General features: G+C 43.9%; 2 protein-coding genes across 3 annotated transcripts; one reads left to right on the forward strand and one right to left on the reverse strand.

Annotated features, from left to right (window-relative positions):
* Positions 1 to 23898: 23898 nt before the first annotated feature.
* LOC130356946 (uncharacterized) lies at positions 23899 to 50305 on the reverse strand. Of its 2 annotated transcripts, none has more exons than XM_056559131.1 (4): positions 49821 to 50305; positions 32776 to 32874; positions 31242 to 31311; positions 23899 to 24397 (listed from the first exon to the last, which is right to left on the reverse strand). In XM_056559131.1, the coding sequence occupies exons 1-4, from the start codon at positions 50127 to 50129 to the stop codon at positions 24111 to 24113; spliced, it is 765 nt and encodes a 254-aa protein (XP_056415106.1). In that variant the 5' UTR covers positions 50130 to 50305; the 3' UTR covers positions 23899 to 24110. The 2 variants fall into 2 exon arrangements, with proteins under 2 accessions (XP_056415106.1, XP_056415105.1); XM_056559130.1 differs by having other exon boundaries at positions 32770 to 32874; positions 49821 to 50304.
* A 3561-nt stretch (positions 50306 to 53866) lies between these two features.
* LOC130358034 (uncharacterized) lies at positions 53867 to 60254 on the forward strand. The gene is made up of 2 exons (XM_056560837.1): positions 53867 to 54077; positions 54261 to 60254. Exon 2 carries the CDS (start codon positions 54592 to 54594, stop codon positions 59470 to 59472), a length of 4881 nt encoding a protein of 1626 aa, XP_056416812.1. The 5' UTR covers positions 53867 to 54077; positions 54261 to 54591; the 3' UTR covers positions 59473 to 60254.
* Positions 60255 to 72089: the final 11835 nt, after the last annotated feature.

Here is a 72089-nt window from a genome sequence, read left to right on the forward strand (position 1 = left end):
TACCAGTTTTTGGGAAATTCAAAGCTTTGAATCATATATAAAAAATAAAATTGTCCCTCGTGGATTGCGGATATCCATCTTACACCAGCCAGATTACGTACATCAGACGTACTTAAAAGGTGGGAGGAGGAGGCTACTACCTGCTCAGTTAGGTTCCTTCAAATTTTATTGGAGGAGGAAAAACGAAACTTGGAGGTCTCAGGAAGGAAATTAAAAGAACAACAAGAGGTAACAGCAAAGTTTAAAGGGGACCCGGAATTTGGGACTAAAGAAACCCAACTGCAGAGTACTATAGAAAGATTTTGCTATCACCTCAAAGAACGGAAACACACACAGTTCGTAAGAGACCTCCAAGAATTTCGTGATAATAAGGCGTATTCCCTCTTTGACAAAGGATATCCTCCTAAGGATACCGAAACTGAGCCCTCCTCCTCGGAGACTGATTACTCAGATCGTGAGAGAGGTAGAGGAGAAAGGGGCAGAGGAAGAGGCAGAGGTAGGGGACAAAAATATAGGGGAAGGGGTCGATCTAGAGCAACCACCCGGAACCCACCACAGACATGCGGAAATACCTCCATGACATCAGGCCCGGCATACTCGGCCTCAGCCTCCTCATCTACTACTTTTTTAGATGGGGAGAATCCGTACCTCCTCCGCCCTACGGTGGGCAAAGGCAAACAGTAGCTCCACCTGACAAAAACACCCCACAGGTTCTAAACCTGTCAAATATCCCGTTAACTGAAATTCAGATTAATGCTCTCAATAGGGGCCTATCATTTGTTCCCACAGTCCAATTTGATCCATTTTTATGGACCAAGGATATACATTTATCTACAAGGAAGCTTAGCTGGCACAAATTTTTTAAAAATATCGAACGAAAGAAGTGCCTGGACCTGGGAATTACACCAAATGATTTGGCCACTTTGGGAGACTTAACTGAATTACTTGATGCTGGCGAAAGAAATAGGGGTGAAGGCCCCTTTACGGATCTGAAACTTAGATCCAAGACCCAACCACCCATGAACGATATCTCATGTATTGAGATCTTCCAAGAATTGGTCACCAGGGATCTCAGTACTCTCTCACTCCAGGACCACTTCCTCCGCAACAACTTGTCCTATGTAGAAAGACAAGCTATAAAAGAGCTGGAAAATGACCATAGGCTCATTATAAAACCTTCGGATAAAGGAGGCAATATAGTGGTCCTGGAGAGGGAGCAATACAAGAAAATGTGCTATAGGATTCTTAATGACAGGGAGTCCTACGAGATACTTACACAGGATCCTACAGCAAGATACAAAGAGATACTGGCTGGCATACTTCTGGAGGCAAGAAATAACAAACTTATCAGTGACAAGGAGTATGAATTTCTATATCCCACTGCTCCCATTACCCCCACGTTTTATGCCCTTCCAAAAATTCACAAGGGCATGTTCCCATTAAAAGGACGCCCAATAGTCTCGGGCATTGGAAGTATATCACAAAACGTGGGGGTATATGTTGATAAGGTTCTGAGACATTTTGTCACCTCCCTCCCCTCCTTTACAAGAGATACGATGGATCTCTTGTCTAAGTTGGATGGAATAGAGGTAGACACCAATACACTCTTAGGAGGGATTGATGTGGAAGCACTCTATTCATCAATCCCGTACCAGAAAGGCCTTATAGCAGTTAACTACTATCTTTCCACACGTCCCACCTATATGTTAAATCACAATAGGTTCATACTTATCCTGATGGAATTCATCCTCAGCCACAATTACTTTCTCTTCGACGGACGCTATTACCACCAACTAAAAGGGACTGCCATGGGCAGTCCCTGTGCGCCTACATACGCAAACTTGTATTTGGGCTGGTGGGAGGCCACAATAGCGTTCGTCGAGGAGAGGGAGTGGCTGAATGATCTGGTACCTCTGTGGGTTAGATATATCGATGACGTCCTTGTCCTATGGACGGGATCGGAGATTCAATTCAAGGAGTTCATGGAATCCATCAACAGGAATGATATGGGGCTGACCTTCACATACACGGTAGACAACCGTACATTAGACTTTCTGGATGTAACTATCACTAAAAATGGAGAAGAAGGCCTCTACACCAATGTGTATAGAAAGGCCACATCCACGAACAGCCTCCTGAGGTGGGAGAGTTGCCACCCGGGCCCCCTGAAAAGGGGGATTCCAAAGGGGCAATATCTCCGCCTCAGGAGGAACTGTTCACAGGAGACGGACTTTGAGGTGCAGGCACGGGACTTGAGGGGGAGATTTCACGATAGGGGATACCCCGACCATGTATTAACCTTGGCATATAAAATGGCAAAGGATACCCCTAGAGAACAGTTACTTATCCCCAAGCAACACACGGAAGAATCCAGGATATGCAGAATTATTGGCACATTCGACAATATGTCAGGCCCAATTAGAGAAATTATTCAGCGCCATTGGAGTGTTCTGCTTATGGATGAAGATCTACGTACCTTAATAGGAGAATATCCACAAATTACATACCGTAAGGGCAAAAGTATAGCCGACATGGTGACTCAAAGCCATCTTTCACCTATTCCACCTACCCCCACATGGCTCAACCGGACCACACTAACTGGCTCACATGCGTGTGGTCACTGTCGAGCCTGTACACACATGAGTAAAACTCTTCAGATATCACTACCAAGGCTCAACAGAATGTATAGAATTAAAACCTTTATCAACTGCAGTACCAAAGCAGTCATCTACATAGCCGAGTGCTCATGTGGTCTGAAATACGTGGGAAAGACTATTCGTGAGCTCCGTAGACGAGTCCTCGAACATGTTGGCGATGTGAGGAACAAGAGAGACACAGCTGTTTCCAGACATATCCATGAAGTCCATGGGGGCGACATCAAACATCTGCGCTTCTATGGCATTGAGAATATGCGTCCATCTATACGCGGTGGAGATTTAGACCAACTATTATTACAACGCGAAACGCGTTGGATTTATACGCTTGACACCGTTACACCACACGGCATGAATGAAATGCTGTGTTTCACTAGTTTCATTGAGACACAGTGACGGGGAATAGGCAGGGGGATATTTTGGAGAGGTAGCTAGTGGGGGTTGTAGTCAACCCATGATGCAGTATATCCCCCCATTTTTATTTCAGGGACTACTAGGGTCTGATAGACTAGGTTCCTGTGCGGGACCGCCCTTTTTAGGGCGGCCACCCCGCCTAGGTTTAGAGAATAGTATAGACTGCATCTAGGCTTCTAACTAGGTCCCCTAGGCCCCTGCCAAAAAAAAAACCCTCCTTCCTCTATATCTTTTAGGAGGTGACCCTTCTCTTTTCCCATTTGTCACTGTGTCTTGATGACTCCTCTCGCCTGATCTCCCCATGCGTGTCTCTATGCCTGTGCCCGTCCGTCATAAAATAAATAGTCCCTATATCATATGGATAATTATATAAGCCCCTCCAATTTTCTCCACACATGTCCCAAACAGTTTCTGATGTATTCTTCACTTTTACCTACAGTAACACGTTGACAAGTAAGGCTACATTGTTGCAGTATTAGCTAGTCTAAAAACCTTTGGTTCTACTCATTTCTGTAAACCTTGTCCTTTTGTCCGGGCACAGTGGAGTTAATCGGGTTGCCTAGTCACCGCTCTCTAACACAGAGCGGCTACGCATTTCCGGATCGGCGGCGTAAACCGGAAGCTGCGTCATTCGGGCCCCGCCTCCCTTCCGCCCGGCGATCGGATATTACACAGAACGCCGCGGCGTCTCTCCATGTGCACTGTAGAAGCCGACAGGACTGTACGGCTCCCCGCAACCAAGCGGGTATGCACATGGAGACTATCGTTAGACACCTAATTGTAAGTAACACGGCGCTCCAGGGTCTGTTATTTATCTATTTATGACTCTGGATTTTTAGTAATATCAAGAGGCGGTACTGTATCACTGCCTGCTTGTGATGAGTGTTTTGTTCCCTGCTATATGTAGACGTGGCTTAGGACTGTACCACTTATAAGCAGGGCTCATCTGGTATATGAAATAACACCCTACCTGTCCCTGAGGAGGTCATGGATGGTGACCGAAACGCGTCGGACATTAAGGGAAATAACTGATGATGCTAAAATTACAATACTAAACACTCGTGGTCATTTAACAGTGTGTAATTATTGCGTCTTTATGGTGGGGAGACATTATCAGATCTACCCCACACTGTACATTCACATATAATTTATATATATATTTTTTAAGATAACTTTTAATCAAGTAAAGTCTTAGACACTCCTCTCCCCCCCCCCCCCCCCTTTTTGATTGCCTAATTGACTGGGAGTATTGTCATTATTCGGTTGGGAGATACCCAAAATTCTCTATACTATTACCCTTTAAAGATTCAAATTTCTCCAAATGGATATCACACGGAATCTGTACTTACGCAGATATTCGGGACTCCTGGGGATTACTTCCTTTTGCGGACATAGTAGGCAAATTTAATTTGCCTAATACTGAGTTCTATAAATATTTGCAGCTTAGACATTTTGTAACTTCTATCCCACGGGGTAATGCCTCAGGGCCATCAGATGTGAGATTAAAGTTTCTATCTACAGTTCCTATGAAGAAGGGAGTTGCCAGAATATATAAAGCAATAACCGCAAAGGCAATTAACCTGACCTCGTGTCAGAAGTGGGAGCAGGAACTGGGGGAAAACTTCACCCGAGAACAATGCGAGGAGGTATATTCATGTGTGCCCAAAGTATCCCCCTGCACATCCCACTTTGAGGTGCACCGGAAGGTGGTTTATCGCTGGTACCTTACTCCATATAGAATGGCGCGATACTTTCCGGGGCAACCCAACCAGTGTTGGCGATGTGGTAAAGAGGTAGGGAGTTTCCTCCATATTTGGTGGAGTTGTGATCAGCTTACCCCACTATGGCTACAGGTTCAAGGATTAATAATGCGAGTACTAGGCTACTCCCCTTATTGGGCCCCAGAGACCGCTATGTTATTTATGGGGCTAGAGGTTTTGCCAATCCAAGATAGAACTGTTGTGATTCACGTATGTACAGTGGTTGAGGCGAGATGGAGATCCCGGAGGTCCTGAGCCTGCCAGAAGTGATAAATTCAGTTCATTTAAATTGTAAACTAGAATATTCAATAGCTGCCACAACCTTCTCACTAACTCTGTTTTGGCTAAATTAGTCTAAATGGCTGAAGTTCAAGCCACTATAATGTTGCTTTATGTTATAGTCATAAGTATGGATTTGGAGTTAGGTAAGTAGTTTTTGGTTTAAGATGAACAGGGAGCTGGAAATTACTCCAACCGGAGACAGACGGGTTCCTTTCTTTTCTATTTATTTATTTATTTTTCTCTTCTCTGCAGTATTGTGCAAGTTAATTTATTGTAACTGTATTAAAAAAAAAAAAAGAGAATATTGTCCTGGCAGACCATGCTTTAGTAAAAATACATATCAATATACCGTAAATTGCCCCTAAACAATGGAATTGGCGCTTTAACCCACTCTTACTACAGGACGAACTAGTTAAAAGAGATTTGATGATTCATTTAAGAGAGTATTTTTGCTACCAATAGCAGTCAGGGTGTTTCCCCTGTGGTAGTGTGGGAAGCGCATAAATGTGTTGCCAGGGGAATACTGGTGAAACATGGGTCCCGGTTAAAGAAGGAGAGGATGCAAAAAATTAACCAACTTGTCGAGGATCTGAGAAATCTAGAATTCCAACATAAGCATCAATCTGATGCTGAAATAAAACAGTTAACGGTTAAGAAGATAGAAAAGCTTAGGCAAATGCTAACAGCTGAGGCTAAAAAGAAACTTTTAAATTGTAAAAGCCGGGCCTATGAATACAGCAATAAGATAGGTAAAGCTTTGGCGGAAGACTAACGCCTACAAAGATCACAGGCATATATTGCTAAAATTTGCCAAAAATCACAGGAAATTACATATAAACCCAAAGAGATAGCCGAGGCTTTTAGAGAATATTATAAGAACCTATACAATATAGATTCAGCAAACCAGGCAACATTATCCAATAAATTTTGTTCAAAAGTTAGAACCTACATCAAAGATTCAGGGCTGCCCCAATTGAAACGTGAGGAGCTAGATAGTTTGGATCAGGACATAACATTGGAGGAACTGGAGCTAGTATTGAGGCAAACACAATGGTCTCTCATTGATCTATTACAAACAATTTAAGGAGATTTTAAACCCTGCTTTTTTGAAAACTTATAATTCTATTCCACAGGGGTCTAACTTGTTGAAAGACTCTACTATAGCAACAGTTATTCAGAAGGAGGGAAATGATCCAACTCAGTGTTCGAGTTTTTGCCCGATCTCTCTTCTGAATACAGATCTGAAATTATTTTCTAAAATTCTAGCAGGTAAGTTGGCGAAAGCCATGTATAGGATCATACACCCAGATCAAGTGGGCTTCATAGCAGGTAAAGAAGCAAGGGACAATACCATTCGTTCCGTGGACCTTATCCAGTTTGCCCGGTCAAGGAAGGTTCCTTTAATTCTATTATCAACAGATGCTGAAAAAACCTTTGACCGGGTAAACTGGATATTCATGGAGGAATCCCTGAGACATCTGGGTATCGAGAACAAATTTTTAAAATGGGTTATGGAGCTGTACAGAGCTCCTATAACAAAAGTTAATGGTATTCTGTCTGAAGAATTTACAGTTGGTAATGGGACGCGACAGGGCCGCCCTCTATCCCCCTTAATTTTTGTTTTGGTACTAGAATCCCTTTTATGTCATTTAAGAGCTAATGTGGATCTGGGGGGGATCGAGATGCAGGGGACAACTCACAAGGTTGCAGCGTTTGCGGATGATCTGATATTTTACATTACTAAACCCTTAATGTCCTTACCGACATTGTTTGAAGAAATGGGGACGTATGCCCGGTTATCAAATTTTAAAATTAATCTGGATAAATCAGAAGCTCTTAATGTTTCGCTCCCTGAGGGAGAGAGAGTTTATCTGCAGACTATTTTTAAAATAAAATGGGCTAACCAGGCTGTAAGACTTTTGGGAGTCTGGATTCCGGCAGATACCAAAGATATCTATAAACTTAACTACCTACCGTTAATTAATGAAGTCAGAACTTTATGCCAGAATTGGCAGACCAACACATTCTCATGGTTCGGTAGATGTGCGTTGTACAAGATGTCCATTCTCCCAAAAGTATTATATCTTTTTCAATGCCTTCCAATTACTATTCCGCAGGCCTTTTTTAAAAAGATGGCGACAATTCAAAAGGAATTCATTTGGGGTAAGAAAAAGCCTTGATTGAGCAGATCAGTTCTGTGTCGCTCAAAGAGAAAGGCGGGGTAGGGCTTCCGGGTTTAAGAGGGTACTACTCCGCTTCCCACCTCTCTAGAGTAGTAGAATGGTGTAGAGATGATGGCCAGAAAATATGGGTGAAAATCGAACAGAATGAAACTCAAGTCCCTCTTAAATGTTTACCGTGGTGCTCAGATTTGATGGATAAGGTATTATGGCAACATGAGCTGATTGGCGCAACCTTGTGAGTCTGTAAAAACAGAATAATTAGGAAACATATGTTACCAACCAATTCATTTTTGTACCCGGTAATAGGGAACCCAGCTTTTTTTCTGGGCTTCACAGATATCAGGTTCCATAGCTGGGGGGAGAATGGGAGGTTTCGAGTGGGTCAGTTAAAGGATCAGAATATACCAGATAATTGGATAGAGCCAGCGGTAGTTAGCGAGTTACCTCCGCTAGGTTTTTGGAGAACACTTCAAATGAAGCATTTTTTGGCAAAATTACCCAGGCCTAGTTTTTTTAGGGACCACCCCACCAATTTTGAGGTGTTGTGTACTTCCAAACAACAAGAGCAACATATAATCTCGCAAATCTATAGACAATGGTTGGGAAATCTTGAAGATAATCCGCCAGCGTACATGGGTAAATGGGAGAGAGATTTGGGTCTGCGTCTTACGCAGGAACAGTGGGGAAAAATTTTCACATTGGCTCATTATTCATCCACATGTGTTAGCCTTCAAGAAGCCAACTGTAAAATAGTGTCAAGGTGGTATCCGGTACCCACTGTACTGTCTAGGATGCGGGCCCGGAACTCTGGGACATGTTGGCGTTGTAAAGGTGGGGAGGGAAACCTACTTCATATTTTTTGGTCTTGCCCGGTACTTACGGACTTTTGGCATAAAGTGCGAGATTATATCTAGAATAACAGATATGGAAATTCCACTACAACCAGGTGTTTTTCTAATACAACATAGCCTTGTGCCAATTACTAAATATAGGAATTCTCTCCTCAGTATACTGATTCAAACAGCCCGAAATTGCATACCGTCCCATTGGCGTCAGGAAAAGGCCCCTTGGGTGTCCTTTTGGCTTAATAAGGTCAAGGAGGTGAGAAGTATGGAAGATTTAAGATCTGCTCGACTAGCGTCAACTTTAGATTTCTTTACTACTTGGACTCCTTGGGATCGATTCATTCCACGGGGCTCTTTTACAGGAGGAGGAATAAGGGGATAGTTTGAATGTGGCGTTGGGGTTGAGGCGTCCTGGATGGAGGGGGGAGGGATAGAGAGAAAGAGAAGGATTTCCCTTTTTTTATTTTTATTCTTTTTGGGGGGGGGGGATGGCGCAGTGGGTGGGAGAGGCTAGGGGGCAATCTTAAACTTGCAGTGGTAAAGGTGTTATATAGGTGGGGGATTTGTTAGTAACAATGGGTATTCTCCCTCAACAGAGGTATATCAATATAACTAATTGTTGACTATTGATCTTGTACTTATTTAATTTTTGATATACCTACTGTTTCTTGTCTTCCACCTTTCTAATTTTTGTTGTTGATGTTTTTTCTTTGTTATGTTATTATTTCTTTTCTTCTTGTATTTGTTGTATAGTCGCTGTTTTAAGTATATACTTTATTATAGAGCTAGGTGGGAAGATTGGAATAGTAAGAGAGGTGTAAGAGTATTGGAATATCTCATTTTACCTTATTATACGATTTGTGTTTTTGCATGTATGTATTAAATATTAAAATAAAGAAAAAAAAAGAAGAACGTGGTGGAACAGCTTCTTGGATTCAACTGTAAGTGTTTATAAATACATTTGCATATTAATACAGAGGAGTCAGGGAGTCAGAAGTATAAAAAACTGCGGAGTCGGAACATTTATTTACCAACTCCACAGCCCTGGTGTGAACCCAGCCTTAGGAGGGAATTTATCAAACTTTGCGTTTGGCGCAGAGCTGCAAAAAAATTGCAATCCTTTGCGCTTCACTATCCAAATGGGTGGGGCTTAATGCAAAGTGTGCAGGGTTTCACACAGGAGCATTACTTGCCCACAAGCCGATTTAACTACAAGCTACATCTGCTAGCAGGTGTATTTTGTAGTCAAAGTGTATGCCAGCTCTGAGTTGGCGTGGGATTCTGAGGCTGTTGAGCAGGCAGCCTTAGTTGCATCTGGATTGAGTTGTGCACCTCTTGATAAATCCTGTGGAATCATACATTGGGGGGTTTTGCTTAACATTGGCATATAAGAAAACATTGGGGGAGATTTTTCAAAACATCTGCAGAGGAAAGCTGACCAGTTGGCCATAGCAACCAATCACATTGCTTCTTTAATTTTTAAAGAAGCCTCTGAAAAATAAAAACAGTGATCTGATTGGTTGGTGTGGGAAAATGGTCAACTTTTCCTCTGCACAGGCTTAGATAAATCTCCACCATTGTTCTTAGTAAATGCTCCCACTAGTGTTAAAAAGAAAATTCTACTTGTATTGATTATTGACAATAAAAGGTTAGTAGTGATGTTGCCGAGTACTTATAGTTTTAGTCACCTTTAAAACTTGTTCTCTATTGGTGCCTGATAGCAGAATGTTTTGGTGCTGTTTTCCTGTGAGGAAATCTGGTAATAAGGGTTTCCTTTCACTGCAGCACCACCACTGGGGAAATCAAGGATTACACAGTACGAATTGAAATGGTTGGGTTGTCTGGGTAGGTCGTTCAAATGAAGACTTGTTGTGGCGTCCCGGTACCGTATTGCATACCATACCTTGTATGGTGGTCCCCAAAGTCAGAGTAACTACGCTCAGGTAGGGTCCCCCAGGTGGTCCGCTACTCTAATTGTGATGTTTATATGTACATATTTCAAAATAAATGTGTATATTTAATATAATGTATAGTATGCTTACCTTGTTAGCATCGCAGGACCTTCGGTCATGTGACTATGTTAATTCCTCTATGGTATGTTAGAGGACCTTTGGAGGTCCTTGGGTCACATGCTACCCATAATTCTATGTGAAGGTGATTGACAGAAGTATTGGACCAATTAGCTCTAGTCCAGCCCCTGCCCATAGATGGGAGCTGTAGCCAATTATTTCTCACTTGGGTTTCTGCTCTCGTGGATGCCGGACTAGCAGGACGGATCTGCGCAACTTTCAAAGACACGCTAGGCCAGAAAATCTATCGGCCTCAGCCTAAACTAAACTATGAGTTCAAAACTAATCCCCGCTAAAGCTAGCGTGACTACTGGACCGCAACTAAATCCCCTAAATCCAGTGGAACAGCGCATATCAATCTACGGACTCTAAAACGCTTAAGGTCCCAACCACTGTCAATCTCTGAGAGACTTTGCATGTATAGAGACTGTTCCTGTTATGAAGCTTGCATAAAATCTTCAGTAAAAGTTCCAACTGTTTTCAGCAAACTCTCCGGTTGTGGACATTCAATTATTCTATGCCTCCCTATCACTCTTGGGAAGGGTGGCGGTAAGACAAGCATTACAGACGAGCCCTCACCCTGGTGTAACAAATAGAAAGGGTTAACCAGACACCCTTTAGTCACCACACAGCTACACCCCATATACCCTACTCCCCCAGGCTATCACATAGCTTTTTGGCGTCCAGCGAACAGGATACGGGTGTGTGCCTACAGCTGTTGCCACCAATCAAAGTGTACTCCCCCTATGTAAAAGACTTTATTAATGTGTTACGAAGCACCATCTAAGTGTACAGAATTGTGTGTATGGTGCCGTGTGCAGAGAGCACACGCGAAAAGTAAGGGGGGAGGCGAAAATGTATTTGCTGCGGAAATGTGTAAAATGAGAAGTGAATGTATGCTACGATCCTCTGGTCCGGTCAGTGATGCAAGAGTTAACCCACTGCCAGAAAAGCGTGCGAAGAAAGCCCGCGCTGCGCCACGACCCGCCCCTGGGTGTGGCTACCAAGTAAATGTGTCACAGCCAGAAGGGTACTTAAATTCACTGCTGTTGTTTCCGGGGGGGACCGGTAGTCGGGGCTGCACCGATGACGTCCTTCCGGCTGGCAGCCATTTTGGAGAAGCCCATTATAAATGGAGCCCTGCACAGCTACCTCTTCAGTCTGCACAAGGAAGAGACGGAGAGTACAGACATGGCGGAGAGCAGTGTTCCACGTGGCGTGAGCACCAAGATTGTGCGGGAGCAGAGGAAAGTTGCGGCAGTCGCAGCCCAACTTTTCCACGAGCTTGCCGACCGTCTGCAGCGGTTATCATTAGATGAAGAGGGGGCCTGCAATCTTCCCCCACTGCCCGATGATGAAGATGACTGGCCGGATTCCCCTCCAGGGGAAATCGCTGGGACACCTGGAACATCTTCACCGGTGAGACTGTCCCCTCACCACCGGACATGGGGTTCGTGGGCTGAGATCCCGACGGAGGAGTCTTCTGTAAGTACACCATCAGAAGCGGCCTTCTCGTCCTCCACCAGCCCTGAGCCAGAAATACCCCTGTCTGCTTTGCCGAGTGCACGACCGCGCTCGCCAAACTTGCCTAAATGGATCTTTGGGGATGAACCGGAATTGATCCAGTACATCCATGATGTTGTCCAACCCCTGCCTGGGAAGTCCCTTCCACTGGTCCCTATGGCACAGAAGGAAAGGGCCCGTCAGGAGGCCGAAATAGCCGACTTGATGGAAAAGCTAAAGGCCCGACACAGAGAACTTTATGCCCCCAAGCATGTTCATCTGCCTCATGAGGAGAGGATCCGCTACCAAGAAAACACCAAAGAAATGGAGGCACTTTTCATCTGCATGTGGCATCATCCCCGAGAAGGGGAGAAGCCCTTGGAACGTTGCAGAGCAACAGTGGCCAAGTTCAACAAGGTCAGAGGTTACCCTCATTGATTGCCACACCGGCTATACCATCCTCGTAAACCGGCGAGCTGTACAGAGGCCATACATTAACAAAAAGTTCCATTCCCTGGAGGTGGGTGAGATCGTGGAATACACACCCGTCCAGGGCCTGCGAGGAGAGTGGACGGCCGCAGTCACCAGCCCAGCAGCTCCAACCCAGCTTCCTTTCAAGTATTTGTCATCCACTGATTGGGAGGCGGACCCCTTCCAGCTGAGGCCGAAATGGCCTGCTCCTGATGCCTCCACCTACACGTCTGAGGAATTTCTACAGCAGCAGCCACTTCCGTCTGATTCCTGCAAAGTGCCCAGGCCTACTCTTACCCAGGAGGTTTGGCCGCAACTGCGGGCACCAACCACTGTACCTAGGCCTACTCCCAGCGCGGAGGTTTGGCCTGCCCACCAGGTACCAACGAAAGTGCTGCGGTCCACTCCCGACGAGAAGGTGGGGCCAAATCAACCAGCACCAACCATTTGTCTTAACCCTACAGTGTCACACTCTACCCTCACTAATGTGGTGTGGGAAAGCCACATCAATTCTTTGCCTGTTGGTGATCTTGAGAGGGGTAGAAGGTCCAAAAGAGGAGCAGGACGTCTTCGCAAGAGTTTCTTCTGAAATGTGACACCTATTTTTTTCTTCGAGTTTTTTTCTTCACAGATTTTGCTGCAACGTTTAAGAAGTGTGCCTAGCAGGACTATGCTAAGACTGTTCCAGTTAAACCGCAACCACTAAGCTTTTATGCCTGGTCCTTAGACCAAGAGACTTCTAGCGGTAAGAGATTCTTAAGTGTGTGCCCAGCTAAACAGCGCTAGCCGTGATCTGTAGACTCGTAGTGCAGGTGGACTGCTGATCCTTGCACGTCTGTTTACGTGTAAAAACCTCAATAGTAAGGTAATATTCTTTTGCTCAAATTGCACTTATCAGGTGAATGCACCTGAACCCTGTTGGAGTGTCTAATAAATGTTTATGCTAAGGTAACTAAAAGTAAATGGTTATTGTACACAAAAAAAATATGTTGCTTTATGCACGTGTACACAAAAAGAAAAAAATTTAAATAATAGGTGTTGTAGTAGTTGCTAGTAGGTGGCTCTCTCAGCTCCTCTGGGAGTAACATTTCTGTCACCCATCACTAACACCATCTCAAAGGTCTACACAAGGGAAACTACCCTTAAGGTACCAAGACTGACCTCTCAAGTAGTACTGTACACATAGTATCTCAAACTAATAACTCAAGTGCACTTATCTCACGTAAACTTAGTACACCAAACAACAAAAATATCTCACACTCAAGTAAACGCTTTAGGAATTGTAGCCTATGTCATTTTCCAATTCTTGCCACTGTTATGTACACTAACTGTTCTCTTACGTGTGCAAGATGCCCTGCCCGGCCAGTAGGTGCTCTTGCGAGCTAAAAATAATACACGTAATCAAAAAGGTAACCTAGGTAAGGTTTATCCGTTGTATTCTAGGGATAAGAGCATGTCGCCAATGGACCCTAGTAGCCAGTTTATTGGTAGAAGTAAAACCCTCAGTGTACTAAACAGGTAACTAATATGGCAAAAATTTCTAGTGAGATTCAAAAATGTTAAGTAGGATGTATCTCATGTATAATAATATCATCCTGTTACTAAATTCATGAACCAAGTAATCCTGTTCATGAGCTTACCCATTCATATGTATGTACCTCAAAAAAAGTTAAATAACCTTATAGTGTTATACAGCCTGACTAATGGACATTTGAAAAGTTATGCCCAAGACTGTTATAAAGCAACCTTTACTTCATCCCTCTGTCTTAAGGGACAGACGTTGAGGCTGACTTATTTTAAGTAAGGGGGTTTGTGGTGTCCCGGTACCGTATTGCATACCGTACCTTGTATGGTGGTCCCCAAAGTCAGTAACTACGCTCAGGTAGGGTCCCCCAGGTTGGACAGCCCCTAGTCGCCTCTCCTCTATTCTAATTCTGTGATGTTTATATGTACATATTTCATAATAATGTGTATATTTAATATAATGTATAGTATGCTTACCTTGTTAGCATCGCAGGACCTTCGGTCATGTGACTATGTTAATTACTCTATGGTATGTTAGAGGACCTTTGGAGGTCCTTGGGTCACATGCTACCCATAATTCTATGTGAAGGTGATTGACAGAAGTATTGGACCAATTAGCTCTAGTCCAGCCCCTGCCCATATAAGTGAGCTGTAGCCAATTATTGCTCTCTTGGGTTGCTGCTCTCGTGGATGCCGGACTAGCAGGATGGATCTGCGCAACTTTCAAAGACACGCTATTGCAGAAAACCTACCGGCCTCAGCTTAAACTAAACCATGAGTTCTAAACGAATCCCCGCTAAAGCTAGCGTGACTACTGGACCGCAACTAAATCCCCTAAATCCAGTGGAACAGCGCATATCAATCTACGGACTCTAAAACGCTTAAGGTCCCAACCACTGTCAATCTCTGAGAGACTTTGCATGTATAGAGACTGTTCCTGTTATGAAGCTTGCATAAAATCTTTAGTAAAAGTTCCAACTGTTTTCAGCAAACTCTCCGGTTGTGGACATTCAATTATTCTATACCTCCCTATCGCTCTTGGGAAGGGTGGTGGTAGGACAAGCATTACAGAGGAGCCCTCACCCTGGCATCACGAATAGAAAGGGTTAACCAGACACCCTTTAGTCACCGCACAGCTACACCTCATATACCCTACTCCCCCAGGCTATCACATTGTCCTCTGTATCTGCTTTCCAAGTGATGAGAATCCAGAACAAAGGACCCCTTTATTAATTCAGAATACCCTTATATGGTACAATCGTGGACAATATTTTTGGCACCAAAACCTACAACGCTCGCTCAAATAATTTGAAACTGGCAAAAAGTAATAATTAATTGATGAAACTGACTTTGAAAAACAAAATAATGAAACTGGCCTGGTATAAAAAGGATATCCTGAACGTAAAACATACCTATCAAATCACAGAAAACAAAAAATGCTTATATATGTTACTCACCAGGTCTTGTAGATTCTTTACATGCTTTTTTATGTGTCTAGTTCTGTATTTGGCTAACAAATACCTCTGATCTGCTACTCACTCTAAGGCTGCTTTCACACTATAAAATTCATCCGTTTTAAAGATCCGTTTGATGTTCCATTATGAAAACCCTAAAAATCGTCCATTAAACGTCAGTTGTAAAAATCCCATAGACTATAATGATATGATATGAAGATAGTAATGGGAGAAATAGTGCATGCACTATTTCTTCCGTTCATTCTCCCGTCACAAAATAACATCCGTTATTAATAACGGATTAAAACGGATAATGTGAAAATCCCATAGACTATAATGGGACTTTCTAACAGACGTTTAATGGCCGATTTTCAGGGTTTTCATAATGGAACATCAAACGGATCTTTAAAACGGATGAATTTTATAGTGTGAAAGCAGCCTAACATTCACTGCTGAGGAAGGGGCGTGTCCAAGGCAAGCACTAAGCCCGCCCTCACTCACCATGCATTAATTTCCTCCCTGAGTCTGTTCACCCAATCACTGCAGGCTGCCCTGTAACCCCTCCTCTCTGTTTTCAGACAGGTGTCTGCCTGTGCTTCAGCTGGGACATAGATAATGCTGCAGTCAGACAGGTTTATGTTCTGGATGGTATGGGGACCCCTAGGAGATAACATTTTTGAAGAATGCTAAAAAGGTTAATGTTTTGCCAAGATGTACAAAGTTTTTGATTCTGATAGTGCCCATTAAATATTATGTTGCACAACCTTTTGAGGCAGTCATTACAATCAAGCGAGTTCTGTAATGCTCAATGATACCTCTGCACTTGTCTCCAGGTATCTTGGCCCACTCCTCATAAGATCCTGCTCCAGCTGTCTCAGGTGTGAAGGGGTCTTCTCCAGACTGCAGGTATCTTGGCCCACTCCTCATAAGATCCTGCTCCAGCTGTCTCAGGTGTGAAGGGGTCTTCTCCAGACTGCAGGTATCTTAGCCCACTCCTCATAAGATCCTGCTCCAGCTGTTTCCGGTGTGAAGGTGTCTTCTCCAGACTGCAGGTATCTTGGCCCACTCCTCATAAGATACTGCTCCAGCTGTCTCAGGTGTCTTCTCCAGACTGCAGGTATCTTGGCTCACTCCTCATAAGATACTGCTCCAGCTGTCTCAGGTGTGAAGGTGTCTTCTCCAGACTGCAGGTATCTTGGCCCACTCCTCATAAGATACTGCTCCAGCTGTCTCAGGTGTGAAGGAGTCTTCTCCAGACTGCAGGTATCTTTGCCCACTCCTTCACACCTGAGACAGCTGGAGCAGTATCTTATGAGGAGTGGGCCAAGATACCTGCAGTCTGGAGAAGACACCTTCACACCTGAGACAGCTGGAGCAGTATCTTATGAGGAGTGGGCCAAGATACCTGCAGTCTTGAGAAGACACCTTCACACCTGAGACAGCTGGAGCAGGATCTTATGAGGAGTGAGCCAAGATACCTGCAGTCTGGAGAAGACACCTGAGACAGCTGGAGCAGTATCTTATGAGGAGTGGGCCAAGATACCTGCAGTCTGGAAAAGACTCCTTCACACCTGAGACAGCTGGAGCAGGATCTTATGAGGTGTCTTCTCCAGACTGCAGGTATCTTGGTCCACTCCTCATAAGATACTGCTCCAGCTGTCTCAGGTGTGAAGGTGTCTTCTCCAGACTGAAGGTATCTTGGCCCACTCATAAGATCCTACTCCAGCTGTCTCAGGTGTCTTCTCCAGACTGCAGGTATCTTGGTCCACTCCTCATTAGATACTGCTCCAGCTGTCTCAGGTGTCTTCTCCAGACTGCAGGTATCTTGGCTCACTCCTCATAAGATACTGCTCCGGATGTCTCAGGTGTGAAGGTGTCTTTTCCAGACTGCAGGTATCTTGGTCCACTCCTCATAAGATACTGCTCCAGCTGTCTCAGGTATCTTCTCCAGACTGCAGGTATCTTGGCCCACTCCTCATAAGATACTGCTCCAGCTGTCTCAGGTGTGAAGGTGTCTTCTCCAGACTGAATGTATCTTGGCCCACTCCTCATAACATACTGCTTCAGGTGTGAAGATGTCTCCTCCAGACTGCAGGTATCTTGGTCCACTCCTCATAAGATACTGCTCCAGCTGTCTTCTCCAGACTGCAGGTATCTTGGCCCACTTCTTATAAGATACTGCTCCAGCTGTCTCAGGTGTGAAGGAGTCTTCTCCAGACTGCAGGTATCTTGGCCCACTCCTCATAAGAAACTGCTCCAGCTGTCTCAGGTGTCTTCTCCAGACTGCAGGTATCTTGGCCCACTCCTCATAAGATCCTGCTCCAGGTGTCTTCTCCTGACTGCAGGTTTCAGCTTTTTTTTCACCTATGTTCTATAGGATTCAGATCAGGACTCGTAGAAGGCCACTTCAGAATAGTCCAATAGCAAAGTTTTCTGTAGTGATCAGGCATGAGACTTCTTTAACACTTAACACGCTTGTCTATAATTTTCTTTCTAATCTCCTGAGACAACTTTCTCCTTGCCTTTCTGTGGTCCATGTTTAATATGGTATACACCATGATACCAAACAGTGCAGAGACTACTTTTTACCATTTAAATAGGCGACTGACTGATTCCAAGTTTGGAGACACGTGATGCTAATTCCTTTTTCCCATATTTTCTAGGATTACCATCATTTTTAGCCAGGACAGTTTCATTGTTTTATTTTATTTTTCAAAATTATTTTTAAACCACAATGCAGAAGAAATGTCTGATTTTATCAGTTTTCAGTAAGTTTTTATTTATAATTTTTATAAATTTCAAGATGTTTTAGGGAGCATTGTGGGTTTTTCTGTCCTTAAAGGGTACTACGTCCCAGGACATCTTATCCCCTATCCAAAAGGATAGGGGAACAAGATGTCAGATCGCGGGGGTCCTGCCCTGGGATCTCGGCTGCAGCACCCGGCTTTCATTACTGCACAGAGCAAACTCGCTCTGTGCGTAATGACGTGAGATACAGGGGCTGGAGCATCGTGACATCACAGCTTCGCCCCCTCATGATGTCACAGCCCGCCCCCTTAATGCAAGTCTCCCATAGACATGTATTGTGGGGGCAGGCTGTGACATCACAAGGGGGCAGAGCCGTGACGTCAAGATGCTCCGGCCCCTGTATTGCCCATCATTACGCACAGAGTGACATATTCTACTTTAGGGTAGTGATTCATTTTCGTCGATCCTTGCATCATTTCTTGGTGAAAAAATCTAAAATTTCTGGAAAAATGTTAAAATTTTGCATTATTCTAACTTTGAAACTCTCTGCTTGTAAGGAAAAGGGCCATTTCAAATAAATTACATTTGATTCACAGATACAATATGTTTACATCAAAAAGTGGACATGTTTTTACTTTGTGAAGACATCAGAGGGCTTCAAGATATAGCAGCAATTTTCCAATTTTTCACGTAAATTTCAAAATCAGAATTTTTCAGGTACCAGTTAAGTTTTGAAGTGAATATGAGGGTCTTTTTGTTGGAAATCCCCTATAATGAAAACTGCACCCCGCAAAGTATTCAAAATGATATTCAAAAAGTTTTTAACCCTTTAGGTGTTTCACAGGAATAGCAGGAAAATCTAAATCTCCATTTTTACACTAACATGTTACTGTAGCTCCATTTTTTTCATTTTTACAAAAGGTAAAATGGCCCCCCAAAACTTGTAATTCATTTTCTCTTGAGTAAGGAAATACCTCATATGGGGATGTAAAGAGCTCTGTGGGTGCACTAGAGGGCTCAGAAGGGAAGGAGCGCCAATGGCATTTTGAAGAGCAAAATTTGCTGAAACGGTTTTTGGGGGGCATGTCACATTTAGGAACCCATCATGATGCCAGAACAGTAACACCCCCTCCCCCCCCCGACACACTATTTTGGAAACTACACCCCTCAAGGAACGTAACAAGGGGAACATTGAGTCTTTATACCCCCTCAGGTGATTGACAAACTTTCGTTAAAATGAGACATGAAAATGAAAATTTTTAACACTAAAATGACGGTGTTACTCCAAACTTTTCATTTTCGAGTAAGGAAATACTTCCTATGTGGATGTAAAGTGCTCTGTGGGTGCACTAGAGGGCTGAGGAGGGAAGGAGCGACATTGGGCTTTTGGAGAGCGAATTTTGCTGAAATGGCTTTTGGGGGACATGTCGCATTTAAGAAACTGCCCCATGATGCCAGAACAGTAAGAAGAAAAAAAAACACCACACTATTTTGGAAACTACACCCCTCAAGGAACGTAACAAGGGGTAAAGTGAGCCTTAACTCCTTAACGACGCAGGACGTATATTTATGTTTGGAGCCGGCACATGCGATATAACGCAGGGTCACGCGGTAACCCCGCGTCATATCGGGTTGGTCCTGGCAGCTATTAGCATCCGGGACCCGCGGCTAATACAGGACATCACCGATCGCGGTGATGCCCTGTATTAACCCTTCAGAAGCGGCGATCAAAGTTGAGCGCCGCATCTGAAGTGAAAGTATTCCGGGCTATTTGGGACTGCCGCTGTCCCGAACAGCTTACATGGCACCGGAAGGATAACTACCTGCCTCCTTGGTGTCCTATCGGCGAATGACTGCTCCATGCCTGAGATCCAGGCAGGAGCAGTCCAGCGCCGATAACACTGATCAATGGCATGTTAATACATGCCAGTGATCAGTGTGTGCAGTGTTATAGCCCCCTATGGGGGCTATAACACTGCAAAAAAAAAAGTGAAAAAAAAGTGTTAATAAATGTGATTTAACCCCTTCCCTAATAAAAGTTTGAATCACCCCCCTTTTCCCATAAAAAAAACTGTGTAAATAAAAATAAACATATGTGGTATTGCACCGTGCGTAAATGTCCGAACTATAAAAAATATATCGTTAAAGGGGTATTCCAGGCAAAACCTTTTTTTTATATATATCAACTGGCTCCGGAAAGTTAAACAGATTTATAAGTTACTTCTATTAAAAAATCTTAATCCTTCCAATAGTTATTAGCTTCTGAAGTTTTCTGTCTAACTGGTCAATGATGATGTCACGTCCCGGGAGCTGTGCATGATGGGAGAATATCCCCATAGGAACTGCACAGAGTCATCAGAGAGCAGTTAGACAGAAAACAACAACTCAACTTCAGAAGCTGATAACTATTGGAAGGATTAAGATTTTTTTAATAGAAGTAATTTACAAATCTGTTTAACTTTCCGGAGCCAGTTGATATATAAAAAAAAAGTTTTGGCCTGGAATATTCCTTTAATTAAACCGCACGGTCAATGGCGTATTTTTGGTCACTTTTTATACCATTAAAAAAATGAATTAAAAGTGATCAAAAAGTATAATGAAAACAAAAATGGGACAGATAAAAACTTCAGATCACGGCGGAAAAAATGAGCCCTCAAACCGCCCCATACGCGGAAAAATAAAGTTATAGGGGTCAGATTTTTAAACGTATACATTTCCCTGCATGTAGTTATGATTTTACGACAAAAGTACGACAAAATCCAACCTATATAAGTAGGGTACCATTTTAACCGTATGGACCTACAGAATAAAGAGGTGTCATTTTTACCAAAAAATGCACTGCGTAGAAACGTAATACCTCAAAAGTTACAAAATGTTCGTTAAAGTGGGATGTAAAAATAAAATATTTTCAATAAAATGCTGGTGTTTCCCCAAGGGGTAATAGAAGAAAAAGCCCCCCAAAAATGTGTACCCCATCTCTTCTGAGTATGGAAATACCTCATATGTGGATATAAAGTGCTCTGCGGGCAAACTACAACGCTCAGAAGAGAAGGAGCAACATTGGGCTTTTGGAGAGAGAATTTGGTTGGAATGGAAGTCGGGGGCCATGTGCGTTTGACCACGTGACCCCATTTTGGAAACTACACCCCTTACAGAATGTAACAAAGGGTGCAGTGAGCATTTACACCCCACAAGTTTGACAGAACTTTGGAACAGAGGAAAAATTTTACGTCCACAAATGGGGTATTTCTGTATTTGGAAGAAATAGCGTTACAAATTTTGGGGGTCTTTTTCTCCTTTTACCTCTTGTGAAAATGAAAAAGTATGGGGCAACAACAGCATATTAGTGTAAAAATTTATATTTTTTTACACTAACAGGCTGGTGTAGCCCCTAACTTTTCCTTTTCATAAGGGGTAAAAGGAGAAAAATCCCCCCAAAATTTGTAACGCTATTTCTTCCAAATACAGAAATACCCCATATGTGGCCCTAAACTGTTTCCTTGAAATTCAGGGCTCTGAAGTGAGAGAGTGCCATGCGCATTTGAGGCCTCAATTAGGAATATGCAATAGGGGCGGACCCGGATACAAGGATGGCGGTTGTCTCCACCAAATCCCTACAGTAGTGTTTCCCAAACAGGGTGCCTCCAGCTGTTGCAAAACTCCCAGCCTGCCAGGACAGTCAATGGCTGTCCGGCAATACTGGGAGCTGTTGTTTTGCAACAGCTGGAGGCTCCGTTTAGGAAGCACTGCCGTATGAAACTTTTTCATTTTTATTGGGGGGGGACAGTGTAAGGGGGGTGTATATGTAGTGTTTTACTTTTTATTTTGTGTAGTGTTTTTAGGGTACATTCACACGGGCAGAGGTTCACAGCGAGTTTTCCACTGAGTTTGAGCTGCGGCGGAAAATTGAGCCGCAGCTCAAACTTGTAGGCGGAAACTCACTGTAAACGCATCCGTGTTGGGGGGGGGGGGGGGGGGCAAACCTTCAGCTGTTGCAAAACTACAACTCCGAGACAGATCGTACATGCTGGGAGTTGTAGTTTTGCAACAGCTGTAGGCACACTCGTGGGGAACCACTGAGTTTGGAAACAGACTCTAGCTCAGGGATTCCAACCCGTGTGCCTCCAGCTGTTGCATAACCAACTCCCAGCATGTACGGTCCTTCAGTGCATTCTGGGAGTTGTAGTTTTGCAACAGCTGGAGGCACACGGGTTGGAATCAGAGTTAGGAAACAGGCTCTAGCTCAGTGTTTCCCAATCAGCGTGCCTACAGCTGTTGCAAAACTACAACTCCCAACATGAACAGTTTGGAGACCGCTAAGTAGTGGTCTTAAACTGTAGCCCTCCAGATGTTGCAAAACTACAACTCCAAGCATGCCCAGACTATCCTGGCATGCAGGGAGTTGTAGTTCTGCAACATCTGAAGGTCCAGATATTACAGAACTACACCGCCCAGCATCCCTGGCTGTCTGGGCATGCTGGGAATTGTAGTTTTGCAACATCTGGAAGGCTACAGTTTGGAGACCACCATATAGTGGTCTCCAAACTGTGCCACTTAAGATGTTGCAAAACTAAAACTTCCAGCATGCCCTGAAAGTCAGTGCATGCTGAAAGTTGTAGTTTTGCAACATCTGGAGGACCACAGCTTGGAGACAACTACACAGTGGTCTCCAAACTGTGGCCCTCCAGATGTTGTAGATTTGCAACTTTTAGAAGGTCACAGTGAAGATCATTTACCAGTGATCTTCACTGCAGCCTCCTCCATCGCCGCACTTTCCGGGCGCACTCCTCCTGCCGCACACGATGTCTCTGCTGCTCCGCTGGTTAGGCAGCAATGCTACCCTCTCGCTGCACTTGTGTCCCCCCCCCCCCGCTCTGCCCGGATTTAAAATCGGTGGGCAGAGCGGGGGAAATGAACTTTAACCCCCCCCCCCCCCCCCCCCCCCGCCAACTGCCATTGGTCGGTTAGTCCTGACCGACCAATGGCAGGGGATAGGAGGAGGTGGCACCACTGCCACCTCGCTCCTATCCTTTATCATGATCGGAGCTGTCTCTGACATGTGAAGTGTCACCAGTGACCCAATTGGCCCGGAATCGCCGCAAATCGCCGGTCTGAATTGACCGACAGGGGGTGGGGGGGTGGGGGTTGTCTCAGGACCCCCCTAGGCATTGCCATGGTATGCCTGTTGATAGATATCAGCAGTCATCCCAGTCCTATAACCACCCGGCAAGCAGTGTTGATCGGAAATACGCCCTCTGTCCCAAACAGGTTAACAGTGTATTTCAGATTATTATTTTTATTTTTTTTTAACTATGCTACAGGGGCTTTAAAGTTAGTGTAGTTCATAATATAGTGTGTGTACCGGTGTTTCATGATGGTCTCACAATTCTTGAACTCTGCAATTCTATGAACTTTGCCCAGATGTTTATTTTTAGCAGCATACAAAATGACTCAACTCAGGTTTTCCCAGGTTGCAGTGCGGCTCAAGACATTACATCACTAGTCAGTTGTTCAAAGGAGCCTGTCAGCTTCAATTGGTGGAGAGACCGCTGAGTGGGAAGGAGATCACTCCGCAGTGAATTGTAGTTTTGAAACAGCTGGAGGCACCTTGGTCTATTGATTACAGCAGAGCATGGAAGTCAGCACACCCGCGGTTCAATGGGTGGGGTGGCTGATGTGTGGAAGGGAGAAAGGTGACCTCACCCTTACAATCAAGAAATTCTGGGACATTTAGTTCAATTGAGGGAACTCCAACAGGAAACAGCCATTTCACAAAAAGAAAATCAGCAGCATTATAGTGGAAGCACAACATAGTTATTTAGCCCCAAGACAAGCACGGATCATTCCTAAGCATGTCCATTACTGTCTGGCACGTAAGTACTAAAATCCCCTAATGGTGGATAACCCTTTTAACGGAAGGGTACCTACAATTTTGGTTAGATTTTCTAAACTAGACCATCCCTTTTAGTACCCAAAAAATTACCAAAATGATTGTACTTATTTAACTTTTCTTCACGGACATCAGTTCCAAGCTAACTTCTAAATACAATTTCATTCAGTTATGGTGGAAGATGTATGGATCCATTAGGACAGTTTGCAAACACCACAACACAAGAGATTGTCAGCTGCACATTCAGCCATTATCATGGAAGCTGTATAGTATATTAGTAGTCTATTTGTAAAAACAAAATACACTGAAGACGTTATACTTCCAGTTTAGTCTCTGCATACTGGAAATGAGCCCCATCACACAGCACAAACTGAGGATTCTTCCGCTTCCATACACTAAAGGAGTCCACTTGACCAGGCCAGCTGGGTAACCGGATCCTCTTCACACAGCAGAAGTCCTCAGCCAGAGAAAGCTGGAAAGCACGTGAGGTGGACTGACCCCATGGGTTGGATGACAAAGTTTCACCAAGGAGTTCCCCAACATGGAAAAGGGTATGACCTCTGAAATTAGCCAGACAATCCAGAGAGAAGTGGGAAGACTCTGAAAGACAGCATAAATATACAGGTTATTATCTATATTTAATATATTTTTTACTTATTTATTCTTTGTGCTCATTGTAAGCTCAAAACATAAAGGGGGTGATCTCATGATGACATGTTCCAGTAGAATAGGTCTGTCCATGTAATGCATGGTTGGGCATGAGTCTTCCAGAGTTTGCCATCCAATGTCACTGCAGGAAAACTTTGACGACTGTGGCAGTGCAAAGAATTAGAGAGATTAAACAGCATCAAAAAGCAGCCCATGCAATGGCTCTGTCTACTTTCTGGATACAGTCAGCAGTATAATGTACTGAAAATCTGAATTTTTCTATTTTAAGCTGCTGCTTTCCTGAAGTAGCAATTTTAGAATAAATTCCCAAAAACGTTTTCTTAGAAGGTGCCAAACTGGATTCTGAGCTATAACTCTTAACAAATACAGACAGATCACCAAGTTCAACCATGATAAAGTCCTGATGGGTCACCAACAAAGAAAAGATACAGACATCCATCATTTCCTGTCCACATTTTTAGTCTCCTAACAATGAAGCGATTCATTATTAAAGGGGTTGTCCAGTGAAAGACAACTTAAAGGAGATATCAAGTGCTGGAAAAATGATCCCCTAGCCCAAGGATAGGGGATAAGTTTCAGATTGCGGGGGCTCCGACCACTTGGGCCCCCCGCGATCTCCTGCACGGGGCCCCGGCACCCCTCGAAAAGGGGGCGTGTTGACCACCGCACGAAGCGCCGACTGACACGCCCCCTCAATACAACTCTATGGCAGAGCCGAAGCGCTGCCTTCAGCAATCTCCGGCTCTGCCATGGCGATGTATTGAGGGGGCGTGTCGGCCGACGCTTAGTGCGGTGGTTGACACCTGCTATTTGGCCAGCGAGCCGGGCCCCAGCGGTCGGACCCCCCGTGATCTGAAACTTATGCCCTATCCTTAGGATAGAGGATACGTTTTTCAGCACTGGACTACCCTTTTAAGAGCCTGATTGCAAGGGGGAGGGGGTTCCAACCGCTGGGACCCCCATCGATCTTCAGATGGCATGCACTCCATTAATTTCTATGGGAGCACCAAAGTGGCAGAGAGCTGTATGGACACTCCATGATCAGACACTTATCCCCAACTCTGTGGATAGGGGATAACTTGTCTTTCACTAGACAACTCCTTTAAAACAATAGAATTTTTTTTTATTTTATTGGGCATTTTGAACACTTGTTAGTGCCTCATATTGCCACCAGACAAAGAAGAAATTAGTACAAGGTCCATAAACAAGTCAGGATTGTATACTGGTAAAATGCTTGACCAAAGTATGTACCTAGATATATTCATCTTTAATTGGAGAATAGTTTGAGCCACTATTACATTTGCAGTTTTCCCTGCTGTTTTCAAAAACTTTAGTTTTTGAAAACAAGTGATCTTTAACAGGATAAATGAGATAGATCGAATAGAATATCGTAGTAAGATATGCCTCTTACATTACTCTACATTAGCACACAGTAATCCATATAAGAAAGCATTTTACCTCCTCCCTATATCTTAAGTTTTACCTACCTAAAAGAGAGGTATGGTTTACTGGAATCTACAAATGCAATGTAGACAACACATGTAAGGGATGGTTCACATGTTTGTGCTGTCTGTGGCATGGATGCATTGGCAAAATGGCATGCCAACATATTTGAGCACAGACTGGCACTGGTCCCAATGAAATTTCAATGGCCCGAACATAATCATAACTAAGTTTTCAGTAATTTTCCAAGTATATACATGTTTTACACTGAATCAAAAGCACACTAAACCATGTTTTTTTTTTGGTCCAAGTCTAAGCACATACATGTTTGGAAAAGGACCCAGACATCACTATTTAACTACATTTGGCCATTAAAATGAATAGGGCTCATGCTGCCAATCCCATTTTGACAATGTATACATGCCACTGAGAACCCAGCCTAGCATGCTTTGAGCAAACACAGCTTTTCTTGAGTCTTGCACTGCTCATGACACTTTCCTTAACCCCTTAAGGACTCAGACCATTTTGGCCTTAAGGACTAATTTAATTTTTACGTTTTCATTTTTTCCTCCTCGCCTTCTAAAAATCATAACTCTTTTATATTTTCATCCACAGACTAGTATGAGGGCTTGTTTTTTGCGCGACCAGTTGTCCTTTGTAATGACATAACTCATATCATAAAATGTATGGCGCAACCAAAAAACACTATTTTTGTGGGGAAATTAAAAAGAAAAACGCAATTTTGCTAATTTTGGAAGGTTTCGTTTTCATGCCGTACAATTTATGGTAAAAATGACGTGTTCTTTATTCTGAGGGTCAATACGATTAAAATGATACCCATTATTACATACTTTTCTATTATTGTTGCGCTTAAAAAAAATCACAAACTTTTTAACCTAATTAGTACGTTTATAATCCCTTTATTTTGATGACCTCTAACTTTTATTTTTCCGTATAAGCGGCGGTATGAGGGCTCATTTTTTGCGCCATGATCTGTACTTTTTTTTGATACCACATTTGCATATAAAAAACTTTTAATACATTTTTTATAATTTTTTTTTTTTTTTATAAAATGTATTAAAAAAGCAGCAATTTTGGACTTTTTTTTTTAACGTTCACGCCGTTCACCGTACGGGATCATTAACATTTTATTTTAATAGTTCGGACATTTACGCACGCGGCGATACCAAATATGTCTATTAAATTTCTTTTTTACGCTTTTTTTGGGTAAAATAGGAAAAAACGGACGTTTTACTTTTTTATTGGGGAGGGGGAGTTTTCACTTTTTATTTTTTATTTTTACTTTTACATTTTTTTTTTACACTTGAATAGTCCCCATAGGTGACTATTCATAGCAATACCATGATTGCTAATACTGATCTGTTCTATGTATAGGACATAGAACAGATCAGTGTTATCGGCGATCTTCTGCTCTGGTCTACTCGATCTCAGACCAGAGCAGAAGACGCCGGGAGCCGGACGGAGGAAGGAGAGGGGACCTCCGTGCGGCGCTCTGAATGATCGGATCCCTGCAGCAGCGCTGCGGGAGATCCGATCATTCACTGAAATCGTGCACTGCCGCAGATGCCGGGATCTGTATTGATCCCGGCACCTGAGGGGTTAATGGCGGACGCCCGCGAGATCGCGGGCGTCGGCCATTGCCGGCGGGTCCCTGGCTGCGATCAGCAGCCTGGATCAGCCGCGCATGACATGGGCATCGCTCCGATGCCAGCGGTTATGCACAGGACGTAAATGTACGTCCTGGTGCGTTAAGTACCACCTCACCAGGACGTACATTTACGTCCTGCGTCCTTAAGGGGTTAAAAGTAGATAGGGCACCTGGCCATCCAAAGCCTGACAGATATCTTATAAAATATGACTGGACTCGCAGAAGGCGTAGATTTCATTTTGTGGCACATGGACAGTCACAGATACAACATATGTATTAAAAGCATGGTGTCTCTTACTACATATGTTGTATCTTATATCAGATGAGTCCTGATTAAAGGAAAAGTCACCAGCTAAGGAGATATAAATGGCACTGGAGAAAACTTGTGTATTGTAGACTTTGTTCAGAGGGCACATAGATCATCGTAGAGGGCAGACTAAACTAAGTCTGGCTGAGGTGCTATGAGATAACAGTAATATACTAAGATTTCGCATCAAGAGACAAATACAAATTCCTCCTGCACTCACCGCAATGAACGTGACTTGTTGCTCCTACATGGATCTCCAGTGGACGAGGAACAACAGCTCCAGCGTGGGGCACTCAGAGGCGACAGACAGCAGTTTTGCGCAGAGATGTGCGCTTCCTCTGGCCTCAAGAAGGCCACCGTAGATCCATGTAGGAAGCAACAAGTCACGTTCATTGCAGGAGAAGTTTGTTTTCGTCTCGATGTGAAATTAAAGGGGAAGTGTCGTGGTAAAAAAAACGTATCCCCTATCCGCAGGAAAAGTTTTAGATTGCGGGGGGACCGACCGCTGAGCCGCAATCTCCTGTATGGAGCCCCGGCTCTCCCCAGAGTAGAGTGTCACAACCCCCCCCCCCCCCCCCCACCCACATGAAGCGGGACTGCCACACCCCCTTCATATAGCTCTATGGGAGAGCTGTTTAGCTATCTTCGGGCTCCCCCAGAGCTATATGGAGGATGCAAGGCAGCCCCCACTTCTTGCGGGGGTCGTGATGCAACGCTCTGGGGGAGAGCCTGGGCTCCCTTCAGGAGATCGCGCGGGGGGGGGCACAGCAGTCGGACCCCAGCGATCTAAAACTTATCTACTATCCTGCAAATCGGGGATACGTTTTTTACGACGAGACTTCTCCTTTAAGGCATGAAATGCAGATCATAATACATTAATTTTAATAGTTAAAATATTTTTAAAAAAAATAAAATTTCAGCGTTCAATATACTAATATTCCCTTACTTTTTAACATTAAGAGACATTACAATTCTTTCCTTATGGTGTCAGTCACAAGAGTAATAATTTACCACAATAGGATTCCCTTTATTATTACATGTTATTAATTGTGGGCCAATAATACAGATAATAAGTATTATTTGAGAGATGAGAATGCCTATTTCAATACAAATTGAATTTTTCACAGGGACCAGTTACATGAAGTTTGTAGTAATGGATTACAAATACATATACTGACCTCTACTGGTTATATCAGAAATGTCTACAAGTGCTCTCAATCTATGGCCCACCATATGTTCCACAACTTCAACTTCCAGCTGGGAGTTAAGTTTTGCAACATCTGGAGGGCCACAGTTTGAGACCACTGTAATAGACTGTTAGAAAGCCTACAAATAACAACATACAGCTTTTAGAATTAGACACTAGAGTTCTTCTAAAAAAGAAAAAAAAAAAGCCAAAAGTCATAGACCTGATGAATAGGGCATCAGGAGTATACTTACACTTTTTTGCCTATTGCTGTACTAGGGACAACATAGTTTTTTTTTTTGTTTGTTTGTTTTATACAAGAGGCAAATATTGTCTTTATTAAAAAAGAAAAGCATAAAACGTTGAACAAAATTAAACAAAAATATCAAAATATAATATAAATAAATATAAATCCCAAAATTATAAACAAAAATATCAAAATAACCCAAAAGGGAACCTGTGCCCATGAAAATGCTTTTTAATTTACTACCCCAAGAAGAGCAGAGAAGAATGTTGTATAGTTTTATAGAAAAAGATTTACACTATAGTGTACACCTATCTGCTCTTTCAATGCTTAAAAGTTCAGTGGGCGGCCCAACCTTCATATATAAGCATCCAAACAGAGAGAGTTGACAATCAATGAGTAGGACTGAGTAGGTAGCTCAGCATGTAAGGTGGGTGACTGGGAAATAAGCAGAAAATTGAATAAACTTCAAGTTATACTTTTTCCTCCTATATATGAATCTGCTCATGACCATCATTTTCTATAACATGTTGCTTGGCAGATCAAATTGCATGTTCAACATGTCAGATTCCCTTTAACCCCTTAAGGACCAGGCCCATTTTGGCCTTAAGGACCAGACCCAATTTTATTTTTGCATTTTCATTTTTTCCTCCTCGCCTTCTAAAAATCCATAACTCTCTTATATTTCCATCCACAGACCCATATGAGGGCTTGTTTTTTTGCGATGAAGAAAGAGGGCAGGGTCCAGCTCCCAGGAAAACGGATAAAATGCAAAATTTTAATTCAAGCCATTAAAATTGAGTGAACAAAAATGGAGGGGGGAGATAAAATCATAGCAGAAACGCCGACGCGTTTCGGACCATATAGTCCTTAATCATGGCTTTTTTTTTGCGTCACCAATTGTACTTTGTAATTACATCACTTATTTTACCATAAAATGTACGGCGCAACCAAACAAATTATTTATGTGGAAAAATTGAAAATCACGCTGTACACTTTCTGGTAAAAACGACTTGTTTTCTTTATTCTGTGGGTCAATACGATTAAAATGATACCCATGTTATATGCTTTTCTATAATTGTACCGCTTAAAAAAAAATCTCAAACCATTTTAACAAAATTAGTATGTTTGAAATTGCCCTATTGTGACCACCTATAACTTTCTAATTTTTCCGTATATGGGGTGATATGAGGGCTCATTTTTTGCGCCATGATCTGTAGTTTTCATCAGTACCACTTTTGCTTAGGTTTTACTTTTTTTTTATAAATTTTGTATACATTTTTTTGGGAATAAAATGTGCTTAAAAAGCAGCAATTTTGGACTTGTTTACACCGTTCACCGTACGGGATTTTTCATATTTTTTTTCCTTTTTTATTTTACATTTTTTTCCTTTACACTTTTTATGTCCCCATAGGGGACTATTCATAGCAATCATTTGATTGCTAATACTGTTCAGTGCTATGTATAGGACCTAGCACTGCTCAGTATTATCGGTGATCTTCTGCTCTGGTCTGCTCGATCTCAGACCAGAGCAGAAGACCCTGGGAGACGGCCGGAGCCAGGTGAGGGGACCTCCGGCTGCCATGCTGGATGATCGGATCGCCGCGGCAGTGCTGCAGGCCATCCGATCATCCATTCAAAGTACCGCACTGCCCCAGATGCCGTGATCTGTATTGATCACGGCATCTGAGGGGTTAATGGTGGACATCCGCGCAATTACGGTTGTCCGCCATTACCGGCGGGTCCCTGGCTGCTGATAGCAGCCGGGACCTGCCGCGCATGACGCAATCACCGCACGTAAATGTACGTCATGGTGCGTTAAGTACCACGTCACCATGACGTACATTTACGTCCATTGTCGTTAAGGGGTTAAATATTAGAGGACGAAGCAAAGAGAATTTAGTACGGTAAAAAAAAATTACTTACCATCAGCATCAGGCCAGGCAAGAAACAAGGCTCTATCCGGGTAGTTCTCCAAAAGTTCAGGGCCCCCTGTCTGGATACAACACATGTTGTATATTCAGATGCTGCACCTGCAACCAGTGTAATAAATAGTGCATATATATTGTGTTCATTCATTCTGTGCTGTATGTTATATGTGTTCTTTTGTAAAAGTTGGCGGTATGGTTTTTGTTACAAAATGTGGCATAAAAATGTTACAGAACTTTTGCATACAGAGCATTTCAAGAATGTTACATCTATTACAAACATAAAAAAGTGTCCACTAGTAAAAATACAAACAATGGACAGGCTCTATTACAGTGGTCTTCAACCAGCGGACCTCCAGATGCTGCAAAACTACAACTCCCAGAATGCCCGGACAGCCATTGGCTGTCCGGGCATTCTGGGAGTTGTGGTTTTTTGCAACATCTGGAGGTCCGCAGGTTGGAGACCACTGCTCTATAGAAAAGACAATTTGTCTTCTAGTTTCTTATCTGATTATCTCCTTAGCAAAACACACCGAACTCTTAGAAATGTATCATGACCAGCATTTCTTATGCCAATCTAATTACACACTGAGGGGGGTGTGATTACAGCCGGAGAAGACGGGACTAGGTGAGTATAACTCCCCGCCCAGGGGACTACTTACAGGGCTGACGGGAGACACTTTCTAATATCAAATCCTCACCATCCCTGCAGGTGGGAATGTCTCCTGGTGATTGAGAGGAAGAAGATTTTACTATATATAAAGCATTGCCACACCTTCTATATGGTAAGATCTCATGACAGGTTCGCTTTAATCCCTTAATGTCTGCCATATAATATTTTTAAAGCAGCCACTAAGCAGACTTCTTTTTACAGATTACTGTGCTATTCACTGTATTGTATAAATTATATGTACTGTAAATTTGTGCCATTGAAATCTAAAAAAACTAAGCCTACAAACAGCTACACTGGCAACAAAATTCAAAGATTGACTCTTGTAAGGCTGCATTCACATCTCGTTTTTTACATACGGGTGCCGGATCCGGCTGGGGGAGGGGAAATCCGGGTGCTCCCGTATCCCAGCCGGATCAGCCCGTAAATCCATTTACTTTAATGAACCGACCGGAGTCAAACGGTGACTCCGGTCGGCTCAGTTTTGACCCGTAGCCAGTTTCCCTTTGGACCTAAAACCGTAGTATACTACTGTTTTAGGTCCAGTCACAAAACTGGCTACGGGTCAAAACTGAGCCGACCGGAGTCACAGTTTGACTCCGGTCGGTTCATTAAAGTAAATGGATTTACGGGCTGATCTGGCTGGGATACGGGAGCACCCGGTTTTCCCCTCCCCCAGCCGGATCCGGCACCCGTATGTAAAAAAACGAGATGTGAATGCAGCCTAACTCAACAATACAAACATTTTTATTTTGAAGTACAATGAACTGAAAGACAAGTGATTTATTGATTTCTTATACAACAGAGAGAGGCATTATACATACATGGTACAATACTTTACTTTCACTACACTTACCATTACCTCAGTATAACGCATCTCTGGAGGAAAAATAGTGTTCTGGTCAAAGGCCACTACATCCAGTCCCAGAGACTGCAGTAAGAACTCCCAGTATCCTGTGCCCTGTACAAACGGCAGACAAGGGAAAAATCAGTGGAGCGCTGTATGAAGCCAAGAGGAAAGGGTACAAACACACAATGCGGTTGTGGTGCTGTTGACAATATGCAGTAAGTACTTCTGAAATGTTGCTGTTAACCTGTGTTTTGATTGTTTTTAAAATTTGCCAATTTTTGCCCTTTAACCCCTTAACGACGAAGGACGTATATTTATGTCCTCCGCCGGCTCCCACGATATGGCATATCGGGTCGGTCCCGGCGGCTATTAACGGCCAGGACCTGCGGCTAATACAGGACATCACCGATCGAACAGCTTACAGGATAGCAGGAGGGTCCCTACCTGCCTCCTCGCTGTCCGATCGCCGAATGACTGGTCAGTGCCTGAGATCCAGGCAGAATCATCGATAAATGGTTTCCTATGAGAAACCAGTGATCAATGTGAAAGATCAGTGTGTGCAGTGTTATAGGTCCCTATGGGAGCTATAACACTGCAAAAAAAAAAAAAAAAAAAAGTGGAAAAAAAAGTGAAAAAAAAGTGAACAAAGATCATTTAACCCCTCCCCTATTAAAAGTTTGAATCACCCCCGTTTTCCCATAAAAAAAAAAGTGTAAATAAAAACATATATGGTATCACCGTGTGCGGAAATGTCCGAATTATAAAAATATATCGTTAATTTAACCGCATGGTCAATGGCGTACCCGCAAAAAAATTCCACAGTCCAAAATAGTGCATTTTTGGTCACTTTTTATATCATGAAAAAATGAATAAAAAGCGATCAATAAGTCCCATCAATGCAAAAATGGTACCGCTAAAAACTTCAGATCACGGCGCAAAAAATGAGCCCTCATACCGTCCCATACACAGAAAAATAAAAAAGTTATAGGAGTCAGAAATGACACTTTTAAACGTATTAATTTTCCTGTATGAAGTTATGATTTTTTCCAGAAGTCCGACAAACTCAAACCTATATAAGTAGGTTATCATTTTAATCGTATGGACCTACAGAATAATAAGGTGTCATTTTTACCGAAAAATGTACTACGTAGAAACAGAAGCCCCCAAAAGTTACAAAACAGCGTTTTTTTTTTTCAATTTTGTCTCACAATGATTTTTTTTCCCGTATCACCGTAGATTTTTGGGCAAAATGACTGACGTCATTACAAAGTAGAATTGGTGGCGCAAAAAATAAGCCCTGATATGGATTTTTATGTGCAAAATTGAAAGAGTTATGATTATTTAAATTCAAGGAGCAAAAAACGAAAATGCAAAAACCCCGGTCCTTAAGGGATTAAACTCCTTCACTGTATTTGTAGCTATCACTTCTGCTGGAAGGCTATTCCATGCATCCACTACTCTCAGTAAAGTAATACTTCCTGATATTGCTTAAACTGAGAGGATTCAGAATGAAGGTTAAAGGGGTATTCCAGGCCAAAACTTTTTTTACATATATCAACTGGCTGCGGAAAGTTCAACAGATTTGTAAATTACTTCGATTAAAAAATCTTAATCCTTCCAATAGTTATTAGCTTCTGAAGTTGAGTTGCTGTTTTCTGTCTAACTGCTTTCTGATGACCCTATGGGGATATTCTCCCATCATGCACAGCTCCCGGGACGTGACATCATCATTGAGCAGTTAGACAAAAAACTTCAGAAGCTAATAACTATTAGCCAGTTGATATATAAAAAAAAGTTTTTGCCTGGAATACCCCTTTAACAGAAGTATTTACTGCATATGGCCAAATGCATTCGCAGTGTTTGTTTTTACCCAAAAGATCCATCACATGTGTATAGATACTTTTCAGATCAGGCCAAAAACAAGGAAATTCAACATACCTGATCCCGTTAAAAAGTTTGTCCAGTCCCTTTAACCCCCTTAAAGGGTAGCTCCCACCATCCATTTTTTTTCTTTCTGTCCCTGCCTATTGCCCATCTATCCCTAACCCCTTCCCTGCCTTAACATTTTTTTTTTTTACTATATTAAAATGCCTTTTTGTCTGCCTGGTAGTGTGCTCACTACCAGGCAGACTTCCCCAGCAGGCACCACGTCACTGATGCCTGCTGGGGTCGGCACTTCCGCCCTTAGCTCACTATACAGGGTGCCTCCAGCTGTTTCACCACTACAACTCCCAGCTTGCCCTGACATCTACTGGCTGTCAGGGCATTCTGGGAGTTGTAGTGGTGAAACAGCTGGAGGCACCCTGTGGTGAAAACAATAACTTTGTTTAACCAGCGGAGCAGTGCTACTTCGGGAGCAGCAGCGGCGGCGCTCTCCCATACCCCGCTCCCCCCCCCCCCCCACATATGCCTCTAGTGCTGAGCGGCGGCGCTCCCCCGAACCCCGCTTCCCCCACCCCATTCCTCTAGTGGTGCAGACTTACCGGAGGATGAATGAGCTGCCTCCGGACAGGGTAACGGGGGCGGGCGTGAGCGCGTGCGAGGCCAGTGGAGCTGGCCAATGCGTGCAGCCCCAGCTATCAGCGTGCTCGCTCTCGCCTGTTTGATTGACAGGCGGGAGCGAGCACCGCAGTGACTAGATTTCGACTCATTGCCAGGCTGAAATGAGTCGAAATCCAGTAGTGATGTCACTGCAAAATGCATTCGGCAACTAGGAAGGCGACCCCTAGTGGCCGAATTTAAAAGTGGTTTTAAACTTTTTTTAATTAAAGTATATTAGAGATATGTTGTAGTACTTAAGTACTACAACATATCAATTTTTTTATTTCATGACAGTGCCCATTTAAGGACTCAGCCTTTTTCTGTTTTTGCACTTTTGCTTTTTCCTCCTTACCTTTTAAAAATCATAACCCTTTCAATTTTGCACCTACAGACCCATATGATGGCTTATTTTTTGCACCACCAATTCTACTTTGTAATGTCATCAGTCATTTTAACCAAAAAAAAACTATGGCGAAACCCAAAAAAAAAATATATGTTTGTGGGACAAAATTGAAAAAAAAGCCATTTTGTAACAATTGGGGGGCTTCCATTTCTACACGGTACATTTATCGGTAAAAATGACACCTTCTCTTTATTCTGTAGGTCCATATGATTAAAATGATACCCTACTAATATAGGTTTGATTTGGTTTTACTTTTGGAAAAAATCATAACTACATGCACGAAAATGTATGTCCTCTTCCGACCCCCTATACATTTTTTGCGCTCTTATCAAATTTTTTATCGGTACCATTTTTGTTTTGATCAGACTTTTTGATCGCTTTTCATTAATTTGTTTATGGTATAAAAAGTGAACAAAAATACACTATTTTGGACTTTGGAGTTTTTTTTACATGTACGCCATTGACTGTGTGGTTTAATTAATGATATATTTTTATAGTTCGGACATTTATGCACGCAGCGATATCACATATGTTTATATTTATTTACATAGTTTATTTTTTATGGGAAAAGTGGGGTGATTCAAACTTTTATTAGGGAAGGGGTTAAATCACATTTAGGGTATGTTCGAAAGTGCCGTAATTTGCTGCGTACTTGCTGCTGCGTATTTTCCTACCCATTAAAGTCAATGGAAAGCAAAATCAGCTGTGTATTTTGCTACCCATTGACTACAACAGGAAAGAAAATACACAGCAGCAAATACGCAGCAAAATATGGCACGTGGGAATGTACTAGAGATTAGCGAATTTACAGTAAATTCGATTCGTCACGAACTTCTCGGCTCGGCAGTTGATGACTTATCCTGCATAAATTAGTTCAGCTTTCAGGTGCTCCCGTGGGCTGGAAAAGGTGGATACAGTCCTAGGAGACTGTTTCCTAGGACTGTATCCACCTATTCCAGCCCATCGGAGCACCTGAAAGCTGAACTAATTTATGCAGGATAAGTCATCAACTGCCGAGCCGAGAAGTTCGTGACGAATCGAATTTACTGTAAATTCGCTCATCTCTAGAATGTACCCTTAACTATTTTTTTTACACTTTTTTTTGCAATGTTATAGCCCCCATAGGGAACTATAACATGCATTACACTGATTGCAGACAATGATGAATGCTATGATCTCAGGCACGGAGCAGTGAATTGACGATCAGAAAATGAGGAGGCAGGTAGGGACCCTCCTCGTATCCTAACAGCTGATCGGTACATCGCAGTTTTACCACGGTGGTCCCGATCAGCCCGACTGAACTGCCGGGAATGCTGTTTTTTTTACTTTAGACGCGGCGATCAACTGTGATCGCCGCGTCTGAAGGGTTAATACCGGGCATGTCCGGTATTAGCCGCGGGACCCGGCTATCGTTAGCAGCCACGACCGACCCGATATGACGCAGGGTCACGTTATATCACGGGAGCCGGTGCAGGACATAAATATATGTCCTGCGATGTTAAGGGGTTAAAAACAGAGGGTTCTGTGTCGACACATGTCTAATGTGGATGGAAGTCTAAAATAATTTTCCCATCCATTGTAGACCACAACCAGACTTATTTCTAAACATCATGTATAGTTACACTGTCAGTTTACATTAATAGCTGTACAACCAACACCTGCTGAGGTCTCAGAAAAAAAACTTCAAAGTAGTTAAATAATTATGTCCCAAAAAGATCTGTTTATGAGGAGATGCTGTTAAAATAGTAAATTGGTCCCTCAACATACAATGGTAATCCGTTCCAAATGAACCATCATTTGTTGAAACCATCGCATGTTGATGGATCCGTGCAATGGAAAGTATAGGCAGTTGTACTCACCTGTCCCCGCCGCTCCGGACCGTCACCGCTGCCCTGGTCCATCGCTGTCGCCGCGTCCCCGTGGTGTCCCCGCCGCTCCGGAACGTCTCTGCTGCCCGGGATCGTCGCTCTCACGTCGCCGTCATCACGTCACTATGCCGCTCCTATTGGATGACGGGGCGGCGTGCGCGACGCCGTGATGACGACGATGGAGAGCACCGGCGATGGAGGGGATCCCGAAGAGGACGCTCCGGAGCCCCAAGGACAGGTAGGAGACCATCACCAGCGCTGCCGGATAGCCGTTTATGCGATGGCCCCGACATACAAAAGCATTGTATGTTGATGCTGCCTTCAACATGCGATGTCCTCTGAGAGGCCATCGCATGTGATAATTATCGTATGTCAGGGCCATCGTAGGTCGGGGGGGGGTCACTGTATAATAAACCAAAATAACAAACAATAATAATGCAACTTTTCCAGTTTCTCATTGTAGAAGACTATAATTAGGCTAGTATAAGATACAGTGTGTATAAAAAGTTTACACACCGATTTTAAAATGCCAGGTGACATTAACCCCTTAAGGACTGGGCGTTTTTTGGTTTTTGCTCTTTCGTTTTTTCCTCCTTACCTTTAAAAAATCATAACTCTTTAAATTTTGCACCTAAAAATCTGTATTATGGCTTATTTTTTGCGCCACCAATTCTACTTTGTAATGATATCAGTCATTTTACCCAAAAATCTACGGCGAAACGGGGAAAAAATCATTGTGCGACAAAATTAAAAAAATACAGCCATTTTGTAACTTTTGGGGGCTTCCATTTCTACGTAGTACATTTTTCGGTAAAAATTACACCTTATCTTTATTCTCTAGGTCCATACGGTTAAATGATACCCTACTTGTATAGGTTTGATTTTGTATTACTTCAGAAAAAAATCATAACTACATGCAGGAAAATTTATACGTTTAAAATTGTCATCTTCTGACCCCTATAACTTTTTTATTTTTCCTCGTATGGGGCGGTATGAGGGTTAATTTTTTGCGCTGTGATCTGAAGTTTTACGAGTTTTTGTCGGTATCATTTTTGCATTGATGTGACATTTTGATCGCTTTTTATTCATCTTTTCATGATATAAAAAGTGACCAAAAATACGCTATTTTGGACTTTGGAATTTTTTTGCGCGTACACCATTGACCCTGCGGTTTACTTAGCGGTATATTTTTTTAATTCGGACATTTCCGCACGCGGCGATACCACATATGTTTATTTTTGTTTTTATTTACACTTTTTTTTTATTATTGGAAATGCCGGGTGATTCAAACTTTTATTAGGGGAAGGGATAATTCAAAGGGTTAATGATTTTTTTACACTTTTCTTTTGCAATATTATAGCCCCCATAGGGGTCTATAACATTGCATTTACTGATCTTTAACAGTGTTCAAAGCATTTCCATAGGGATGCACTGATCAGTGTTTTCGGCGATTGATTGCTCAAGCCTGGATCTCAGGCTTGAAGCATTCAATCGGCGATCGGACTGCAGGAAGGAAGGTAAGAGACCTTCCTCCTGTAGTACAGCTGTTCGGGATGCCGCGATCCCCAACAGCTCCCTGAGCTAACCAGCACTTTTTACTTTCACTTTTAGCGCGCGGCACCGCGATCAGTGCCGCGCACTATTAGCGGCGGGTCCCGGCTTCACTATGACGCCGAGCCCGCCATGATATGATGCGGGGTCACCGTGGGACCCCGCGTTATATCACGGGAGCGGGACCAAGGACGTACTCATACGTCCTTGGTCCTTAAGGAGTTAAAGTGTACCTGTCGTCAACAAAAACTTTTTAGATCATGTAGATAATTCCATTATATGTATATTTATAATATACATTGGTTAAAAATTGTGTATATTTTTGGGTGAAAAAATGCTGTCACTGCAGCTATTGTCTGTGTCCAAAAACAGGACGTGAGGGTAGTACAAGCAGGGCTCTGTGCAGACTCCTGGCTTGTCAATCATCCTGATGTGTGAGGCGGGAGCATGTTATAGAGCCTCAGTGCACACTGTCCTGCTTTTTCTTAGTGTCCTGACCTCACTTCCTGTATTTGGACTCATCATAGAAACACACAGACAATAGCTGCAGGGACAAAAATATACATTGTTTAATTAACCACTGTATATTACAAATATACATATAATGGTATTATCTACATTATATAAAAAGTTTTTGTTGACAACAGGTACACTTTAAAGAATGAGACAAAGATAGTCTGTGTTAAAACTGTTTCCACCTTTATGGTCTATTCACACGTACAGTATTCTGCACAGATTTGATGCGCAGGATTTTCTGCTGCAGATTTCAATATAAACTGAATTAGGGCTGGGCGGTATACCGGTTCATACCGAATAACCAATGGCTGTCCGGGCATGCTGGGAATTGTAGTTTTGCAACAGCTGGAGGTCAGCAGGCTGGAGACCACTGCTGTACGCTGTATCCATATGCCCGGGTCCCGGCCAGTGATAGGCTGAGCCCACTGTCATGTAAGAAGCCGGCCAGAGCTCCTTACATTGACAGTGGGCTCAGCCTATCACTGGCCAGGGCGGGACATGGCCGGTAATAGGCTGATGGCTGTCGGCTGGCCGACGTAGGGGAGTTTAAAGTTATTTTCTGTATCTTTTGCAGCCCGGGTATAGGGATACAGCGTACAGCAGTGGTCTGCAACCTGCGGACCTCCAGCTGTTGCAAAACTACAACTCCCAGCATGCCCGGACAGCCGTTGGCTGTCCAGGCATGCTGGGAGTTGTAGTTTTGCAGCATCTGGAGGTCCGCAGGTTGGAGACCACTGGCGTACAGTATAGAGTTCCAGCAGCCCCCAATGAAGAGGAGGAGGGCAGTGCTTGAAGGTGACATCTGTGAGTAGTACCCCGCTGGGCTGATAATTAATTAGGGGAGGGGGGGGGCAGAACAGCGCTGGCGGGTAACATGATTTGGGGGGGGGGGGGGGTCGCCGAACACCACTCGCCGATCCCATGATTGGGGGGGGTGAAAATACCGTTATATACAGTGAAACCGCCATAAGTTAAAAAAAAATACCATGATACACATATTTGGTCATACCGCCCAGCTCTAAACTGAATGACTGAACGCAGCTTGAAATCCTGCACATTAATTCAGCGCAGAATACTGTACATGTGAATAGACCCTTAATGTGACTTACAACGTGAACAATTCAATTGCTAAAAAACTGAACTCTCTGAGGGGGGAAAGAAAATAAAAAAATAACACTATAACCTGGTTGCAATACCAAACATTTTTATTAAAATAAAAAAAAATTACGCTTTTTGGGGGTAAAATGGGAAAAACTGTCAATTTTTATTTTTATTGGAGATTGGAGGAGGGGATTTTTCACTTTTTTTTACTTTTTATTTTTACATTTTTCTACTTTTTTTTTCTTTCACTTTTTATGTCCCCATAGGGGACTATCTATAGCAATCATTTGATAGCTAATACTGTTCAGTGCTATGCATAGGGCATAGCACTGAGCAGTATTATCGGCTATCTCCTGCTCTGGTCTGCTTGATCTCAGACCAGAGCAGGAGACGCCGGGAGATGGCCGGAGCCAGCTGAGGGGACCTCCGACCGCCATTACAGATGATTGGATCGCCACGGCAGCGCTGCGGGCAATCCGATCATCGATTTTATTATGCGCATTGCCACAGATGCCGTGATCTGTATTGATAAACAACCTTTAAGGGGTGGCCCCCTTGCGGGGACAGCCCTTACTAGAAACCCCCCGTAAAATTGAACTTTATTAACTCAAATATAATGTACCCTAAAGACAGACATTTAAAATTGTCAGTGGTATAATTAGGACAGTGTGGGAGAAGACACCCTATGCTGTGTACTTCTCCAATAACTAAATCTTTTTAGTGTACTATGTGTTGTACACTTAGTATTGACAGTGTAAATAGTGCTTGACTAATGCCTAACCGCTGTCTAAAAGCCAAAAGTTAGCCCGCCCGACGTTTCGCTGAGCAAGTCAGCTTTGTCAAGGGCTAAGGGGTTTAAATGTCTGTCTTTAGGGTACATTATATTTGAGTTAATAAAGTTCAATTTTACGGGGGGGTTTCTAGTAAGGGCTGTCCCTGCAAGGGGGCCACCCCTTAAAGGTTGTTTATGAATTATTCGCCCTGGAACTTCCGGGATCTTGTATTTGAATTCTATTGTGATCTGTATTGATCACCGCATCTGAGGGGTTAATGGCAGACATCCGCCCGATCGCGGATGTCGCCCATTACCAGCGGGTCCCCGGCTGCTGATGGCAGCCGGAACCTGCTGTGTATGACTGCTCGCAGTCATACACAGGAGGTAAATGTACGTCCTGGTGCGGAAAGTACCCCCAAACCAGGACGTACATTTACGTCCCTGGTCGTTAAAGGGTTAACAAAAAGTCATCAAACACCTGTGGGGTGTTAAGGCTCATTTTACCCCTTGTTACATTCCTTGAGGGGTGTAGTTTCCAAAATAATATGCCGTGTTTTTTTTTTTGTTTTTTTTTGCTGTTCTGGCACCATAGCGGCTTCTTAAATGTGACGTGCCCCCCAAAAACCATTTCAGCAAAATTCACTCTGCAATATCCCATTGTTGCTCCTTCCCTTCTGAGTCCTCTACTGTGCCCGCCGAACACTTTACATCCGCATATGAGGTATTTTCTTACTCAAGAGAAATTGGGTTACAAATTTTTTTTTTGGGGGGGGGGTGGATTTCTCTCCTTTTACCCCTAGTAAAAATTCGAAAACTGGGTCTACAAGAACAATGCGAGTGTAAAAATGAACACTTTGCTGCTATTCCTGTGAAACACCTAAAGGGTTAACACACTTTCTGAATGTAATTTTGAATACTTTGGGGGGGGTGCAGTTTTTATAATGGGGTCATTTATAGGGTATTTCTAATATAAAGGCCCTTCAAATCCACTTCAAAACTGAACTGGTCCCTGAAAAATTCAGATTTTGAAGATTTTATGAAAAATTGGAAAATTGCTGCTAAACTTTGAAGCCCTCTGATGTAAAAACATGTAAACTTTACAATTCCAACATAAAGTAGACATATGGTATATGTGAATCAATATATAATTTATTTGGAATGTCCATTTTCCTTATAAGCAGAGAGTTTCAAAGTAAAAAAATGAAAAATAGTTAAATTTTTCATCAAATTTTTCACCAAGAAATGATGCAAGTATCGACAAACATTTACCACTAACATAAAGTAGAATATGTCACGAAAAAACAATCTCTGAATCAAATTCATAAGTACAAGCATCCTAGAGTTATTAATGCTTAAAGTGACAGTGGTCAGATGTGCAAAAAATGCTCCTGTCCTTAACCCCTTAAGGACGCAGGACGTAAATGTACGTCCTGGTGAGGTGGTACTTAACGCACCAGGACGTACATTTACGTCCTGTGCATAACCGCGGGCATCGGAGCGCTGCCCGAGTCATGCGCGGCTGATCCCGGCTGCTGATCGCAGCCAGGGACCCGCCGGCAATGGCCGACGCCCGCGATCTCGCGGGCGTCCGCCATTAACCCCTCAGGTGCCGGGATCAATACAGATCCCAGCATCTGCGGCAGTGCGCGATTTGAATGAATGATCGGATCGCCCGCAGCGCTGCTGCGGGGATCCGATCATTCATAACGCCGCACGGAGGTCCCCTCTCCTACCTCCGTCCGGCTCCCGGCGTCTCCTGCTCTGGTCTGTGATCGAGCAGACCAGAGCAGAAGATGAACGATAATACTGATCTGTTCTTTGTCCTATACATAGAACAGATCAGTATTAGCAATCATGGTATTGCTATGAATAGTCCCCTATGGGGACTATTCAAGTGTAAAAAAAAATGTAAAAGTAAAAAAAAGGTGAAAAATTCCCTCCCCCAATAAAAAAGTAAAACGTCCCTTTTTTCCTATTTTACCCCCAAAAAGCGTTTTTTTTATAGACATATTTGGTATCGCCGCGTGCGTAAATGTCCGAACTATTAAAATAAAATGTTAATGATCCCGTACAGTGGACGGCGTGAACGAAAAAAAAAAAAAAAAGTCCAAAATTCCTACTTTTTTAATACATTTTATTAAAAAAAAAATTCTAAAAAATGTATTCAAAGTTTTTTATATGCAAATGTGGTATCAAAAAAAAAGTACAGATCATGGCGCAAAAAATGAGCCCCCATACCGCCGCTTATACGGAAAAATAAAAAAGTTAGAGGTCATCAAAATAAAGGGATTATAAACGTACTAATTTGGTTAAAAAGTTTGTGATTTTTTTTAAGCGCAACAATAATATAAAAGTATGTAATAATGGGTATCATTTTAATCGTATTGACCCTCAGAATAAAGAACACACATCATTTTTACCATAAATTGTACGGCGTGAAAACAAAACCTTCCAAAATTAGCAAAATTGCGTTTTTCGTTTTAATTTCCCCACAAAAATAGTGTTTTTTGGTTGTGCCATACATTTTATGATATAATGAGTGATGTCATTACAAAGGACAACTGGTCGCGCAAAAAACAAGCCCTCATACTAGTCTGTGGATGAAAATATAAAAGAATTATGATTTTTAGAAGGCGAGGAGGAAAAAATGAAAACGTAAAAATTAAATTGTCTGAGTCCTTAAGGCCAAAATGGGCTGAGTCCTTAAGGGGTTAAGGACACAGGACATAAATGTACATCCTGGTGCAGTGGTACATGACCACGAGCATTAGACCGACGCGCGGGACATGCGCGGCAGTTCCTGGCTGCTGACAGCAGCCCGGAACCAGCCAGTAATGGCCGACATCCGCGATCGTGCGGATGTCTGCCATTAACCCATTGTCTGCCATTAACCCATTCAGATGCCGTGATCAATACAGATCACAGCATCCGCTGGAGTGCGGTCAAAAAAATGCATGTTCGGATCACCCGTAGTGCTGCCACGGTGATCTGATCATTTGTAATGGCGGACGGAGGTCCCCTCACCTGCCTCTGTCCGTCTCCCGGTATCTTCTGCTCTGGTCTGAGATTGAGCAGAAGATCGCCGATAACACTGATCAGTGCTATGATCAGAGGATGGTATTAACAGCTCTGTTTCTATCTTTGCAGATGACACCAAGCTTTGTAGCACGGTACAGTCTATAGAGGATGTGCATAAGTTACAAGATGACTTGGATAGACTAAGTGTCTGGGCATCCACTTGGCAAATGAGGTTCAATGTGGATAAATGTAAAGTTATGCATCTGGGTACTAATAACCTGCATGCATCGTATGTCTTAGGGGGGATTAAACTGTCAGAGTCACTGGTAGAGAAGGATCTGGGTGTACTTGTAGATCACAGACTACAGAATAGCATGCAATGTCAGGCTGCTGCTTCCAAAGCTGGCAGGATATTGTCATGTATCAAAAGAGGCATGGACTCAAGGGACAGGGACATAATACTCCCCCTTTATAAATCATTGGTACGGCCTTACCTGGAATATGCTGTTCAGTTTTGGGCACCTGTCCATAAAAGGGACACTGCGGAGTTGGAAAGGGTGCAGAGACGAGCGACTAAACTAATATGGGGCATGGAACATCTTAGCTATGAGGAGCGATTAAAGGAGTTACAATTGTTTAGTCTTGAGAAGAGACGTTTAAGGGGGGATATGATAAACGTATATAAGTATATTAATGGCCCATACAAAAAATATGGAGAAAAACTGTTCCAGGTTAAACCCCCCCAAAGGACGAGGGGGCACTCCCTCCGTCTGGAGAAGAAAAGGTTTAGTCTAAAGGGGCGACACGCCTTCTTTACCGTGAGGACTGTGAATTTATGGAACGGTCTACCTCAGGAACTGGTCACAGCAGGAACAATTAACAGCTTTAAAACAGGATTAGATACATTCCTGGAACAAAATAAGATTAATGCTTATGAAGAAATATAAAATCTCATCCCTTCCCCAATATCGCGCCACACCCCTACCCCTTAATTCCCTGGTTGAACTTGATGGACATATGTCTTTTTTCGACCATACTAACTATGTAACTATGTAACTATGTCCTATACATAGCACTGAAAAGTATTAGCAATCAAATGATTGCTATAAATAGTCCCCTATGGGGACTATTAAAGTGTAAAAATAAAAGTAACAAAAGTAAAAAATAAAAGTGAAAAATCCCCTCCCCCAATAAAAATGTAAATTGTCTGTTTTCCCCATTTTACCTCCATAAAGTGCAAAACAAAATGTTTATATACTTATTTGGTATCGCCGCGTGCGTAAATATTCGAACTATTAAAATATAATTGCACTAGGAGAGAGGAAAGGTAGTCCGGCACTACAAGATTAAGGCAAATGGAAAAAGTAAACTGTGTGGGTAGCCTGGGAACTCCTGAATCCCGACGTAAGGTGCGGTGGTGCAACAATCCACATATACCGGCTGGAAGAAGCGCCTTAGTAGCGTGAAACAGACTGTCCCGTTTATGTCCCCCGCCTCCACTTTTGTACCAGCTTGTAATGCCTGACACCAGTCAATAAATACCGTTTGGATGGTGAGTGCAATCGCTGTCTCTTTTGTTCACTGCTATTAAAATATAATGTTAACTATCCCATAAGGTGAACATGCTGGAGTCCTAAATCTCAGACTGCAGCCAGGACACAGACAAGCTCAGCAGGCAGCTCTAAATCTTCTCTCTGTTTACAACTGCATGTGCAGAGAGAAGAAAGTAAAATGAATGAGGGCATGCAATAAGGCAGAGTCAAGAGTATGCCCTGCTGTGCTATGAGGACAGTGCTGGCTCCTGTCTGTCTGATTGACAGGCAGGGAGCAGGGCTGAGCTTGTCTGTGTCCAGATAAGCTGCAGAAGCCCCGCCTGGGCCAGTTACAGCAAGATATACACATAGAATAAAACTACAATTGCGGGCGAACGGCCAGGCGGATCCGGGTAAGGTAGGGCTTGTTGGAATCAGAGTCTCCCGCACTATCAACCAGTACTGTGGATAGTGCGGGAGAAAATATCTGAGAGTTTTCCTTTAACTAGAAAGAAGCATATTTTTTAATAACATGCAATTGGAAAGTTATTCTGCATACATTAATCTATAATACATAAAAGCTTTTTTTTTTTGATGAAAGGTACCCTTTAACCCCTTAACGACGCAGGACGTATATTTACGTCCTGCGCCGGCTCCCGCGATATGAAGCGGGATCGCGGCGCGATCCCGCATCATATCGCGTCGGTCCCAGCGCTCATCAACGGCCGGGACCCGTGGCTAATACCACACATCGCCGATCGCAGCGATGTGCGGTATTAACCCTTTAGAAGCGGCGGTCAAAGCTGACCGCCGCTTCTAAAGCGAAAGTGACCCGTTTGCTCATTCGGGCTGTTCAGGACCGCCGCGGTGAAATCGCGGCGTCCCGAACAGCTGACAGGACACCGGGAGGGCCCTTACCTGCCTCCTCGGTGTCCGATCGGCGAATGACTGCTCCGAGCCTGAGATTCAGGCAGGAGCAGTCAAGCGCCGATAACACTGATCACAGGCATGTTAATACACGCCTGTGATCAGGATGAGAGATCAGTGTGTGCAGTGTTATAGGTCCTTATGGGACCTATAACACTGCAAAAAAAAAAAAAAGTGTTAATAAAGGTCATTTAACCCCTTCCCTAATAAAAGTTTGAATCACCCCCCTTTTCCCATAAAAAAAATAAAACAGTGTAAAAAAATAATAATAAACATATGTGGTATCGCCGCGTGCGTAAATGTCCGAACTATAAAAATATATCATTAATTAAACCGCACGGTCAATGGCGTACGTGCAAAAAAATTCCAAAGTCCAAAAAAGCGTATTTTGGTCACTTTTTATACCATTAAAAAATGATTAAAAAGTGATCAAAAAGTCCGATCAAAACAAAAATCATACCGATAAAAACTTCAGATCACGGCGCAAAAAATGAGTCCTCATACCGCCCTGTACGTGGAAAAATAAAAAAGTTATAGGGGTCAGAAGATGACATTTTAAACGTATAAATTTTCCTGCATGTAGTTATGATTTTTTCCAGAAGTGCGACAAAATCAAACCTATATAAGTAGGGTATCATTTTAACCGTATGGACCTACAGAATAATGATAAGGTGTAATTTTTACCGAAATATGCACTGCGTAGAAACGGAAGCCCCCAAAAGTTACAAAATTTAGTTTTTTCTTCAATTTTGTCGCACAATTTTTTTTTCCGTTTCGCCGTGCATTTTTGGGTAAAATGACTAATGTCACTGCAAAGTAGAATTGGCGACTCAAAAAATAAGCCATAATATGGATTTTTAGGTGGAAAATTTAAAGGGTTATGATTTTTAAAAGGTAAGGAGGAAAAAACGAAAGAGCAAAAACGGAAAAACCCTGAGTCCTTAAGGGGTTAAGTGGTTGACAAGGATTAACAGAGGTTAACAAGCTTTTTTGTGTGAAAACCATGCAACCAATAACTGCATAGCAAAATCACTGTTTGCGGTTTCCCTAATGGCACCCTACTGATGCATGTGAACCTAGCCTAATATGCACATTTATGAGGCCACAGTGTTCCTACCGATGCATGTGAACCTAGCCTAATCTGCACGTTTATATCAGGCCGCAGTGTTCCTACCGATGCATGTGAACCTAGCCTAATCTGCACATTTATATCAGGCCGCAGTGTTCCTACCGATGCATGTGAACCTAGCCTAATCTGCACATTTATAGCAGGCCGCAGTGTTCCTACCGATGCATGTGAACCTAGCCTAATCTGCACATTTATAGCAGGCCGCAGTGTTCCTACCGATGCATGTGAACCTAGCCTAATCTGCACATTTATAGCAGGCCGCAGCGTTCCTACCGATGCATGTGAACCTAGCCTAATCTGCACATTTATAGCAGGCCGCAGCGTTCCTACCGATGCATGTGAACCTAGCCTAATCTGCACATTTATAGCAGGCCGCAGTGTTCCTACCGATGCATGTGAACCTAGCCTAATCTGCACATTTATAGCAGGCCGCAGCGTTCCTACCGATGCATGTGAACCTAGCCTAATCTGCACATTTATAGCAGGCCGCAGTGTTCCTACCGATGCATGTGAACCTAGCCTAATCTGCACATTTATATCAGGCCGCAGTGTTCCTACCGATGCATGTGAACCTAGCCTAATCTGCACATTTATAGCAGGCCGCAGTGTTCCTACCGATGCATGTGAACCTAGCCTAATCTGCACATTTATAGCAGCCCGCAGTGTTCCTACCGATGCATGTGAACCTAGCCTAATCTGCACATTTATGAGGCCGCAGCGTTCCTACCGATGCATGTGAACCTAGCCTAATCTGCACATTTATAGCAGGCCGCAGCGTTCCTACCGATGCATGTGAACCTAGCCTAATCTGCACATTTATAGCAGGCCGCAGTGTTCCTACCGATGCATGTGAACCTAGCCTAATCTGCACATTTATAGCAGCCCGTAGTGTTCCTACCGATGCATGTGAACCTAGCCTAATCTGCACATTTATAGCAGGCCGCAGTGTTCCTACCGATGCATGTGAACCTAGCCTAATCTGCACATTTATAGCAGCCCGTAGTGTTCCTACCGATGCATGTGAACCTAGCCTAATCTGCACGTTTATATCAGGCCGCAGTGTTCCTACCGATGCATGTGAACCTAGCCTAATCTGCACATTTACAGCAGGCCGCAGCGTTCCTACCGATGCATGTGAACCTAGCCTAATCTGCACATTTATAGCAGGCCACAGCGTTCCTACCGATGCATGTGAACCTAGCCTAATCTGCACATTTACAGCAGGCCGCAGCGTTCCTACCGATGCATGTGAACCTAGCCTAATCTGCACATTTACAGCAGGCCGCAGCGTTCCTACCGATGCATGTGAACCTAGCCTAATCTGCTCATTTATAGCAGGCCGCAGCGTTCCTACCGATGCATGTGAACCTAGCCTAATCTGCACATTTATAGCAGGCCGCAGTGTTCCTACCGATGCATGTGAACCTAGCCTAATCTGCACATTTATAGCAGGCCGCAGCGTTCCTACAGATGCATGTGAACCTAGCCTAATCTGCACATTTATAGCAGGCCGCAGTGTTGTAGTAAAATATGTGCGAATTCACATGTATTATGTGCGAATTCACATGTAGCAGATTCGCACTGGAGAAATGTGCAGCACATAAAGAATAAACTTTCTTTCCTAACACTCAGGTGCGGCAGCTTCACCCCATAATGCAGTGATCAGACGCCCCCATGAGGCGGGCACAGCACTCACAGCTCCGGCAGACACCAGCGGTAAGCGGAGGGCACACAGCAGCTCCAACACCGGGGGGCTGGGCACGGAGAACGAGAAGAGGATCTGCAGGCGCTGGCAGCTCGAGTCCTCCTCCAGGCTCCGGAGTAGACGCAGCAGATCCTTCCTGTGGGGGGCGGACAACTCCGGGTCACAGAACCTGTGCACGTCTGCAGGAAGCTGCTGCATCTTCCACCCGTACAGCTCATAGTACAGGTTCTCTCCCTTGTGCTTCCGCTGCTCCATCGTGTCCCACCGCAGCTCGGGCGACACTACTGCAGCCGCCGCCATGCCAGAGCCGCGTCCGCCCCTCACAGGTCAACATTCAAAGTGGCGCCTCACACTGACAGCACAGGAAGAGGTCACCGGGAACTGCTGGCAGCCTAGACTTGTGCTCTGCCGCCATCTGCAGGACGGGATTGTAACTGCGCGCTTTAGAGTCTTGTGAGGAAGGAAAAGAGTGGTGAAGACTGTTGGACAGTGGTCTTCAAACTGTGGACCACAGATGTGGCAAAAACACAACTCCAGGTGTTCCAGACATGCTAGGAGTTGTAGTTTTGCAACAGCTGATGGTTCACAATTTAGAGACATAGGGGGAGATTTATTAAAATCTGTCCAGAAGAAAAGTTGCCCATTGCAACCAATCAGATTGCTTCTTTAATTTTTAGAAAGGTCTGTGAAAAATGAAAGAAGCCATCAGATTGGTTGCTATGGGCAACGTTCTCTGGATAGGTTTTGATAAATTTCCCCCATAGGGCAGAGCTTTCCAAACATTGCATGTCTAAAAAGGGTGTCACCAACATGAATAGTTTGGGAAAACACTCCTCACAATACCGCCAATTGTACGTCCTACAACGCACAACGTGATATCAGTATCTGGTATTAGAAACGTGATTGCTACCCCCTTTTCTATTTCATCCCCTCTTCTTGATCCCCCTGTGCAATTTCATCATCCCCCTCCCCACATCATCCCCCTCCCCACATCATCCCCCTCCCTTCAAGTTAATTGCCCCCTTTTCCCCTGTGCTTTTCCAATTTCCCCTTTATCACCCCCTGTGCCACATCATCCCCCCAATCCCTGCCATTTCAACCTCCATTTAATCACCCAACCCCCCCCCCCCCATAGCACATTATTGCCCCTCGTAAGCCATTGGATTCCATCTATACCCCTGTGCCATCTCAATGACTCCTCTTTATTACCTCTTGTGCCGCATCGTTTACAAGGAAAATGATGTGGCCCATCACTAACAATCATTCCACAGTTCTGTATGTCCCTCCAGTGCACCCATAAATCATTCCAAACTCCAGTGCACCCCTATTTCAATAACCCATCCCACAGCTCCATATGTATTTCCAGCAAACCCCCCCCCCATATTAATAACACCTCTCCTACAGCTCAGCATGTACCACCAGTGCACCCCCAACATGACAAAAAGTTTTGATCAGTTGGGGTCTGAGTGTTCATTAGAACAAGTGGGAAGAAGTGCGTGGCTGTGCGCTTCACTCTCCGGCTCGCGTGACCTCTCTATTATGGACCAGCTCAATTATAAGTCTGTGGAACCCATCTAGTGAAGTGCACAGCCACATGTTTCTCCCCACTTGTTCTTACGATCAGCGGGGGTCTGAACACTCAGATCTTGACCAATCAAAACTTTTGACGTCTCAAGTATTTCCAAATCACATAGACACTTTAATAGAATCACCCTAGTTTGAAGCCATGATGGAATAATATTTTTGAAGGTATCACAAGGTGTAATGGTGACGGAGCCCTAACACATGATGTGAATAACATTCTATCTGCCTGCTGCCACCACTAGGGGGCAGTTACCTATGGATTTATACAGCCCTTATCGAGATCAGTGATAAATTAGTATACAGTTAGTTCCCCTTAAAGTGGTACTCCACCCCTAGACATCTTATCCCCTATCCAAAGGATAGGGGAGAAGATGTCTGATCGCGGGGGTCCCGCCGCTGGGGACCCCCGCAATATAGCACGCAGCACCCACCTGTTACTGCTCTGGAAGCGCTGGAGGGTCTGGCTCCTGACCACGGGGACGGAAGATCGTGACGTCACGACTCCGCCCCCGTTTGACGTCACGCACCACCCCCTCAATGCAAGTCTATGGGAGGGGGCGTGACGGATGTCACGCCCCTTCCCATAGACTTGCATTGAGGGGGCGGGGCGTGACGTCACAAGACTTGCATTGAGGGGGCGGGGCGTGACGTCACACAGGGGCAGAGTCGTGACGTCACGATCTTCCGTCCCCGTGGTCAGGAGCCAGACCCTCCAGCGCTTCCGGAGCAGTAACAGGTGGGTGCTGCGTGCTATATTGCGGGGGTCCCCAGCGGCGGGACCCTTTGGATAGGGGATAAGATGTCTAGGGGTGGAGTACCCCTTTAATGGCAACAGATTTATTTCTTTTTTTATTAACATTTTTCTAAACAACTGCTCAGAAGTATCAAGAAGTAGGAAATGTCTCCTAAGGAGGCTCCTTTGCTCATTCTCTCTGCTGTTGGCTGTATGAGAAAAATCCAATAAAACAAAGCAGTAAAACAAATAGCATCAGTGAACGGTTTGTCAAGTAGTTGACATGGTGGGACATAAACCATGATCGGGGGGGTTTTCTCTAGATTTGGGAAATCATAGTTTTTTGGCATTACGCTTCCTCTTTAGATGTAAGGGGATTTATTAGTAACATTATGTTGTGGTTCTGTAATACAACCCCTGCAGTTTGCATTTTACTTGTCATCTCAAAAGTTGTGTCTTAATTCTTTTTTAATGTAGATACATAAGACATGATAATAAATAGACGTGACATTTAGTCTTCTCTACTTTATCTAATATATGCTGTGATCTACAATGCACCAGGTGCTTACTGTGCACGATAGTATGTGGTGCTGTTTATCTGTTTTATATATTTATATAAAAATAATAAAGTCATGGGCTCTAAATTCTACACCTACAGTATTTAAATGCAGGTCATGTGAAGTTCATACATACCATAATATACTTCGCCTTCCTGTTTAATGGAAATAATTTCATTTATGGCTAAGACAGCAAATGGACAAATACATTAGTAATGACAATGTTATGTTAGCAGATCGTTTAGATCATAATGATACTTTCAGGAAATTGCTGTTGGTAACAATCTTCTCTAAAAGGAAAAATAATGACCTTACAAAGATTTCTGATGCTGTAAAGTCTGGTCCCCCTTTCTTGATTAACCCTTTCCCGACCCATGACATACGTGTATGTCATGGATGGGAAGGTTTTCCTGACCTGTGACGTATATGTACGTCATGTACATACATATGACTAGCCGATGACAGGGTACCGTGGGAAAAATCCTGTTTCCCTGCCCGATAACAGTGATCATCGGTGGTGTTTGGCGCTGTTAAACACAGCACCAATCATCACCAATGTTTACATTAGGCGGCTCCTTGTTGCTTTGGCTGCGATTGGATGGTTCAGGGTGACCAAGCCAATGGCAGCCAAAGCAGTAAAATGTAAATAATCAACACCGCTCTGCTCACCTTCATTCCGTTTACATTCAGTGAGCCAAGCGGTGTGTGTCATATTCTCTCCGTAAAAAGTCATCTCTGTGACCCAGTGATCCCCTCCGTGCTGTGATCCACTCTATGCCGCAATCCACTCTGTGCCGTGATCCCTCTGTGCCGGGATCCCCTCTGTGCCATGATCCCCTTTGTGTCGTGATCTCCTCTGTCCCCAGTGATCCCCTGTGTCACCAGTGTCCCTTACCAAAAGTTTGTCCCCCCATCTGTCCAGGTCCAGCTGCTGCGGCTGTCCTGTAGCTCTCTTCACTTCCGAGTGAAGACCTGTGATTTTTTTTTTCCCTGTAGTTACAGCTAGTTAGCTGTACAACAGCTCCCCCTACATAAGCCTGCCACTACAGGGTTTTGTAGAGCAGGATTTTAACTTTTTTTTTTCTGTTATAAAAAAAAGTTTATAAAAAGAAAAAAAAAAAAATAATATATATATATACATACACATATATATATGTGCTGCCTTCGCAATGTATTTTACATGCTTGGCACTCAGCAGGGTCTGTTCCTTTAAGACCCTCCATTTTCTTGAAGCCTAGAGGCGGGCCTTCTCTCTAAAGCATAGGGCTAGCTCCGGCATGTCTCATTCATTCCAGCTCCAGCCACCACAGTGACCAGATCCACAGGACTTCTTAAAGCTAATACAGACTGCAAATCTGATAAATACCAAAGCCTGTGAGTACGGAATTGTTAGTTAGCCTGTGTAGATAGATGCTAGGCATTTGTAGATAGATAATGTGTGTTTTCAGTGTGTAGTAAGTGAGCACATGTTAGACCCTATCTATGTATTAGCTATGCATAATGTAAGGCACTTGAATAGCCATGCTTATATTTGTCTTTCATATGTTTGTTTTACAGTTTTACCACTTTCATTATATCTCAGTAAAGATTACATCAGTTAAGCAAACCAGCGTGTCTTTCCTTGAGATTCGGTATAAACTTGATGTGAAGCTGTGTCCACGAGACAGCGGAGACATTATAGTAAAAAGGCTTTAAAACGTTATCAGAAGCAGTTAATCAGCTTTGAATCGTCCGCAGCAGTAAAAAAGACTCATAAATCCTGTGCCCTGCAGTCTGTGTCGGAGTCAAGGCGCGAAGCACTAGAAAGTGAAACTAATTCTCTCACGTGCTATAACACCGCTGTGCTGTGTCCAGTCATCATCATTATCTAGCTGCCAGCTAAATCAAGATGCAGAACCCAGAGAACAGCACTCTGACAGTTAACCCTCAATGCTCCTATAAAGAGGAAGACACCTTGCCAAGAAGTAGATCTAGGTGCACAACATTGTCTAGAGCGTCCAGTCAAACAAATCTAACTTCGGTTAGCGCCGATGCATCAAGATTTAAACGCCATAGTTCTAGACACTCAAGCACCACCAGCCTGTCATCCGCTAGCGCCATAGCAACTAAGGCAAGAGCGAAAGCAGAGGCAGCTTGTGCAATGGCGTCCTATGCAAAGCAGGAAGCTGAATTGACGAAAGAACAAGCAAAAAGTGAATCTGAAGCACTTAGAAGAAAAGCTGAATTGATGAAAGAACAAGCAAAAAGTGAATCTGAAGCACTTAGAAGAAAAGCTGAATTGATGAAAGAACAAGCTGAAGCACTTAGAAGAAAAGCTGAAGTGCAAGCATCTTTACACTTACTGCAACAGCAGAAAAACGCTGCAGCAGCCTTAGCCGAGGCAGAAGTTCTCACAAGGGCTGCCGAAGCTCAGTTCGCTGACATAGAAACCCAGATGTCACCCCTCAGCGCAAGCCAACGTACCCGTGAGTACATACAGTCACAAGCAACCATGTACACTGACCAGCAGTTCAATTATGCACCAAGGCCATCATTGACTCCACCAGCAATAAGCAACTTTGATACTATGCAACACTGCAAGACTGAATCAGAACCTCAGGGTAGGAAGTCAAGTGGTCGCATGCTCAGAGACCAATCTGCCAACCTGACAAGAGTGCAAACGGATGCTGATGTACTCCCTCCTCAAGCAAATACAAGTCTGGATTATAGCAGTAAGACTTACAACAGAGGAGAACAAAGCAGACTTAGTCAAGTGCCTCATCAGCCTTTCCAGCCGCAGCCATACCCTGAGTTTACACCCAGGAAGTATTCACCAGATGCAGCAAGAGCTACAGAGGTAGCAAGATTCCTGATGCGCCGTGAGATAGTGAGCGCTGGTCTCATGAAATTCGATGACCGTCCAGAAAACTACTGGGCCTGGAAGTCATCTTTCCTAAGCGGTACCCAAGACTTAGATCTGACAGACAGAGAAAAGCTTGATCTGCTCGTCAAATGGCTAGGACCAGAGTCCACTGAGCAAGCCCAAAGAATCAGATCAGTACATGTTCATGACACAACAGCAGGACTTGCAATGGTGTGGAGGAGACTAGAACACTGCTATGGGTCACCTGAAGTGATTGAAGATGCTCTTCTGAAGAGGATAGAAAACTATCCAAGAATGACAAACAAAGACAATCAAAAGCTGAGAGGGTTTGGGGACCTACTCTTAGAAATAGAAGCCGCTAAGTCTAGTGGATATCTGCCAGGTCTCTCATACTTAGATACAGCACGTGGAGTTGATCCCATAATCGAGAAACTTCCTTTCAACTTGCAGGAAAGGTGGGTCACTCAAGCATCAAGATACAAGAAAGAACAACGAGTCGCATTTCCATCATTTACCTTCCTTGCTGAATTCATCGTGGACCAAGCTGAAACACGCAATGATCCAAGCTTTGCTTTCCTGAACAAGAGAACTGCAAGCTCCCCAAAGGTAGAGCAAAAACCTCCAACGCCTTACAAAGAACGCAGAGCAACAGTTTCTGTACGGAAGACAGAAGTCTCGCCTGAGTCTGCAGTCAATCAGGAAGACAACACAAGTAAGAAAGTTGAGGAGCCAGACAAAATATGTCTAATCCACAACAAGCCTCATCCACTAAGAAAATGTTGCAGTTTCAGAAGTAAGACATTAGAAGAGCGCAAAGCTTACCTTAAAGACAATCACATTTGTTTCAGATGTTGCGCTTCAATTCAGCATCTTGCAAAAGACTGTACAAAAACAATAAAATGCACAGAGTGCAACAGTGACAAACACCTGTCAGCACTGCACCCAGGACCACCACCATGGAAACAAGAAGTTCCAGCAACTCAAGAAGATCATGGTGGGGAGCAAGGCGAGAGTACAACGCCAGCAGTAACCTCAAAGTGTACTGAGATCTGTACAGAGCAGGGCCGCCCCAGATCATGTTCCAAAATATGCTTAGTCAAGGTGTATCCTGAAGGCTTCAGAGAAAAAGCAATCAAGATGTACACAGTCTTCGATGAACAGAGTAACAGATCTCTGGCAAAAACAGAGTTCTTTGACCTCTTCGGTGACAAAGGAAGTCCAACTCCATACACCCTGAAGACTTGTTCTGGAGTTGTAGAAACAACAGGGAGAAGAGCAAACAACTACATCATTGAGTCATTAGATGGAAAGACAAAGGTGACTCTTCCTACCCTCATAGAATGTGATGAGATACCAGACGACAGGTCAGAGATCCCCACACCTGAAGTTGCTCGTCATCACCCCCATCTGGTGCGAATAGCAGACCTGATACCAGCACTAGATCCAGATGCTGCAATCATCCTTCTACTTGGGAGAGATATCCTCAAAGTGCACAAAGTCAGAGAACAGTACAATGGGCCACACAATGCACCATTTGCACAACGCCTTGATCTCGGATGGGTCATCGTTGGAGAAGTATGTCTAGACAGACTCCACAAACCAGAAAAGGTAAATGTCTACAGAACACATCTGTTACAGAATGGTCGTACATCTTGTCTTTGCCCATGTACCAACAGTCTACACATTAAAGAGAGACTTGTAAACCCAACACATCATCAGAGTATCCAGAGGTGCATGGAAGACTTAGCCTCAACTGGAGATACAGATGAACTGGGCGGTAAGGTGTTTGAAAGAACACGAGATGACGACAAGCCAGCACCCTCTGTGGAAGATACTCTCTTCCTTGAGATCATGGACAGAGAAGTCTTCAGAGACAAATCAGGCAGCTGGGTAGCCCCTCTACCCTTCCGGTCACCACGCCATCGCCTTCCTGACAACAAAGTACAAGCAGAGAAACGCTTCACATCGTTGCAGCACATGCTACAAAGAAAGCCAAATATGAAAAAACACTTCCAAGCCTTCATGCAGAAGATCTTTGACAACAATCAAGCTGAAAGGGCACCACCACTACAAGAGAACCAAGAACACTGGTACTTACCAATATTTGGGGTGTACCATCCTCAGAAACCAGGCCAGATACGCGTAGTATTTGACTCTAGTGCGAAGCACAAAGGCATCTCACTAAATGATGTCCTTCTCAGTGGACCTGACCTGAACAACACACTCCTTGGAGTACTCATCAGGTTCAGAAAAGAACTCATAGCAGTGACAGCAGACGTACAACAGATGTTCTACTGTTTCCTTGTTCGTGAAGATCACAGAGACTACTTAAGTTTCCTGTGGTATGCAGACAATGACTTTAACAAAGAAATCACAGAGTACAGGATGAAGGTACATGTGTTTGGAAACAGCCCTTCTCCAGCTGTAGCTATCTACAACCTGAGACGAGCAGCACAGCAAGGTGAAAGACATGGTCAAGAAGCCACACAGTTCATCATGAAGAACTTCTACGTAGATGATGGACTTGCTTCTTTCTCCAGCAACGAAGAAGCTATCAACGTCCTGAAAAGTACAAGAGAAATGTTGGCAGAATCCAACATAAGACTGAACAAGGTAGCTTCCAACAGCAACAGAGTCATGGAAGCATTTCCAATGGAAGACCGTGCTAAAGACCTCAAAGACTTGGATCTAGGAACAGAATCACCACCCTTGCAAAGAAGTCTTGGGATTAGTTGGGACCTGAAGACTGACAGTTTCACCTTCAGGGTCTCCAGAGAAGAGAAGCCATTCACAAAAAGAGGTGTCCTATCTACAGTCAACAGTCTTTACGACCCCCTGGGGTTCGTAGCACCCATCATCATGCAAGGCAAAGCTCTTTTGAGACAGATCACTACTGAGCAAGAACAAAGTGACTGGGACATACCTCTACCTGAAGAGAAGGAAATGCAGTGGAAGTTGTGGAAAGACTCATTGTTAGAGCTTGAACAACTCAACATCCCTAGACCATACGTATCTGTTTCCTTGTCTGCTACAAAGAGAAGAGAAATATGCATATTCTCTGACGCCTCCACTATGGCTATCGCATCTGTCGCCTACCTTAGGGTAATAGACACTGAGGGACAAAGCCATGTCGGGTTCCTCATGGGAAAATCTAAGCTGGCTCCCAGACCGGCTCACACTGTCCCACGTCTAGAACTTTGTGCTGCTGTCTTAGCTGTAGAGATGGCAGACATGATTACAACAGAACTGGACATCGAGATCCATGCAATGAACTTTTATACAGACAGCAAGATTGTGTTAGGATATATTCACAATGCTTCAAGAAGATTTTATACATACGTGGCCAACAGAGTGACACGTATCAGAAAGTCTACAAGTCCAGAACAGTGGCATCACATCAGCACAGACAAGAACCCAGCTGATCATGGGACGAGACTAGTGCCAGCCGCTGCGCTCAAGCAAACTAACTGGTTTGTAGGTCCATCTTTTCTTCGTAAACCAGAAACCAAAGAAAATACTCAGGTAGAGACCTTTCAGCTCATAGAACCAGATCAAGACAAAGAGGTAAGACCTCAAGTGACAGTTTGTAGGACTTTAGTTACAAGAGACAGTCTGGGCGCTCATAGATTTGAAAGGTTTTCCAGCTGGAAGTCGCTGACCCGTGCAATCGGAAAACTTATCTGTCTAGCCAGATCCTCCTGCAGAGCTACCAATACTGATCAGCATAGCAATGACCACCTTGAACAAGCCAAGGTCACGATCATCAGATGCGTCCAACAGGAAGTCTTTAAAGAAGAAATCCAAGGCCTTCTGAAAAAGGAAGAGATTTCTTGTACACCAAGCAATGGAAACAAGTTCAAAGTCTTGCGGACATTTTCTGGAAGAGGTGGAGACAGGAATACCTGATAATATTCCAGCCACGCAAGAAATGGCAAGATGACAAGCCCAATTTACAAGTTGGAGACGTTGTTTTACTGAAAGACTCTCAGGCCCACAGGAACGAGTGGCCTATTGGACTCATTGTGGGGACTGATCCTAGTAGTGATGCTAGAGTTAGAAAGGTTGAAGTTAGGATTGTTAGACAGGGCATTCCCAAAGTGTATGCAAGGCCAATTTCTGAAGTAGTTTTACTCCTGTCCAAGGGTTAGTGGCATAACAAAAAGTATGCCAGGTGGGGAGTGTGCTGCCTTCGCAATGTATTTTACATGCTTGGCACTCAGCAGGGTCTGTTCCTTTAAGACCCTCCATTTTCTTGAAGCCTAGAGGCGGGCCTTCTCTCTAAAGCATAGGGCTAGCTCCGGCATGTCTCATTCATTCCAGCTCCAGCCACCACAGTGACCAGATCCACAGGACTTCTTAAAGCTAATACAGACTGCAAATCTGATAAATACCAAAGCCTGTGAGTACGGAATTGTTAGTTAGCCTGTGTAGAGAGATGCTAGGCATTTGTAGATAGATAATGTGTGTTTTCAGTGTGTAGTAAGTGAGCACATGTTAGACCCTATCTATGTATTAGCTATGCATAATGTAAGGCACTTGAATAGCCATGCTTATATTTGTCTTTCATATGTTTGTTTTACAGTTTTACCACTTTCATTATATCTCAGTAAAGATTACATCAGTTAAGCAAACCAGCGTGTCTTTCCTTGAGATTCGGTATAAACTTGATGTGAAGCTGTGTCCACGAGACAGCGGAGACATTATAATATATAAATATATATATATATATATATATATATATATATATACACACACACACACACACACACACTATATATCTAAAAAAAGAGTTAGATTCCTGTTATAGGCAGGGTGTAAGGGTAGCGGGCATCTATTTTAGGCGATAGGAGTTGGTGTCCGTTTTTTTGTTAAAAATAAATATATATGTTCCTAAAATAGGCATGGCTTTAGGGACGTTTAGGTAACGTGAATAAATCTAATATTTCTCAGAACCCTTACATGTGTTAAATTTCAACAAACACCTGTCAGGCCCCGGCCTGAGTATTAAATCATATATGTGTCTTATAATTGTACTGTAGGGGTCATTCAGACGGTGTGTCCCTTTTGTGTATTGCATTTTTATTAGGGGCCTGGCTGGTTGTTTATTTGAAGTCAAGGGCTCCTTTGAGGCAACAGGATGTAAGGAGTCTCTGGCCCCATATGTGAGGTAACAGATGCCCCCTGGGGGGATCAGAGGGGAGGTAGGAGTGGAGCTTCCCTCCAAAAAACAAGCAGATATGATATTTAAACAATGCTAGACTCAAAGTTTTGGTGGTTAAAGATCTGTGCCCCAAGCTGACAAGACCATCCTAAGGACAGCTGGAGACTCACTCTCATGGACTGCTATACTATTACGCTGTAAGAACATTTTTGCTTTTCTGAACTTGTATTGCTAAACTCTTTTATATATTGTTATACCTGTATGTCATTTGTTCCTGTATTTTAATGCATAGCACTGTGATACCTTTTATCAGATTAAATGTTTAATTAATCAGCTCTGGTCTTTGATCTCTAAATATATGAGCTCACCTTTCTGAAGGAGGCTCTGGTAAACACATTTATCTAAGGGTTAATTTGGTGACTTGCTGGGACTAGTAGTGGATACCCAGAGGTTTGGCGGCTTTAACCCTTGCACCATCACACTCTCTCTAGTGTTTCGGCTGGACCGATAGGGTGTGATCGTGACAACACCCTACCCCAATTTTGAAACACAAAAAAGGCCCTTCACAAAGGGTGTTCACGGTTGAAGAGGCTTATGACATTCTTGCCTCTGATACGGAGACGGCCAGTGATGCAGAAGAGGAATACACCCCATTCCTCTTGCCATTCTCATCCTCCTCCAGTAGTGATGAGGAACCGTGACAAAGACGCAGGACACTGCCTGAGCCAGCACCCAAACCAAGTGACCCTGTGTGGACCCCAGTCCCAGCAAATTATGAGGCCCAGATTCCTGAGTTCATGGCCAGCTCAGGAATCAAGTTCAGTACAGATGGCCTTACTGAAATTGATTATTTAAAAAATGTGAATGAATTGGTCAACATAATTGTACAACAATTGTATGCCCAACAATTTTTGGCCCAGAACCCCACTTCATCATGTTCAAACTGGACTCCCGTCACTTCTGATGAAATGATGACGTTTTGGGGCCTTGTTCTCCACATGGGCATAGTGAAAAAGCCAGAAACGAGGCAGTATTGAGTGCGGACATTCTGTACCACACCCCACTGTACAGCAACACTATGCTCCGCAAAAGATTTGAGGCAATCCTCAAATTCCTCCACTACAATGACCCCATGCCAACCCCCAAATGACCCCTCTTTTGATCACCTCTATAAACTTCGGCCAATAATTGACCATTTCATTGCCAAGTTTTCAGAGGCATACATCCTAGAAAAGGATAAATTCATAGTCCACTTCAAAGGCCGGCTTAAATTCTGTCAGTACCTGCATAATAAGAGGGCCAGGTACGGAATTAAATTGTACAAGCTATGTGAAATCATCTTGGGTACACTCATAAATTTAGAGTGTACAAAAGGGAAAGACAGCATTATTGTGCCTCCCGAATGCCCCCCCCCCCCCCCCCCTCTCTTGGAGTAAGTGGAAAAATTGTCTGGGACATGGTGTACCCACTTTTAGACAAAGGATATCACCTTTACAAGCCTGCCTCTCACCTGTGGCACTGTTTGCAAGAACCATTGAGGCCTCCCCAAAACACATATTGCGCAACCACTGCCAAGAGGCGAGAGCAGGGCACTTTGCAACAATAACCTCTTGCTGCTAAAAAGACAAAAGAGATGTCCTTATATTGACATCCATCCATGGCAGCGGCTCCACCACTGTCCCTGTACGAGGCACAACTTCCACCATCTCTAAGCCAGATTGCTTTCTGGATTATAACAAATACATGGGAGGGGTGGACTTATCCGATCAAGTCCTCAAATCGTGCAGGTCTGGTACAAAAACCTTGTGGTGCATGTTGTGCAGATGGCACTGTACAATGCATACATGCTATCACATAATGCAGGTGGGACAGGGACATTTCTTGAGTTTCAAGATATTGTTATTAAAGCCCTCATTTTTGGACACTGAGAGGAGGAGCGCCCCAGTACCTCATCAGCGGGGTACAACCGTATTGTACCTGGCCAACATTTTCACAATGTTATCCCCTCTAGCGGAAAAAAGGGAAGGACCCAGAAGAGATGTAGAGTCTGCTACAAAAAAAAGTAATCAGAAAGGACACCACTTTCCACTGTGAAACTTGCCCCGATAACCCTGGCCTGTGCATACAAGATTGTTTCAAAGAGTTCCACAAATCCCTAAATTACTAAATTTATCTTTTATTAACCTTACTGTGACCTTTTTATCCCCATTCTCTGCAGTTTCTATACGTCCCCACATCTAAAATCCAACCTCAATTTGGCGCGCATAATAACCCATTCCGTAATCATTTAAACTTAACCCCAAAACCATTCCAGCAAAATTTGAGGTGGAGTCGGGAAGAAATTTTAACCTCCAGTATGAGGGTTTTTTGCCTTCCTCTGGATCAACTCAGTAGGGACTCATTAGGGTTATAGGTTGAACTTGATGGACTCTGGTCTTTTCTCAACCTTATGAACTATGTTCCTATGTTACTCTGTAGTATGCCGCAAATTTTCTCATTGTACCCCAAAACCATTCCAGCAAAATCTGTGTAAGCTAAGCACAACGTATTTGGCACTTAAATGGCATATCTGTGACGCAGTCACAATTTTCCTTTTGCACAATCCCTAAGAGCATTAGCTTTTGGAAAACCTCTGTTGGATCAAAATGCTCAATACCCCCTTTTATGAATTCCTTGAAGGGTGTAGATTTTAAAATGGGGTCACTTCTCTGCGTTTCCACAATTTTTACACCTCTAAGTTTCTGCAATTAAAGCACAATGTAATAAGTGTGACCAAAGTAGACCTGAACTTGGGCTTGGTGCTATCTCTCTCCTGAGCCCTGCCGTCTGCCCAGTCAGAAGATAACATGCCGCAAATGGGGTACTGGTGTGTTCAGGAGAAGTTGAGTAACAAAGTTTGGGGTGCTATTATTCCTGCCTTTCTTGTGAAAATGAGCCATCTTATGCTAAATGTGCAATTTGTGCATTAAAATGACAAATATTATTTTATTATTTTAAAAACTATCCTCAATCACCTGTGAGATCAAAATGTTCACTACCCCCCTAAATGAGGGGTGTAGTTGCCAAAATAGGGTCACTTGTGGGGTTTTTCCACTGTAATGGTGCTACGGTGGGCAGGCAGCTGGTGTGAGAAAACACATTCTGCAAAATCTGCATCCAAAAGGCACTGCATTCCTTTTGTGCCCTACTGTGTGCCCAAAAAGCGGTTTATGACCACATATGGGGCACCGCCACGTTCAGGAGAAGCTGGGTAATTAAATTTGGGGTGCTATTATTCCCGTTTTCCTTGTGAAAATGAGCCAGCTTTTGCTAAATGTGCAATTTGTGCATAAAAATTACAAATTTTATTTTCACAGCCTAATGTTAAAAACCCTCAATCACCTGTGGGGTCAAAATTCTCACTACCCCTAAATGAATTTTCTGAGGGGCGTAGTTTCCAAAATGGGGTCATTTGTGGGGGTTTTCCACTGTACTGATACCACGGTGGGCACTGCAAAATATCCTAAAAAAAAGGAGGTGTCAAAATCCACTATGTGCTGCATTATGTTTTAGGCCTGTGTGTGAGTCAGGGAGCACACTAGAACGACATATGAGATATTTCTAAAATCTTTAGAATTGGGGTAATACATATACATTTGATTTTTTATTTTTTTTTGTTAATACCTACCATGTCAGCGGAAAAAAATTGTTGAAACAAGAATAATGCAAAAGAAAATGTGAACCACCTAAAGGGTTAATACACTTTTTCTACCATACAGGCCCCTCAAATCCACTTTACAATTGAAGTGGTCACTAAAAGAATGTTATTTTGAAATTAACATGAAAATGTGAAAAAATTTTCATAATATTATAAGCCTTCTAATGCCCTAAAAAAGTAAAAGAATGTATAACAAATTATGCAAACATAAAGACACATTGTAGATGTGAATTAATAATTAAATTTATTTGGCATAACTATTTATCTTACAAGTAGATAATTTCCAATCTAGAAAAATGCTAAATTTTCACAATATTTTTGAGTTTTTTACAAAAAACACTGCATGTATCAACAAAAATTGACTACTAATATAAAGTACAATAAGTCACAAAAAAAAAAAAAAAAAAAAACAATCTCAAAATTGCATTGCCCAGTAAAAGCATTCCAAAGTTATTACCACATAAAGAGACACATGTTTGAAAAAACGGGCTGGGTCATAAAGGCCAAAACTAGCCGGGTCATGAAGGGGTTAAAAGTTTTAACTTTATATAGGAGATATCAAAAGATAAACATCTATGTGCTTATCTGTAATAAACTTTTTCCCTTAGACTGAGATCACACTTGAGTTGGAAGCTCCATTGATTGCCCTTATGGCAGGTTCTGTCCAAAATACTGGACAAAACAGTGCAACATGCTGCAATAATGTGTCAGTGAAACACTGGACACCATGTCAGAAGCCTTATAAACTCCATTAATGCCCATTCAAAGGATCAGCCTGCACCATTTTCCATTGTCCTTTTCCAACAATAGAAGGAATGGTGCTGATGTGACCCCAGCCTAAAGGTACATCCCAATTTACCATGTTTGTTGCGGCTTTTATGCTGTAGATTTGATGCTTTGTATAACAGTGTAACTAAATGAGTGAACACAGTATAAAATCTGTAGCATCACAATCACCCCAAGTGGTTGTAAAGGGTTGCTTCCGCAAAAAAAAATTCTTTTTTTTTTTTTTTTACAAGTGTGCAAATGCCTGTGTAAATTATAAAACAACTGTACTCACCTCTCGTGCTCCGTTATCACTGCTCCCAGTCACTACCTCAATCCTCTTCCTGGTGCTGGGGTACCTCACATTGCTGCTCAGCCAATCACTGGTCACAGTGGTTTCCCACCTTAGCCAGTGATTGGCTGAGCAGCAATGTGACGTATTGGGCCCAAGCAGGGCCACCATCAGGGGGGTACAACCCATACCCCTGTATGGGGCCCGGAGCTTAAGGTGGGCCCATACCCCTGGACCTTTTTTTTTTTTTAATTGGCCTGTCAGTGAGTGACTGCGACTGTCACTCACTGACCGCTGGGTGCCTGCCTCATAGTCCGGGGGGCCCGCACATTTCTATTAAATGACCTTTTTCTAGGGCGCGGGCCCCTTAAGAATCGTAGCAGGGCCGGACAGGTCAGGGGCTGATGGGAGTAGAGACGTCACGTACCCCGCGCAGGCACGCATGTCTACTCCAATCACATGACCTGTCTCTACGTCCCCACGAGTTCTCCAGCATCCTCCCCGTGCAGGAGCAGCAGCAGCCTCACGCCGTTGCATCGATCCCCGGCAGGGTAAGTAAACTTGTGCGGGGGGGGGGGTTTAATGGGGGTGATGAGAGGTGCAAAGGTGTTATGGGGGTGATAAGAGGTGCAGGGGAGGGGTGTTATGGGGGTGATAAGAGGTGCAGGGGAGGGGTGTTCTGGGGGTGATAAGAGGTGCAGGGGAGGGGTGTTATGGGGGTGATAAGAGGTGCAGGGGAGGGGTGTTATGGGGGTGAGAAGAGGTGCAGGGGAGGGGTGTTATGGGGGTGATAAGAGGTGCAGGAGGTTATGGGGATGATAAGAGGTGCAGGGGGTGTTATGGGGGTGATAAGAGGTGCAGGGGAGGGTGTTAAGGGGGTGATAAGAGGTGCAGGGAGGGCATTATGGGGGTGCTAAAAGGTACAGAGGGGGCATTGAGGGGGTGATAACAGGTGCAGGGGGGTGTTATGGGGGTGATAAGAGGTGTGGGGGCTGTTATGTGGGTGATAAGAGGTGCAGGGGTGTTATGGTGGTGATAAGAGGTGTGGGGGGTTTATGGAAGTGATGAGAGGTGCAGGGGGGGTTATGGGTGGTGATGAGGAGAGGTGCGGGGGTTTTGGGGGTGATAAGAGGTGCAGAGGGTTATGGAGGTGATGAGAGGTGCAGGGAGGGTTATGGGGGGTGATGAGGAGTGATGAGGACAGAGGCTAATGGGGCCCTGGCAGTTTGGGCCCTGGCAGTTTGCTGGAAGCTGACGTCTGTACCCCGCAGGAAGCCACGGCCAGCACACCCCCTCCATGTATCTCTATGGGGTACATGGAGGGGTGTGTCGGCTGGCGCTCCGTGCGGGGTACGGCATGCCTTCCTTCCAGCCGACTGCCGGGACCCTATGCAGGAGATACCGGGGGCCCAATGCTCGGACTCCCCGCAATCTATAACTCATCCCCTATCCTTGGATAGGGGATAAGTTATTTTTTACCAGACAACTCCTTTAATAGCACAATGTTATACAACACCGCACTCTGCTCTAATCTAATTAGAAATATATAATTAGAAAAAACTAGGTGGGGGGGGATTGAGCTGTGTGAGGGGCTCCGAAAATTCTGATGGCAGCCCTGGGCCCAAGCACAACGAAGAGGAGGATGGCTGAGACTGGGGCTATGGTCAAGCGTCATTTTGCTGCTCAGTCAATAACTGGCTGAGGCCGGACAGTGCTGCGGCCAGTCATTGGCTGAGCTGCAATGGGAAGTACTGGGCCCCAGCACCAGGAAGTGGAGCGCGATGGAGACCCTGAACAGCAATACTTGAGACAGCAGATTTTTTTTTGTGGGAAAATCTACACCAGTGATTGGCATAGGAACATGTAATCTTTGCACTGAGCAACATACTGTATAGTGTGCATAAAAGTGAGGGTAAAGCTTCTTCCACTGCATTATGGGAACTCAACAAGATTGTTGACTGTTTCAATAGTGAACAACAGAATAGGATCAGGATCAGGTTCAATCCATTTTCATCCCCTTGTAAAACTTTTCTTACCTAGCGAGAGAAGAAAAATAGGAACTTAATGGGGTACCCCGGTGGAAAACTTTTTTTTTTTTTTAAATCAACTGGTGGCAGAAAGTTAAACAGATTTGTAAATTACTTCTATTAAAAAATCTTCCAGTACTTATTAGCTGCTGAATACTATAGAGGAAATGATTTTCTTTTTGGAACTGTGGTCGTGATGTCAGCAGAGAGCACTGTGTTCCAAAAAGAAAATAATTTCCTCTGTAGTATTCAGTAGCTAATAAGTACTAGAAGGATTAAGATTTTTTAAAAGAAGTAATTTACAAATCTGTTTAACCCCTTCAGGACGGAGCCCATTTTGGCCTTAAGGACCGGAGCGTTTTTTGCACATCTGACCACTGTCACTTTAAACATTAATAACTCTGGAATGCTTTTAGTTATCATTCTGATTCCGAGATTGTTTTTTCGTGACATATTCTACTTTAACATAGTGGTAAATTTTTGTCGATACTTGCATCCTTTCTTGGTGAAAAATCCGTAAATTTGATGAAAAATGTGAAAATTTTGCATTTTTCTAACTTTGAAGCTCTCTGCTTGTAAGGAAAATGGATATTACGAATACATTTTTTTTTGGTTCACATATACAATATGTCTACTTTATGGTTGCATCATAAAATTGACGTGTTTTTACTTTTGGAAGACACCAGAGGGCTTCAACGGTCAGCAGCAATTTTCCGATTTTTCACAAAATTTTCAAACTCAGTATTTTTCAGGGACCAGTTCAGGTTTGAAGTGGATTTGAAGGGTCTTCATATTAGAAATACCCCATAAATTACCCCATTATAAAAACTACACCCCCCAAAGTATTCAAAATGACATTCAGTCAGCGTTTTAACCCTTTAGGTGTTTCACACGAATAGCAGTAAAAGTGAAGGAGAAAATTCACAATCTTCATTTTTTACACTCACATGTTCTTGTAGACCCAATTTTTGAATTTTTACAAGGGGTAAAAGGACAACATTTTTACTTGTATTTGTAGCCCAATTTCTCTCGAGTAAGGACATACCTCATATGTCTATGTAAAGTGTTCGGCGGGCGCAGTAGAGGGCTCAGAAGGGAAGGAGCGACAAGGGGATTTTGGAGAGTACGTTTATCTGAAATGGTTTTTGGGGGGCATGTTACCTTTAGGAAGCCCTTATGGTGCCAGAACAGCAAAAAAAAAAACACATGGCATACCATTTTGGAAACTAGAACCCTCGGGGAATGTAACATGGGATAAAGTGAACCTTAATACCCCACAGGTGTTTCACGACTTTTGCAAATGTAAAAAAAAAAAAAAAAAAATTTTACCTAAAATGCTTGTTTTCCCAAAAATTTTTTATTTTTAAAAAGGGTAATAGCAGAAAATACCCCTAAAAATTTGAATTTTCTCCCGATTCAGAAAACACCCCACATGGGGGTGAAAAGTGCTCTGCTGGCGCACTACAGGTCTCGGAAGAGAAGGAGTCATATTTGGCTTTTTGAACGCAAATTTTTCTCTGGGGGCATGCCGCATTTAGGAAGCCCCTATGGTGCCAGGACAGCAAAAAAAAAACCACATGGCATACCATTTTGGAAACTAGACCCCTCGGGGAACGTAACAAGGGGTTAAGTGAACCTTTATACCACACAGGTGTTTCACGACTTTTGCATATGTAAAAAAAAAATGTTTTTTTTACCTAAAATGCTTGTTTTCCCAAAAATTTTACATTTTTAAAAAGGGTAAAAGCAGAAAATACCCCCCAGAATTTGTAACACAATTTCTCCCGAGTACGGCGATACCCCATATATGACCCTTAACTGTTGCCTTGAAATACGACAGGGCTCCAAAGTGAGAGCGCCATGCGCATTTGAGGCCTAAATTAGGGATTGCATAGGGGTGGACATAGGGGTATTCTACGCCAGTGATTCCCAAACAGGGTGCCTCCAGCTGTTGCAAAACTCCCAGCATGCCTGGACAGTAAACGGCTGTCCGACAATACTGGGAGTTGTTTTGCAACAGCTGGAGGCTCCGTTCTGGAAACAGTGGCGTACCAGACGTTTTTCATTTTTATTGGGGAGGGGGTATGTGTATACGTAGTGTTTTTTACTTTTTGTTTTTTGTGTTAGTGTAGTGTAGTGTTTTTAGGGTACAGTCGCACGGGCGGGGGTTCACAGTAGTTTCTCGCTGGCAATTTGAGCTGCAGCAGAAAGTTTGCGGCAGCTCAAATTTGCAGCCAGATACTTACTGTAATCCTCCGCCCATGTGAGTGTACCCTGTACGTTCACATTGGGGGGACATCCAGCTGTTGCATAACTACAACTCCCAGCATGCCCGTTGGCTGTCGGTGACTGCTGAGAGTTGCAGTTTTGCAACAACTGTAGGCACACTGGTTATGTATCACTGAGTTTATGACCTAACTCAGTGTTTCACAACCAGTGTGCCTCCAGCTGTTGCAAAACTACAACTCCCAGCATGTACGGTGCATGGTGTACGGTGACTGCTGAGAGTTATCGTTTGCAACAGCTGGAGGAACAGCTGGAGGCACACCGGTCGTGAAACACTGAGTTAGGTAAAAAAAAACTCTGAGTTTCATAACCAGTGTGCCTTCAGCTGTTGCAAAACTACAACTCTCAGCAGTCACCGACAGCCAACGGGCATGCTGGGAGTTGTAGTTATGCAACCAGCAGATGCACCACTACAACTCCCAGCATGCACTTTAGCTGTTTGTGCAAGTTGGGAGTTGTAGTTATACAACAGCTGAAGGTACACTTTTCCATAGAAAGAATGTGCCTCCAGCTGTTGCAAAACCATAAGTCCCAGCATGCCCATAAGGGAATGCTGGGAGTTGTGGTGGTCTGCCTCCTGCTGTTGCATAACTACAGCTCCCAGCATGCCCTTTTTGCATGCTGGGAGCTGTTGCTAAGCAACAGCAGGAGGCTGTCACTCACCTCCAACGATCCAGACGCTGCAGGTCAGTCCCGCCGCCGCAGCTGCTCCTGGGGCCCCGATCCCAACAGGGGCGCCGGGGATCAGGGTCCCCAGCACCCGGGGTGCACGTCCCGCACCCGCTCACATCCTCCGGAAGAGGGGCGGAGCGGGTGCGGGAGTGACACCCGCAGCAGGCGCCCTGATTGGTCGGCCGGTAATCCGGCCGACGAATCAGGGCAATCGTGAGGTGGCACCAGTGCCACCTCACCCCTGCAGGCTCTGGCCATCAGAGACGGCCCCGAACAGCCAGTAATTCCGGGTCATCGGGTCACTGGAGACCCGATTGACCCGGAATCGCCGCAGATCGCTGGACTGAATTGTCCAGCGATCTGCGGCGATCGCCGACATGGGGGGGCATAATGACCCCCCTGGGCGATATGCCGGGATGCCTGCTGAACGATTTCAGCAGGCATCCGGCTCCGGTCCCCAACCGGCTAGCGGTGGGGGCCGGAATTCCCACGGGCGTATGGATACGCCCTCGGTCCTTAAGGACTCGGGATGCAGGGCGTATCCATACGCCCTATGTCCTGAAGAGGTTAATTTTCTGCCACCAGTTGATTTAAAAAAAAAAAAGTTTTCCACCGGAGTACCCCTTTAACCCCTTAAGGACCCAGGACATACTAGAATGTCCTGGCACCCTGGGCTTTAAGGACCCAGGACGTACTAGTACGTCCTGGTGTTTCTCCGGTCTCTGCCGCGCCCCATGTCTGCCCCCCATGTCGGCAATCGCCGCAAATCAGGAGGGAAATCGCCCCTGCGATCTGCGGCGATACCGGGCTGATCGGGTCTCTGGGTAATTTTGCATGATCCCGGTTGTCACAGTCAGCCAGGACCATGCTAAAGTATAGGAGCGAGGTGGCAAGCCGGCCACCTCCTCCTATCCCCTGCGATCCGTCGGTTAGCTAACCGACCAATCGCAGGGGGGGGGCAGTTACTTCCTCCCGCCCTGCCCGGCCCCTGGAAGTCTGGAGAGAATGGGAGGAAGACTGGAGGAGGACGCGGTGGGGGACGGGGGAGTGCTGGGGTACGGCCCCGATACTTACCTCGTCCCTGAAGACCCAGATCCCGGCGGCGGTGGCGACAGGTGAGTGGATCTTCGGCGGCGTTGCGGGACCTTTTCAGCAGTCCAGACCGCCCTAAAGCGATCTGGACTGTTCCATCTGGTCCCCTTACACTACAACTCCCAGCATGCCCAGACAGCCCTTGGCGTCTGGGCATGCTGGGAGTTGCAGTTTTGCAACATCTGGAGGTCCACAGTTTGGAGACCACTGTGCCCTTCCAGATGTTGCAAAACTGCACATCCTCAGCATGCCCTTACTGTCCAGGCATGCTGGGAGTTCTGTAACATCTGGCCCTTCAGATGTTGCAGAACTACAACTCCCAGCATGCCTGGACAGTTTTGGCATACTGGGAGTTGTAGTTTTGCAACATCTGGAAGGGCACAGATTGGGAACCACTGTATTAGTGGTCTGCAAACTGTAGTCCTCCAGATGTTGCAAAACTACAACTCCAAGCATGCTGGGAGTTGTAGTTTGGCAACATCTGGCTCTAAAGATGTTGCCGAACTACTACTTCCAGCATGCCTGAGAATG

Source organism: Hyla sarda, chromosome 2 (genome assembly GCF_029499605.1).
Source record: "Hyla sarda isolate aHylSar1 chromosome 2, aHylSar1.hap1, whole genome shotgun sequence".
Lineage (NCBI taxonomy): Eukaryota > Metazoa > Chordata > Amphibia > Anura > Hylidae > Hyla > Hyla sarda.

Coding starts and splice junctions, on each gene's coding strand:
- LOC130356946 (XM_056559130.1), bottom strand. CDS start 50,129: ATGGCGGCGGCTGCAGTAGTGTCGCCCGAGCTGCGGTGGGACACGATG. Junction 32,875..49,820: donor CGCTGGTGTCTGCCGGAGCT/GTGAGTGCTGTG, acceptor CCGTTTGTACAG/GGCACAGGATACTGGGAGTT. Junction 24,398..31,241: donor TGCCTGGCCTGATGCTGATG/GTAAGTAATTTT, acceptor GCTGTCTTTCAG/AGTCTTCCCACTTCTCTCTG.
- LOC130358034 (XM_056560837.1), top strand. CDS start 54,592: ATGCAGAACCCAGAGAACAGCACTCTGACAGTTAACCCTCAATGCTCC.